Raw genomic sequence first — 71,601 nt, 5'->3', positions numbered from 1 at the left:
GGGGGGGTTGTAGCATGATGGGGCAGTGAACTGGGAGGATAAAAAAAATATATCAAACACATGACAGGTACTCTTTAAATGTTGCTTTGTTTCATATCTGTGATTTGTATTTGTTTTAAAGTAAACAGGCTGACTGACCATAGTCAGTTCCATTATTTTTACAGGGGTTGTACATGTAGTAATGGACAAAAGTTTTAGGAAACGTGTAAAAGGAATTTGTAATGAAATTCTAAGTTCCCTGAGTCTCTTCTGTCTGCACAGTAAATACAAATATTGCTTCCACATCAATGATAACAGGATCCCAATAAATATCAATTTTCAGCTACACTGCTGGAGCCCAGAAGTTACAGTGCCACTGCTGGAGCCCAGAAGTTACAGTGCCACTGCTGGAGCCCAGAAGTTACAGTGCCACGGCTGGAGCCCAGAAGTTACAGTGCCACGGCTGGAGCCCAGAAGTTACAGTGCCACGGCTGGAGCCCAGAAGTTACAGTGCCACGGCTGGAGCCCAGAAGTTACAGTGCCACGGCTGGAGCCCAGAAGTTACAGTGATGTTTTATAATGGCCTCTGGGCCCATGTGGTTCAGGACATGGTACAATTCTTGTCTTTCTTCTTTGGTGTTGGGGGAGGAATGGGTGGAGGAGGCTGTCCTGGAGATCTCATAAAGGCCGGCAAAGGAATGGGTTCTCCTAAGAAATATCCTTCCTCCTCATCATCAGAAGAGGAAGAAGTAGAAGAAAACGACGGATATGTGAAATGTATGGGTTCTTTCAGTTCTGTGCTAAGAGGGATTTTAAAGGTGACTCGAGGGCCGGTCCGATTCTGACTCCTGAGGTCAGGTAGAGAGCGTCTTTGGGAACATTCACGGGAGAATTCGCGAGGTGGTCCTCTTAAGCTGGAGTGTATAGACCTCACTGGAGTTACGTATGAGTTGCAATTTTGGGGTGTCTTTGACTGATCAATCATGGACATGGACCTTCTTCCTCCTCCCATTCGTCTTTCTCCAAAACTTTCTCCCTCAGGCTCTAGGTTGGTAGACGTGCCGATATCTCTCGTTTCTTTGCGTGGAGATGCATCCGACTGTGCCGGGCTGATCGAGCGCTCGCTATTCGCCCGTGGAAGGCTGCAGGCCCTGGAGCAATAAATTTGCCCATGGTGCGGTAGAAATGGCCTGCCCAGAAGTGATGACCCACACCTTTCACAACAGAAGCATCGCTCGGATGCATGCCAGTGCTGTCCTCCATGGGATAGCTGTCCTTCATCTACACCTAGGGGGCAAAGGAACCAATTATTAGTCAGTAAACAAAGACGAAAACAGAAATGGAAGCTTGTCCTGCGCTGCCGGCTGGGTGCGCGGGACAAGCTTCCATTTCTGTTTTCATCTTTGTTTATAAGTATTACACGTGCGCATGTCAGCCTGGGAATCTCTGGTACGGCTGCACCGATTTGTGCAGGGTAAGCAGCGTTAGAAAGTAAACCACCCACACTATCCATATTCTGATTTCCTTAAAGGGGTACTCTGCCCGTAGACATCCTATCCCCTATCCAAAGAATAGGGGATAAGATGTCTGACCGCGGGGGTCCCGACGCTGGGAACCCCGCAATCTTTCCTGCAGCACCCCGTGTCATTTGCTGCACGGAGCGAAGTTCGCTCTGTGCCTGACGACTGGTGATACAGGGGCCAGAGTATCGTGTCGTCACGGCCCCGCCCCCTCAATGCAAGTTAATGGAAGGGGGAGTGGTGGCCATCACACCCCATCTGATAGACTTGAACTGAGGGGGCAGGGCGTGACATCACGAGGGGGCGGGGGCGTGATTTCACGATAATCCGGCCCCTGTATCACCTGTCATCAGGCACAGAGCAAACTTCGCTCCGTGCAGCAGATCACACGGGGTGCTGCAGGAGAGATCGTGGGGGTACCCAGCGGCGGGAACCCTGCAATCAGACATCTTTTCCCCAATCCTTTGGATAGGGGATAAGATGTCCAGGGGCGGAGTACCCCTTTAAGGGAGGGTCCACAGTGTATTTTACACTGCAGATCCACCGATGATGGACCCCTAAAGTGTGCCTCCACATGTGCCACCACCGATACGAGCAGACACTCTGCTGCAATGTGCGAGTCGCGCGCATAAGCGCAGTGTACTCACACACATCGCGGTGGCTCCCCTTGCTCCCTGAGCTAAGCCGAGAGCAGCCGCGTTGTGTGTAAGTATACTGTGCATGCGCGTGGTGACTTGTAAATCGCAGTGTGTCTGCTCGTAGCGGCGGATTCATGCTCCGAGCAGGCACACCTGGGGCACACTGTAGGGGTCCATAATCGGTGGATCCGCAGCGTAAAATATGCTGTAGATCCTCCCGTATGAACATACCCTTAAAGGGGTTGTCCACCTTGGAAAACTCCCCTTGTTACAAAGATCCTTTGACAATGTATTTCTTCTAAACCAAACAAGGACAAAAGAAAACGCACCATAAGGCGCACACCTTTAGAGTAGATAACAAAAGTAACAATCTTTATTATTACACAGAAAAATATACATTATAAAGATTGTTATTTTTGGTATTTACTCTAAAGGTGTGGCGCTTTATGGTGTGTTTTCTCTTGGCCTTGTTTGGTTTGCAACATTGTAGTTAAACAATGGCGGCACTCTATGGCTATATTTAGGACTAAGCTCACCATCTAATTGTTAGGTGAATGTATTTCTTCTATGACCTCCCCAGCACTAAAATCTTTTATGTGAGAATACCTTGCAAAAGGTGATGAATTACCCTGCAGCGCCACCTCAGGAGAAATGAAGCATTACATAGCACCCATTAAAGGGGTACTCCCGTGGAAAAAATATTTTTTTTAAATCAACTGGTGCTAGAAAGTTAAACAGATTTGTAAATCACTTCTATTAAAAAACCTTAATCCTTCCGGCACTTTTTAGGGGCTTTATGCTAAAGAGAAATCCAAAAAAGAAATGCATTTCCTCTGATGTCATGAACACAGTGATCTCTGCTGACCTCTTCTGTCCATTTTAGGAACTGTCCAGAGCAGCATATGTTTGCTATGGGGATTTTCTCCTACTCTGGACAGTTCCTAAAATGGAAAGCAGAGAGCACTGTGGTCAGGACATCAGAGGAAATGCATTTCTTTTTTGGATTTCTCTTTAGTATACAGCCCCTAAAAAGTACTGGAAGGATTAAGATTTTTTAATAGAAGTGATTTACAAATCTGTTTAACTTTCTGGCACCAGTTGAATAAAAAAAAAAAAAAAAAGTTTTCCACTGGAGTACCCCTTTAAAATCAATTGGTTGTCTGTGTACTGTAGCAGAGAACAGGTCCCCCAAAGAAGTCACTCTTGGCATCTCCTCTCCACTCTGTCCAAAGGATGACAGTCTGGAGCAGGGGCCATACATCTAATAAATGGGTTATCCCAAGATTAAAAGGTTATAGCCTAACAGGATAGGGGCTAACTTGCTGACCAGCTTGACCCCCAGCGATCCCGAGAATGTTGGTCCCTTGTTTCCCCCGATTGAATGGAGCAGCAGTGCACACGCTCGGCGACCGCTCTATGTATTCTTGAATACTGTACTCAGTCCGACAGTTCTATAGAAGGTGAATGGAGAGGTGGCCAAGCATGCGCTGACGCTGAATTCGCTCCAGGGACAAGGAACCTCTGTTCTTGTGACTCGTGGGGGTCCCATTAGTACCATCCCCACTGGTTAGCTATTTATTCCCAATCTTTGGATGGATGATATTATATAATCTTAGGGATGACCCTTTTTCCCTCAGAATTTTCCAATAGGCTTTTATAAAAGAAATCTGAACTAGATGACCCCTTAGGACAGAATAGAAAAACTCAATGGGGGAGATTTATCAAAACCTGTGCAGAGGAAGAGTGGTGCAGTTGCCCATAGCAACCAATCAGATTGCTTCTTTCATTTTTCACAGGCCTCTTTAGAGGCCTGTGGAAAAAGGAAAGAAGCAATCTGATTGGTTGCTATGGGCAACTGCACCACTCTTCCTCTGCACAGGTTTTGATAAATCTCCCCCAATGACTTCTATTTCCAGGTGATTTTTTTTTTTCTTACCTATCATCTCACCGCAGCTGTCACAGTACTGCGCGTAGAGTCTCTCATAGCAGGGAGAGCAGTATGGCCGCTTGTCCTTCATGATGTAACGCTGACCTACAATAGAGCATTCACACTCAAAGCAACAGAAGTGCCTGGTGTGCCAATGGTGCCCCTCCGCCTGCATGCATTCCACTGAGAAGATAATCTGAAAGACAAAATATTAAGACCCATATTTCAAAACATATAAATGTAGAAATCAATCCATGGTAATAGTATGTGGCAGATGAGCGGGTACTCACCTCATCACACGCCAGGCATCGCGGACGCTGAAGTTCGGCATGGTGCCGGCCACAGTACACTTGTCCTCCATGGTAGAAGTAGATGAGGTCACAGAGTAGCTCTGAACAGCGGGTACAGGAGAAACACTGAGGATGCCAGCAAGAGCCTAGTCCTGCCCGGGATGCAAATACCGCCACGTCACCCCCGCTGATCTGGTGCCCACACTGCACAATGACAATGGTTTTGGTTATACTACAACCCATAGACTTTTCAGTCTAACTTGTTGTGCTTAGATTATTGGATGAATCCTCACACTGGAAAGCTTTTTTAGGGTACGTTCACACGAGCCGTTCCACAGCGTCTTTTAAAGGGTACCTCTCATCAAATAAACTTTTGATATATTTTAGATTAATGAATGTTGAATAACTTTCCAATAGCATGTTAATGAAAAATATGCTTCTTTCTATTGTATTTTTCCCCGATCAGTCCTGTCAGCAAGCATTTCTGACTCCTGCTGGAGTCCTAAACACTCAGAGCTGCCAGCCTGCTTTGTTCACAGCCAAACAGGCTGTGAACAAAGCAGGCTGGCAGCTCTGAGCGTTCTCCTTTGTGAACAAAGCAGACTGGCAGCTCGTAGTGTTTAGGACTCCAGCATGAGTCTGAAATGCTTGCTGCCAGGACTGGTAGGGAGACCCCTAGTGGTCATTTCTTCAAAGTGGAAAATGAAATAGAAAGAAGCATATTTTTTAATAACATGCAATTGTAAAGTTATTCTGCATACATTAATCTATAATATATCAAAAACATTTTTTTTGATGAGAGGTACCCTTTAAGCTGCAGATTCGCTGCTGAAGGACCGCTGTATGGTGCCTTTACATGTGCCAATACGCAGCTACGAGCAGACACACTGCAATGCGCAGTATACTCGAATATTGTGGCAGCTCTTGGCCTAGCTCATAAAGCAGGGGGAGCAGCCGCAATGTGTGCAAGTACACCGCGCATGCGCGGCGACTCGCACATCGCACTGTGTCAGCTCGTAGCGAGGCTTGTGTGAACATACCCTTAGGCTGGTTTCAAGCATAATATGGCCTTGTGTTGGCATCCATATAATGGGCACAAGTCCGGGCCTGACTGGTACAGACACAAAAATGAGCCGTATTATAGCCATGTAAAACTAGCCTTAGCTGCTAAAGTAGCTCTGCTGTAACTTCTACCAACAAGATTCTGATATCTCATCTTTATGGACCTTGTGTCACATGGAGGGTTATAAATAACATTGATAAGTTTGAATTTGGTTTTCAGTATGATCCGATGAACTCCCATGCGTAGGGTCGCCACCTGGCAGGTATTTATCCAACCAATCCTCCAACTCCCGGAATGTGGCACCATAACCTATACCAGTGTTTCCCAACCAGAGCGCCTCCAGCATGTAGGGAGTTGTAGTTTTGCAAAAGCTGGGGGCACCCCTGGTTGGGAGACACTGACCTATACTATATACTACTATATAGTCCAACATGCTGGGAGTTGAAGTTTTGCAACAGCTGGAGGCACTCCTGGTTGGGAAACACTGACCTATACTATATACTACTATATAGTCCAACAAGCTAGGAGTTGTAGTTTTGCAACAGCTGGGGGCACTACTAGTTGGGAAACACTGACCTATACTATATACTACTATATAGTCCAACATGCTGGGAGTTGTAGTTTTGCAACAGCTGGAGGCACCCCTGGTTGGGAAACACTGACCTATACTATATACTACTATATAGTCCAACATGCTGGGAGTTGTAGTTTTGCAACAGCTGGAGGCACCCCTGGTTGGGAAACACTGACCTATACTATAAACCACTATATAGTCCAACATGGTGGGAGTTGTAGTTTTTGTTTGGGGCAGCTGCTGAGCCACAGGCTGTATCAGGGCATGCTGGGAGTTGTAGTTAGTAACTAACTGCAACTCCTGAATTAAATTTTAAAAAAGCGATCAAAAAGTCACATCAAAACAAAAATGGTCCTGTTCAAAACTACAGATCGGGGCACAAAAAATATGTGTATCCTGTGAGGTCACGCATATATAATTAATTATGCAAATTAGCATGGCCGGTATTTTATTTTTTTTTTTGCAAGAAAGGTGTCAACCGTACCCATGTGAAATTGGGGTCCACAAAGATTTACCATCCAGAACCAAGTCATGACTATATTATCATATTTCCAAATATGAATTATTAATAGCATAAATCCGGTGTTACCTCACCTTCTGACAGACGGTGCCGCTCATGGTTCTGGAGACCGGACGTACAGACCCGCGACCCAAATTTTCAAGTTTCCGTTTCTGGCTGAAGAGCAAAAGTAACTCCTCTTCTTCCTCTCCCTGCAAAGAGCAGCAGTACCGGGCCTGGGACAGAACCGGCTTAGAACTAACATCGGTACTGGGCCTAGCATAGAACAAACAGCAGCGCTGGGTCTGCCACATAACCATGCAAATATAACACAAAACGTAAAGACGATGGGGGGAGATTTATCAAAACCTGGCCAGAGGAAAAGTTGCTGAGTTGCCCATAGCAACCAATCAGATCGCTACTTTCATTTTTGAAAAGGCCTTTACAAAATGAAAGCAGCGATCTGATTGGTTGCTATGGGCAACTGGGCAACTTTCCTCTGCACAGGTTTTGATAAATCTCCCCCCATAGGAGCAAAGTAAAGAAAATTTGGCAGAATGGGGGGTATAATCTCTGTAATTGGCAACTACTGGTCAAAATGGTAAACACTGGGAGCCGGTGTGGGAATTATGCATGGCGTCCGGCTCATAGCCACATATCGAGTCATGGTGGCCGAGCATTCAGCTAACAAGGAATGCTAAAGTAAAGGGACTTGCTGACTGTCTACAGCAGTGATTCCCAACCAGGGTGCCTCCAGCTGTTGCAAAACTACAACTCCCAGCATGCCCGGACAGCCGTTGGCTGTCCGGGCATGCTGGGAGTTGTAGTTTTGCAACAGCTGGAGGCACCCTGGTTGGAAAGCACTGGTGTAAAGTGTATGGGGGCCTCCTGACTCTCCCCCAGCAGATGGTTCTTAGGGTAAAGAAGGACTTTATATCTGGATTTCAACTGCGTAAATGTATTGTTCTCAGATAGATATGCTACCACCAGGGCAGTCTGGCAGCGGCTTACCCCTCTTGTCACCATTAAAGGGGTACTCCGATGAGAAACATTTTTTTTCTAAATCAACTGGTGCCAGAAAGTTAAACAGATTTGTAAATGACTTCATCTTAATCCTTCCAGTACTTGTCAGCTGCTGTATTTTCCGCAGGAAGTTCTTTTCTTTTTGAATTTCCTTTCCGTCTGACCACAGTTCTCTCTGCTGACACCTCTGTCCATTTTAGAAACTGCCGGAGCAGGATAGGTTTTACTATGGGGATTTGCTCCTCCTCTGGACAGTTCCTGACATGGACAGAGGTGTCAGCAGAGAGCACTGTGGTCAGACAGAAAATACATTAAAAAAAAAGAACTTCCTGTGGAGCATACAGCAGCTGATAAGTACTGGAAGGATTAAGATTTTTAAATAGAAGTAATTTACAAATCGGTAACATTTTCTGGCACCGGCGGTTGATTTAAAAGAGAAATTTTTTCCAGCGGAGTACCCCTAGGCATGGTAATATCCCTCACCCATTCTTACCTCACAGTCATGTGGGGGTAGTTGGTGGAGGAGTTGCTTCAGTCTGTATCGTTCGCCTATACTCTGCGCATAGGGGACCTTGTCTTCTGGAAGACATCTGAAATAGTTGTGCACCTGAGGCAAAATTCGACAGCGCACATTTTAGTGATTGTCATGACATTTATGACCGCCAAATATCACTGCGAATACGGGTGAGAAGATACCTGCTCGGGGGTTAGTCCAGGGGGAACCCAGGCATATTTATCAAAGGTCCCTTCAGTACTGCTTTCACCTGAGGACAAGCGCGCCACCCCCACCATATGGCACAGTGACCGCTCTAGATCCTGAGGAGACGTGGCGCTGCCATGATCTTCCCATAGGCAGTGACAATGCTGGCAGATCTTTCTGGAATAAAATGTAAATAGGGAAAGTGTGAACTCGAGGCAAAAGTGTGAAAGGTTCAGTGGAGATAGCACCCTACAAATCCATAAAATACCCCTCATTATCTTATCCATTCCAACCTCTATCTTGTTATAGAGCAGTGGTCTCCAAACTGTGGCCCTGTTGCAAAACTTCCAATCCCAGCATACCTGGACAGCCGTTTGCAACATCTGGAGGGCCACAGTATGGAGACCACTGCTATAGAGGATCTGTCCTGTTCTGTATTAGGGTACGTTCAGACGAGCGGATTTACAGCGTATTTTACACTGCAGATCCGCCGCTGAAGGACCTCTGTATGGTGCCTTTAGAAGTGCCTGCACGGAGTGGCAATACGCCGCTACGTGCAGACACACTGAAGCGATGTACGAGTCGCCGCGCATGCGCGGTGTACTCGCACACATAGCAGCCGCTCCCCCTGAGCTAGGCCGAGAGGTGCCGCGATGTGCAAGCATACTGCAAATGCGCGCGGCGACTCACACATTGCAGTGTGTCTGCTCATAGCGGCAGCTCTCGGCCTAGCTCAGGGGGAGCGTCAGCCATGTGTGCGAGTGCACCGCGCATGTGCGGCGACTCGTATATCGCTTGAGTGTGTCTGCACGTAGCGGTGTATTGCCGCTCCGAGCAGGCACCTGTAAAGGTAGAATACAGTGGTCCTTCAGCGGCGGATCTGCAGCAAAATCCGCTGTAAATCTGCTCGTCTGAACGTATCCTTACACAAACAACCCACTGATTTGAATGATTAATGTGTAATGCATACCTTCACCTGCGGTGGCGCTGCCGAGAACTTAAAGGGGTACTCCAGTGGACATTTTTTTTTTTTTTAATCAACTGGTACCAGAAAGTTAAACAGATTAGTAAATTACTTCTTTTAAAAATTGTAATCCTTCAGGTACTTATCAGCTGCTGTATGCTCCAGAGGAAGTACCTTTTTTTTTTCTTTTCTGTCTGTCCACAGTGCTCTCTGCTGACGCCATGTCAGGAAATTGTCCTCTAAAATTCTTTCCACTGGAGTACCCCTTTAAGCACTATAACTGGGTGGTTATTCAGAGTGTTGACTAGTGATAGGGATGGGAGCAATCTGGGTTACAGATACCATTGGTTGAATGAACTGGTTTTTGGGGTCAATGTTATGGTTCAAGGCTGTGGAGGACATAGACCTAGAGACACGGTTGGGTGTTGGTGTGGACCATCTTTATATAGTGGTCCTTCAAGTTACAATATTAATTGGATCCAGGACAACCATTGTATGGTGATAATATTGTAACCTGACACCATTGTAAGTTGAGGGACCACTGTATTGCTATGGGGTCCTCCCTCCACAGTATATACCCCTGAACACCCTCCTCTTGGTTGACAGAATAGTAATCCCAATATGCAAAATAAAAATCCCCTTAAAGGGGTACTCCGCTGCTCAGCGTTTGGAACAAATTCTTCCGAACGCTGGAACTGGCGCCGGGAGCTCGTGACATCATAGCCCCGCCCCCTCATGACATCACACCCCCGCCCCCTCAATGCAAGTCTATGGGAGGGGGCGTGACAGCCATCACACCCCTTCCCATAGACTTGCATTGAGGGGGCGAGGCGTGATGTCATGAGGGGGTGGGGCTATGATGTCATAAGCTCCCGACTACAGCGTTCTGAACAGTTGTGTTTCAAATGCTGAGCAGCGGAGTACCCCTTTAATGTCCCCACCCGCTAAGCAGCAGGTCTACAAATAAGATGCATCAGGAGATCCAACAGGCGTGAAACCATTGTTATTATAGGACGTTGACTGCAGAGAAAGGGCTCATTCAAGAGTAAAAAATGATGTGCTCGTAAATCCATTTTATTCACAACTTTCACCGACTTTTGAATTTATAAGCGATGTCGTTTCACGGAACTTTAGGTCACAGAGTCAAGTCGATGAGCAGTAAGTTATTTTAGGTTCTCTGAGGAATGTGACACATCAATGACACCGCACGATGGGAGATTATCCCGGTGTTGTCACCATGGCCAGAAATGATGACCAAGATGTCTCCTCTGTAATAGCCTATATGAAAAGAAAGTGGAACAAAAAGCCCCAAAAAAGCGCCTTGTGCATTACCCCTGGATAGGTAGGTGGGTAGGGGGAGACGGAGGGTCTGTAAGATGGCCGCTCACCTTAAGCGTATAGTATATATGCATATAACCTCAATTAGAGGTACAGTGTTCCTGTGCTGGCCCAGGGTCCCAGGAAACAACCAAAAGGAGGTCCTGAAGAGGAATTCAAAGTAGAGCTGGGCGGTATGACCAAATATGTCTATCACGGTATTTTTGTAACTTATGGCGGTTCCACGGTATATAACGGTATTTCTTACACCCCCCCCAAATCCTGTTACCCGCCAGCGCTGTTCTGGTCGCCCCCAATTAATGATCAGCCCAGCGGGGTACTACTCACATATGTCACCCGTAAGCACTGCCCTCCTCCTCTTTGTTGGGGGTCGCCGGCGATGGAACTCTATACTGTACGCCAGTTGTCTCCAACCTGCGGACCTCCAGATGTTGCAAAACTACAACTCCCAGCATGCCCGGACAGCCAACGGCTGGGAGTTGTAGTTTTACAACAGCTGGAGGTCCGCAGGTTTGAGACCACTGCTGGCCGGCTTCTTACATGACAGTGAGTTTAACCTATTACTGGCCGGGGCGGGACATCACTCCGGCCGGTGATATGCTGACGGCTGTCCGACATTCCCATCCCCAGCGTAAGGCCGACGTAGGTTAGTTAAAGTATATTTTCTTTATCTTTTGCAGCCCGGGCAAAGGGATACAACGTACAGCAGTGGTCTCAAACCTGCGGACCTCCAGCTGTTGCCGTTGGGTGTCCGGGCATGCTGGGAGTTGTAGTTTTGCAACATCTGGAGGTCCGCAGGTTGGAGACAACTGGCGTACAGTATAGAATTCCATCGCCAGCGGCCCCAACAAAGAGGAGGAGGGCAGTGCTTACGGGTGACATATGTGAATAGTACCTCGCTGGGCTGATAATTAATTGGGGGGGAGCAGAACATCGCTGGCGGGTAACATGATTTGGTGGGGGGAGCAGAACAGCGCTGGCGGGTCACATGATTTGGTGGGGGGGGGAGCAGAACAGCGCTGGCGGGTAACAGGATTTGGGGGAGCAGAACAGCGCTGGCGGGTCACATGATTTGGTGGGGGGGGAGCAGAACAGCGCTGGCAGGTCACATGATTTGGTGGGGGGAGCAGAACAGCGCTGGCGGGTCACATGATTTGGTGGGGGGAGCAGAACAGTGCTGGCGGGTAACAGGATTTGGGGGGAGCAGAACAGCGCTGGCAGGTCACATATGATTAGTTCCCCGATGAGGGGAAAGCGCTCCGCTGGGCTGATAATTCATTAATTTGAGGGGGAGGGGCCAAACCGGTATTACGGTATGGGGAAAAATTCATATTGTGCAGTCCCCAAAATTTCGGTATTCGGTATGAACCGGTATACCGCCCAGCCCTAATTCAAAGGATCCGAAAAGTGGACCTTGATAGGCGCTCAGGCATCCAAAGTGGAAGATATCATGACCAAAGTGATATGAATAAAAGTTCTTGTTTATTGTTTAAATAAAACAAAGTAAAACAATAACGTGTTTCGGGGTATGGCAACCCTTTCATCAGATTGGAAGGTGCACCTTCTAATCTGATGAAGGGGTTGCCATGCCCCGAAACGTGTTATTGTTTTACTTTGTTTTACCTTGTTTTGTTTAAACAATAAAAAATAACTTTTATTCATATCACTTTGGTTGTAATATCTTCCACTTTGGATGCCTGAGCGCCTATCAAGGTCCACTTTTCAGATCCTTTGAATTCCTCTGTAATAGGAGAATATAGGAAGCCTAGATGAAGAGCGACATATAGCTCATGCCTGCAGCTGGAACAGACTCTTCCGAGGCCTAAGGGACCTGTGGATCTCTAGGAAAGGGATCACACACATAGGGCACATGATCAGTTTGGCTTTCTAGTAAGAAAATGACACTGGTTTGGTATGGTCACATGTACTTACTAGGTGCGGATTTCACGCATGAAATTGATGATATATAGGTACTATGGCTGAGAAAGACTGGGCAGGCACCAATGCAGATAAGCGGGGGTTAATAAACTGATGTGTGGAGTGGGAAGGCACAGAGATTGGAAAAACTCCTGGGGGTGCTAATCATAAGTCCAGAAATATTGTATGCAACAAATAGTAGAAAATAGATGATTGCACTCACCCATCGGAGGTAAAAATGAAATCTTTATTCGATGCTTGTTAAAACATGCTGGGGTGGGGGTAGAGAGATGCGGTCAGCTAACGCTGACCGCATCTCTCTACCCCCACCCCAGCATGTTTTAACAAGCATCGAATAAAGATTTTGTTTTTACCTTCGATGGGTGAGTGCAATCTTCTGTTTTCTACTATTTGTTGATGATATATAGGGCCACATAATCCCTGTTCAACCCATGATCACCCATGTGAAAGGACCTTTAAAGTGGCTCCTTCTAGCCCCTTTTTGCTCCTGTAAACACATGAAGGTCCTGGCCCTACAGTATAAAAAAATGTATCCCTTATCTGCATAATATGGGATAAGTGTTAGATCGCGGGGGTCCAACCAATGGGACCCCCATGATCTCCCACCCGGCACCCCGGCTCTCTGCATAAATGCAGTCCGTCGACCCCGGTATAAAGATGTGACACATTGCCTTCATGCATCTCTATGGGAGAGCCGTACATACAGCATTCCAGTATCTCCAGCTCTCCCATAGAGATGCATGAAGGGGACATGACGGCCATAGCTTCTTGCAGTGGTCGATACACTGCCGGGATGGGAGATCGCAGGGGTCCCAGCGGTCGGACCCCCCTCAATCTGACACTTATCCCCTATCCTGCGGAGTCACATTTATAGACATATATGGAGACAATTTTGCATACCTCCACCTGTGTGCAAGGAAACCTGGACACCGTTCTTTGCAGGAGTAACATGGTTGACCTTGTCCTGTTACATTGACCTCCGCTGCCTGGTACAGAAAGAAAAATGACTTAATTAAATCAGAAGACAGAATCACATAGATTTATGTCATTACAGTTTCTGGGGTTCACACCTTTTGAACAGAATTGACTGGAACTAAAGGAAATCTGTAAGCTGCAATTCACTTTCCAAGGTGCTGACACTGTTTGGGAAGGGAGACACATAGTGTGGTGTCAGGTGAGTGGTAATGTGCAATTAACCTTTTCGTGATGCCAGGGCGTGGTTAACCTATACACCACCCGAGGTTAAGCCAGCTTCTCCTGGGCCAGGTACGGGGCAATAAATACTCCGACACAAGGTTGCAGATAACTGGCTTTACTGAGGCCGGATAGATGATAAAATCCGTTACAGCTCAGATTGGTATAAAGAGAGGGGCAGGGTGAACCTTGGAAGCTTATCGGCTTGCTGGCACTTGTAGTCGATTGTGCTGTGTATGAGTGACTTGCTGTATGGCAACCCACGCTTGGCTTTAGTGATTTGTATGACTGACTTGAATCCCCAGGACTTTAGTGCTTACCGCTAGGCTTGACATTCACCCGGGTGCAGGGGTTATTCTTTAGCAGATACGTGGTTGCAGGATTAGACTTGAGGCCTCCTCAGAACACCTCACAGACTGACTTCAGACTTCTCCAAACTGTACTTCAGCATAACACTGAACACCTACCACACTATATAAGGAGCAGATTTGGAGGACTCCCATTGGGCATTTAAATCACATGGTTTACCTCATGCACACTCCCCTAACAACAGGGTTCTAAGGTTTAACAGGCTTAAAGCTACAGGTACACAGAAAATACCAATACATTAACCATAGCAGAACCTTATATTATATTGGGTCCTGAGTAGTGTGGGCCCAAGACAGACACTGAAGGCAACATCTGCCACACAGGATGGGCAGAATACTATATTCTGTACTGGGTCACCACAATAGTACCTTTCACATATCTGTCTAGGCCTCTATAACATAGAAAAAGGCTTTTATTTTCTGGTGCAAAGTGTCAAAGAGGTGTTCCCAACCCCTTAAAGTGCCTCCTTGTTTCCCCCCCCCCCCCCCCCCATCCCTGATTGACAGTCAGCTGGAAGAAGAGCCCTGAAGGCAAATCTTGTTCCTGCACTGTGCATACAAATTGTGCACAAATGTAAGATTTGAAAACAGGGCTTGGCTTCCAGCTGACTGTCCATCAGGGATGTAGCCTCCCCAAGCGATATCAGCTGGTTGCTAGTAGTTAGAAAAAGCCAGACCAGTGATTACCTCCTCAGTTAAAGGGGTACTCCAGTGGAAACCTTTTTTTTTTTTTTTTTTTTTTTTTGTAATGAACTGGTGCCAGAAAGTTAAACAGATTTGTAAATGACTTCTATTAAAAAAATCTTTACTCTTCCAGTACTTTTTAGCAGCTGTATGCTACAGAGGAAATCCTTTTCTTTTTTAACTTCTTTTTTGTCTTGTCCACAGTGCTCTCTGCTGACACCTGATGCCCGTATCAGGAACTATCCAGAGCAGGAGAAAATCCCCATAGCAAACCTATGCTGCTCTGGACAGTTCCTGACACGGACAGAGGTGTCAGCAGAGAGCACTGTGGACAAGACAAGAAAGAAATTAAAAAGTACTGCTGCTAAAAAGTACTGGAAGGGTAAAGATTTTTAATAGAAGTCATTTACAAATCTGTTTAACTTTCTGGCACCAGTTGACTTATAAAGACCTAAAAAAAAAAAATGTTTTCCACCGGAGTACCCCTTTAATATCTTCTGCCATCTCTCTGTAAATCTACAGCCTGTATACATACTAAAGTGCATCAGACACAGGTCATTATAAAACAACCATACGATGCTGCTGTATATTGGGCCCGGAAATCAGGAATCACCTTGACATCCTTTATCTCCAGCTTGTGCAATTTCCTGATGTCGAAGTGTCGGTTCACTAATGGTGCGTTCACACGTGCGTATTTTCTGCTGCAGATCTGCTGCCGATTTGCTTCAGCAGATTTATCTACCCATTAAAGTCAATGGGCAGCAAAATCTGCAGCAGATCTGCAGAAAAAATACGCATGTGTGAATGCATTCCCACGTGGCGTATTTTGCTGCGTATTTGCTGCGTATTTGGTGCTGCGTATTTTCCTACCCATTGACTTCAACAGGGAAAATAAAATACGCAGCAGCAAATACGCAGCAAATACGCCGTGTGGGAACATACCCTAAGGGTACATTCCCACACGGCGTATTTGCTGCGTATTTGCTGCTGCGTATTTTATTTTCTCTGTTGAAGTCAATGGGTAGGAAAATACGCAGCACCAAATACGCAGCAAATACGCAGCAAATACGCAGCAAAATACGCCATGTGGGAACGTACCCTAAAGGTGAATCTGTGTTTGGGCTTGAATGTTCCCAAAGGAGCAATGACTGGGTGAGATATAAGACTCTATTGCAGTGTTTTCCAACCAGGGTGCCTCCAGCTGTTGCAAAACTACAACTCCCAGCATGCCCGGACAGCCGTTGGCTGTCCGGGCATGCTGGGAGTTGTAGTTTTTGCAACAGCTGGAGGCACCCTGGTTGGGAAACACTGCTCTAATGTGTTCTAGCATATCTGAGGTAGGAAGAAAAATAGGTGTGGAGGCAAAACAGTGCAAACCACAAGAATGATACCATTACAGAAAAAACATCGTAATGCCCGCATCAAGCGACGGAACAAAAATAAAACTCATCTATAATTGAGCGTGCCGTACGGGGCATAAAGATTTTTATTTCTACCTACAATGATAGCTTTAAAAAAAAAAAAGAAAGAACAGAACATGTGTGCCCCAGGGGCATGACATCTGCTATTGCTTCTGATCTTCTTTCTAAAGAAAAAAAATTGTCCCTAAATATTGCTTGAATAATACTGCCATGAAGTGCCTAAATAACACTGCCATACAGTGCCTTAAAGGGGTATTCCAGCAATTTTTATTTTATTTGACTATGCTACAGGGGCTGTAAAGTTAGTGTAGTTCATAATATAGTGTCTGTACCTGTGTGTGACGGTTTTCTCACAATTCTGTGATTTTCACCCCAATATTTATTTTTAACATCATACAAAATGACTGTTGTCTCAGATTTTTCCCAGGTTGCAATGCGGCCGAGACCTGACTCACAGGGAGCCTGTCTGCTTCAATGGGTGGAGGGATCGCTTGGTGGGAGAGAGATCAATCTGCAACTAATGCAACAGCTGTAGGCACCCTGATTGAAAAGCACAGGTCTTTTGAATGGATGCAGCTCATTTATGTTTCAATGGGTGGGGTGGCTGATGTGTGGGAGGGAGGAACATGGAATTGTGGGATTTGTAGTCAAAAAAAGAAAAGTCAAACAGGAAATACCAGTTCACAAACAGCTAGTCACAGTGTTATGGTAATCTCACAGCATGGCCATTTAGCCCCAAGACAAGCGCAGATCCTTCCTAAGCATGTCCATTACTGTCTGCCAGGTACGTACTAAAATCACCTTATGGTGGAGATACTACCATATAGTGCATACTACTATACAATGGCTTCAGGGACATAACTTGTAGCTTGTGGGCCCCAATGCAGAATCTGTAACAGGGCGCCATGTCTACCGTGTGTCATTTATACTACTGGTGTCTTCTTAAGAGGCAAAGGTGCCTTGGGGCCCTTTCAATCACAGGGCCCCAGTGGAACTGTTACCTCTGCACCCCCCCTGTACTTACACCACAGAATGGCTTCGTAATGCCACTACATAATGCCTCACATTGCACAAACAGGGCTATAGATAACCTAAATAATATCACCGGTAGTGACAGAACCTAAATAATAGGCCAACATGCAGCTCATAAAGGGGTATTCCATGAAAAAAAACTTTTTTTTTCCATATCAACTGGCTCCAGAAAGTTAAACAGATTTGTAAATGACTTCTATTAAAAAAAGATCTTAATCCTTCTAGTACTTATCAGCTGCTGAAGTTGAGTTGCTCTTTTCTGTCTGACAACAGTGCTCTCTGCTGACATCCTCCTGCCTGTACCACTGCCTGTGGATGTATTTGGATACAATATTGTGGTATTATTTAAAGGGGTATTTTCTTAGTTATATATATATATATATATATATATATATATATATATATATATATATATATTGTGACTTACCGTACTGCACAGCCTTTAAAGCAACCAGCAGTAAATGCAGAACTCTTTTACAAGACTCAGCTATGCAAGAAAAGGCTTTGAAGTGTCCTAGACAAAACATCTGCCTTCATCTATCTGGATCCACGATGATCAGTACTTTTATATATTTCCACTATTATATCCACCCACATTGTAATATCAGTTCTATACTTCTCAAATATCTTCGCAAATATCTACAGTGGGGATCAAAAGTTTGGGCACCCCCAGGTAAAAATGTGTATTAATGTGCATAAAGAAGCCAAGGAAAGATGGAAAAATCTCCAAAAGGCATCAAATTACAGATTAGACATTCTTATAACATATCAACAAAAGTTAGATTTTATTTCCATCATTTACACTTTCAAAATAACAGAAATAAAAAAAAATGGTGTCTGCAAAAGTTTGGGCACCCTGCAGAATTTATAGCATGCACTGCCCCCTTTGCAAAGCTGAGACCTGCCAGTGTCATGGATTGTTGTAAATCATCATCTGGGAAGACCAGGTGATGTCAATCTCAAAGGTTTTAAATGCCCAGACTCATCTGACCTTGCCCCAACAATCAGCACCATGGGTTCTTCTAAGCAGTTGTCTAGAAATCTGAAACTGAAAATAGTTGATGCTCACAAAGCTGGAGAAGGCTATAAGAAGATAGCAAAACGTTTTCAGATGTCAATATCCTCTGTTCGGAATGTAATTAAGAAATGGCAGTCATCAGGAACAGTGGAAGTTAAAGCAAGATCTGGAAGACCAAGAAAAATATCAGACAGAACAGCTCGCAGAATTGTGAGAAAAACAATTCAAAACCCACGTTTGACTGCACAATCCCTCCAGAAAGATCTGGCAGACACTGGAGTTGTGGTACACTATTCCGCTATAAATAGATACTTGACCAAATATGGTCTTCATGGAAGAGTCATCAGAAGAAAACCTCTTCTACGTCCTTACCACAAAAATCAGCGTTTGAACTTTGCGAATGAACATATAGACAAGCCTGATGCATTTTGGAAACAAGTTCTGTGGACCGATGAGGTTAAAATTGAACTTTTTGGCCGGAATGAACAAAGGCATGTTTGGCGAAGAAGGGGAACAGAATTTAAAGAAAAGAACCTCTGTCCAACTGTTAAGCATGGGGGTCGATCAATCATGCTTTGGGGTTGTATTGCAGCCAGTGGCACAGGGAACATCTCACGAGTAGAAGGAAAACTGGATTCAATAAAATTTAAAGTTAAAGAGAGGATGGCTTCTACAAATGGATAATGATCCTAAACACACCTCGAAATCCACGGGGGATTACATCAAGAGGCGTAAACTGAAGGTTTTTTGCCTTCACAATCTCCTGACCTCAACATAAATGAAAATCTATGGATAGACCTTAAAAGAGCAGTGCGTGACAGACAGCCCAGAAATCTCAAAGAACTGGAAGACTTTTGTAAGGAAGAATGGGCAAAGATACCTCAAGCAAGAATTGAAAGACTCTTGGCTGGTTACAAAAAGCGTTTACAAGTTGTGATACTTGCCAAAGGGGGCAGTACAAGATATTAACTCTGCGGGGTGCCCAAACTTTTGCAGACGCCATTTTTTTTCTGTTATTTTGAAAGTGTAAATGATTGAAATAAAATCTAACTTTTGTTGACATATTATAAGAATGTCTAATCTGTAATTTGATGCCTTTTGGAGATTTTTCCTTCTTTCCTTGGCTTCTTTATGCACATTAATACAAATTTTTACCTGGGGTGCCCAAACTTTTGATCCCCACTGTATACCAGGGCCCTGTACAAGGCCTTCCTGCTACTAATAATGTCCCCCTGGAATTGCATGTAAGGGCATGTTCACACTACGGAATTCCCCACGGAATTCCGCGGATGGAATCCGCGAGCGAAATTCCGCGGTGTGAACTTAACATTAGTGTGAATGGGTCTCCGCAAGACCCGTTCACACTGCAGAATTTCAGCGGCAGACAATTCCGCCGCTGAAATTGTTCCGCGCAAAGAAAGAACATGTTCATTCTTTGCGCGGAAGTCCGCGAGCACTGCATAGCCGTCAATGGTGACGGCGCAGTGCCGTGCGGTCCTACCGCCGCCGGCTGCCAGGCTGAATCTCCGCTCGCTGAATTCACTGTAGTGTGAACATACCCTAACTGTGGAAAATAATAAACGGTAGATTCCCAACTATTGTGCTAAAAGGAACAGTATTTTCCAACCAGGGTGCCTCCAGCTGTTGCTAAACTACAACTCCCAGCATGCCCGGACAGCCTTAGGTTTTCCCCACTATAATTCTGCACTCAATACTCCATAATGACAAAGTAAAAACTGAATTTTAGAAGTTTTTGCAAATAATTCAACAGGTAAAGTTTACATTTGGCATGGACATAAGTATTCAGACCCTTTGCTATGACACTTAAAGGGGGTACTTCAATGCTAGACATGTTATCTGATCGCGGGGTCCGGCCGCTGGTGACCACCACGATCCCAGTCATCCAGAGCTCGGAGCGAACTCCGCTCCTTGACGGATGACTGGCGAACACAGCCGCCACGCCCCCTCCATTCATGTCTATGGGAGGAGGCGTGATGGCTGTGTACTAGCCTCCACGCCCCCTCCTATAGACATGAATGGAGGGGGGTGGCATGACATCACAATCACAGAGGCCCCAGGCTTCCGTGACCATAATGCCGCAGCACCGGCGTAAAGATCAGGGGCAGGGGGGGGGGGGTTCCCATCGGCCGGATAGGGGACAACATGTATAGGGGCGGAGTACCCCTTTAAAATTTTATCTCTGGCTCCTCCCATTTCTCTTATAATCTCTGAGATGTTTCTCCACTTTGGTTGGAGTCACCGGTGGTAAATTCAGCTGAGTGGACAGGATTTGGGAAGACGCAGCCCTGTCTATATAAGGTCTCGCAGCTGACGATACATATCAGAGAAAGAACCAAGCCATGAGGAGGAAATAACTGCCTGTAGAGCTCAGAGACTGAATTCTGTGGTGGCGCAGATATGGAGAAGGGTGTGAAAAAAAAATTCTTCTGCACTGAAAGTTTCCCAAAAGCACAATGGCCTCCATAATTCTTAACTCAAAGAACCATATTAGTGCATATTAGTGTCCTTGACATTTTACACTGACGTCTGGTGAAGTGATAGACCACTAGGATGTTTTCAGTTCAGGTATCTAGAGCGGAGGTCAGGCCCAGGAATTGCATCTGTACCACAGACATACATCGTACGTGTAAATGAGATCCAAGTCTCAGATGAGAAGTTAGGTCCCCCAATAGTCTTCTGTAATGCCAGGAAGAGAAAACTTATTTACATGTGTTAAAAAGCCTGAAGATAAGACTTACCTCTAAACCTACTTTTGTATGTTTGGGAATATCCCTGGGCAATTACCTGATGTGTTGTGATCTATTACCCAATACCCTACTGCAGAATACAGGCAGAGAAGTAGCTTTAAAGGGGTACTCCGGTGGAAAAAATGTTTTTTTAAATGAACTGGTGCCAGAAAGGTTTTTAAATAGAAGTAATTTACAAATCTGTTTAACTTTCTTGCATTAGTTGATTTAAACAAATAAATAAAACAGATTTGTAAATTACTTCTATTTAAAAATCTTAATCCTTCCAGTACTTATCAGCTGCTGAATACTACAGAGGAAGTTCTTTACTTTTTGAATTTCCTTTCTGTCTGACCACAGTGCTCTCTGCTGACACCTCTGTCCATTTCAGGAACTGTCCAGAGCAGGAGAGGTTTGCTTTGGGGATTTCCTCCTACTCTGGACAGTTCCTGACATGGACAGAGTTGTCAGCAGAGAGCACTGTGGTCAGAGTGGAAAGAAGTACACAACTTTCTCTGTAGTATACAGCAGTTGATAAGTACTAAAAGGATTAAGATTTTTATATAGAAGTAATTTACATATCTGTTTAACTTTCTGACACCAGTTGATTAAAAATAAAGGTTTCCACCGGAGTACCCCTTTAAGTTAGAAAATTACACCACATGGCGACATGTGTGATCCTACAGGCTGGATAAATAGATCCATAGGATCTTTATACTCCCAATTTACCAATGTTCATGCCCCAACAAGGTTAAAGGGGTACTCTGGTGAAAAATATATATATATTTTTTTTTAAATTAACTGTTGCCAGAAAGTTACAGATTTGTAAATTAAGTATACAAGGTACAGAGTCCGGCACTGCAATGGTGATCACTGCGGTAAACCATGAGGACACAGGTGGATACTGACAAGCCAATCCAACTAGGTGCTCAGTCCAAAAACACAGTAATTGTAAGCACAAAGAAGATGTGAAAAGTATAAGACGGCACTCACCGGGATTTTCAGGCTTGCAAAAGATTTCTTTATTGCTTAAGCAAAAGGTGCATAGCGGTGCGGTGTGAAGGCAGGTATCCGGCCAGGACGCCGGGGAACGAATGCAGCGTGATGCGTGACCATTTAAAAAATCTTAATCCTTCCAGTACTTATTAGCTGCTGAATACTACAGAGGAAATTATTTTCTTTTTGGAACACAGAGCGCTATGCTGAATCAAGACCACAGTGTTCTCTGCTGACATCTTTGTTCATTTTAGGAACTGTCCAGAGCCGCATATGTTTGCTATGGGGATTTTCTCCTACTCTGGACAGTTCTTAAAATGGACAGAGATGTCAGCAGAGAGCACTGTGGTCATGATGTCAGCAGAGAGCTCTGTATTCCAAAAAGAAAAGAATTTCCTCTGTAGTATTCAGCAGCTAATAAGTACTGGAAGGATTAAGATTTTTTAATAGAAGTAAAATTTACAAATCTGTTTAACTTTCTGGCACCAGTTGATTTAAAAAAAAAATATAAAATAGGTTTATGCCTAACCTTTATTGTTACGCCGAGCGCTCCGGGTCCCCACTCCTCCCCGGAGCGCTCACAGCGTTCACCTATTCGCAGCGCCCCGGTCAGACCTGCCGACCGGGTGCGCTGCGATAATGTTCCCAGCCGGGATGCGATTCGCGATGCGGGACGCGCCCGCTCGCGATGCGCATCCCGACTCGCTTACCAGACCCGTTCCCCGTCTGTGCTGTCCCGGCGCGCGCGGCCCCGCTCCTTAGGGCGCGCGCGCCGGGTCTTTGCGATTTAAAGGGCCGGTGCGCCACTGATTGGCGCATGAGGTTTTAATCAGTACCTTCACCTGTGCACTCCCTACTTATACCTCACTTCCCCTGCACTCCCTCGCCGGATCTTGTTGCCATCGTGCCAGTGAAAGCGTTTCCTTGTATGTCCCAAGCCTGTGTTCCAGACCTCCTGCCGTTGCCCCTGACTACGATCCTTGCTGCCTGCCCTGACCTTCTGCTACGTCCGACCTTGCTCTTGTCTACTCCCTTGTACCGCGCTTATCTCAGCAGTCAGAGAGGTTGAGCCGTTGACGGTGGATACGACATGGTTGCTACCGCCGCTGCAAGACCATCCCGCTTTGCGGCGGGCTCTGGTGAATACCAGTAGCAACTTAGAACCGGTCCACTAGCACGGTCCACGCCAATCCCTCTCTGGCACAGAGGATCCACCTCCTGCCAGCCGAATCGTGACATTTATCCTCTATAGCAGTGTTTCCCAACCAGGGTGCCTCCAGATGTTGCAAAACTACAACTCCCAGCATGCCCGGACAGCCTTAGGCTGTCCGGGCATGCTGGGAGTTGTAGTTTTGCAACATCTGGAGGCACCCTGGTTGGGAAACACTGCTCTATGGGGACTATCATATATATTATAGGGTTGATCAGGGAGGGTGACTGCAGAAACTAATACAGATACTTGACATTCATGTCTTGGACCATATCTTGGAGGGGACTGTGAATACCACCAGCACTATAATGTGTGACCATAAAACCTGTATATTGTTCCCCCCACAATGCACCGGCGTCCATTAATGTCAGTCCTGGCTGTAGTCACTCAGAACACACCAGTAATTCCGGTCGTGTGAATATCCTGGGGGCACATTCCCTGTTATCAGATCTGCGCAGAGATCAAAGCGGAATGATGTGGACAAGTCACGGGAAGATTCTGCTTTACTGAAAAGTAAAAAAAAAAAAAAAAGACCCCCCCCCCCCCCCACAAAAAAAAAAAAAACAATAATAAAGGTGTACGCTGCCCGGCACATACTAATGGACTGGGCCTGTATATGTTGGGAATCGTTACTATCTTACTAATAGGAAATAGAATTTGTCTAATGAATGATGAGAACCGAGTAATAGTTAACTATGTCATTACCAAGTCACATTTGGAACTTAGGGGCCATTATATGTAAAGCAAACCTGTCACATTCCATCATCTGAATACACCTTAAAGGGGTTATCCAGGAAAAAAAAAACTTTTTTTTTTATATATCAACTGGCTCCAGAAAGTTAAACAGATTTGTAAATTACTTCTATTAAAAAATCTTAATCCTTTCAGTACTTATGAGCTTCTGAAGTTTAGGTTGTTCTGGGAACCGCCCAGTTTAGAAGAGGTTTGCTATGGGGATTTGCTTCTAAACTGGGCGTTTCCCGAGACAGGTGTCATCAGAGAGCACTTAGACAGAAAAGAACAACCTTAACTTCAGAAGCTCATAAGTACTGAAAGGGTTAAGATTTTTTAATAGAAGTAATTTACAAATCTGTTTAACTTTCGGGAACCAGTTGATATATATATATAAAAAAGTTTTTCCCTGGAATACCCCTTTAGGACTCAGGGTTTTTCTGTTTCCGCGCTTTCAATTTTTTTCCTCCTCACCTTTTAAAAATCATAACCCTTTCAATTTTGCACCTAAAGTTCCATATGATGGCTCATGTTTTGCGCCACCAATTCTACTTTGCAGTGACATCAGTCATTTTACCCAAAAAAAATAATCCACGGCGAAACGGGAAAAAAAATTAATTGTGCGACAAAATTAAAGAAAAAAATGCCATTTTGTAAGTTTTGGGGGCTTCCGTTTCTACACAGTACATTTTTGGGTAAATTGACACCTTATCTTTATTCTGTAGGTCCATACGGTTAAAATGATTCCCTACTTATATAGGTTTGATTTTGTCGTACTTCTGTAAAATATCATAACTACATTAATGTTTAAAATTGTCATCTTCTGACCCCTATAACTTTTTTTATTTTTATTTTTTGCATACCAGGCTGTATGAGGGCTCTTTTTTTGCGCCGTGATCTTAAGTTTTTAGCGATGCCATTTTTGTATTGATCAGACTTTATCGCTTTTTAGTAATTTTTTCATGATATAAAAAGTGACCAAAATTACTCTATTTTGGAATTTTGTTTGCGCTTACGCCATTGACCGTGCGGTTTAATTAACGTTATATTTTTATAGTTCAGAAATTTCCACACGTGGCGATACCACATATGTTTATTTTTATTTACACAGTTCTTTTTTTTTATTTTTTATGGGAAAAAGAGGGGCGATTTTTACTTTTATTAGGGAAGAGGTTAAATGATCTTTATTAACTTTTTTTTTCCCACTTTTTTTTTTTTGCAGTGTTATAGCTCCCATAGGGGCCTATAACACTGCACACACTGATTTCCTACACTGATCACTGCCATGCATTAACATGGCAATGATCAGTGTTATTGGTGGTCGATTGCTCAAGCCTGGATTTCAGGCTTGGAGCAATCAATCGCCGATCGGATGCGCCGGAGGCAGGTAACAGACCCTCCGCTCGTGTTCTAGCTGATCAAGACATTGCAATTTCCCCGCGATGGTCCTGATCAGCCCGACTGAGCTGCCGGGAGTGTATTTTTGTTACTTCAAATGCGGCGATCAACTTTGAATGCCGCGTTTAAAGGGTTAATAGCAAGCAGCACAACGATCGGTGCCGCACGCTATTAGCCCAGCGTCCCGGCTTTCATTAGCCGTGACCTCGCGTTATAGACCGGGCACAGGGCGTACAGGTACGCCCTGCGTCCTTAAGAGGTTAATACGACATAGAAGGGGATGTCAATAGCTGTTATTGATCGGAGGCCCAGTGCTGTAGATAATACCATTATATGTATATTTATAATATACATTGGTTAAAAAAATGTGTATATTTTTGTCCCTGCAGCTATTGCCTGTGTGTCTCTATGAGGAGACCAAATACAGGAAGTGAGGGTGGACAAGCAGGGCTCTGTGCACTAAGAAAAAGCAGGACAGTGTGCACTGAGGCTCTATAACATGCTCCTGGATCATACATCAGGATGATTGACAAACCAGGAGTCTGCACCGGTCCCTGCTTGTCCCGCCCTCACTTCCTGTTTTTGGACTCATAGAGACACACAGACTATAGTTGCAGGGACAGCATTTTTTTCACCCAAAAATATACACAATCTTTAACCAATGTATATTACAAATATACATATAATGGTATTATCTACATTATACAGTGGTCCCTCAAGTTACAATATTAATTGGTTCCGGGACGACCATTGTATGTTGAAACCATTGTATGTTGAGACCATTGTATGTTGAGACCAGAACTCTATGGAAACCTGGTAATTGGTTCTAAAGGCACCAACATGTCATCCAAAAAATAGAAAAGAGTGAGGATTAAAGAAAAATAAGTAGATAACTAATATAGATAAAGCAAATCCTTACATATAAAAGTAAGAAAGATCTGCTGGGAGCTGTAATCACTGTCTATGTCAGTGTTTCCCAAGCAGGGAGCCTCCAGCTGTTGCAAAACTACAACTCCCAGAATGCCCGGACCGCCGTTGGCTGTCCGGGCATGCTGGGAGTTGTAGTTTTGCAACAGCTGGGGCCACCCTGCTTGGGAAACACTGGTCTATGTAGAGGACAGGAGCTTCTTCAGGGTCCTGTACAGTACACAGTGTCCCAAAAAAGTAATGGAGTCACCCTCACCTGGTGTCCAAAGGAGCAGCTAACCCTGGTACAGGTAAAGTGTACAGAACATGTAATACCAGACACCAGTCAGTGCATACGCTTCAGTAATACAGGGGTTTTACCAGTGAATGCCCATTTTGATTGGTCGGTTCTTCCAGCCATTGACACGTTTCACAGTTCTGGACTGTCTGTAGCATTGTATGTTGAGTCTGGTTTCAACTTACGATGGTCCAGAAAAGAAACATTGTATGTTGAAACTATTGTATGTTGAGGCCATTGTAAGTTGAGGGATCACTGTATTAAAAGTTGTTTTTTTTTGACACAAGGTATACTTTAAGGTGCCCATGCCACCACAGGTGTAACTTGTAGCTTCTGGGAACATCTGCTACAAGGCAACGTGCGCCAGTTATAATTCTGGTGTGCTTTGGGACCGACTTAGGGAACCAGGGTCCTGACGTAACTGCTACCTCTCCACCCCCTATAATTACACCCCTGCATGCCCCACTAAGGCTAGGTTTTCACTTGTTTTTTTTCTTGCGTGTCGTGGCGTTTTATTCTCCCATAGACGTTAATGGGAGGGAAATCGTAAGACTTTGCCCCCCCCCCCCAAAAAAAAATGCCATAATGTCAACATGCAGAGAAATTGGAAAATGGCCACTGAGCCCAAAACCGCAGAAAAACGCCAAAGGAAAAAAAAAAGTAGGTTTGGCATTTCATAAATCCTTATTGACTTTCAGTCAACATCTGGTTGTGGTGTTTTTTTCACTTAAAAAAATACAGTGCAGAATTTGTGGCGTTTTTGGGGGGCGTTTCTGCATATAAAAAAAACAAGGGGGAAACCCAGCCTAAGACTGTCCCTACTTCTCTACAAAGCCATAACCCCCTCTCATTGTACTTCTCCAATTCAGATTCCTATTTCGGATCTTTGTGACCCTATGAAAATTTGTATGTGTCATTCATGTGCGTATTAAAGTGGTACTCCGGTGGAAAACAGATATTAGTACATATAAGCTGCTGTATGCTCCACAGGAAGTTGTGTAGTTCTTTTCTGTCTGACCACACTGCTCTCTGCTGACACCTCTGTCCGTGTCAGGAACTGTCCAGTGCAGGAGAGGTTTGCTATGGGGATTTGCTCCTACTCTGGACAGTTCCTGACACAGACAGAGGTGTCAGCAGAGAGCACTGTGGTCAGACAGAAAAGAACTACACAACTTCCTGTGGAGCATACAGCAGCTGATAAGTACTGGAAGGATTAGGATTTTTAAATAGAAGTCATTTACAAATCTGTTTAACTTTCTGACACCAGTTGATTTGAAAACATTCCCCCCCCCCCCCCCCCGGAGTACCACTTTAAGCACTTTTAGCTCCCTATATAGGGACAGGCAGAGATCTGTCATTCCCATGGATCAGGGTGGGGGATGGCGGAAAGGGGGCTGCTCATGGAAATGAGGTTTTAAAATTAAGGAACTGTGGAGTGTGTTCATGAATGACCGAGCTACTTATTACCTCTGAGGACCGGTGTGGGAATCTGAGGGCAAGCCTGGGGAAGGGACTAAGGGTGCATGCACAACATGTTTTTGTTATACAGTTCCCGTATGCGGTTTCAAGTTAAACCGTACGGAACCGTATAGAAAACCGTATGCATTGACTTAACATTGTAAACTCTATGTCAAACGCATCATCCGGTTTAGTCTGTTTTTGTCTGTTTTTTTTTACCAGTACCCAAAACTGTAGTCTACCACGGTTTTTAGTCCGGGTGAAAAACCGTATTAAACCGTATACGTTTTTTTAAAACATGAGAGTCAATGGGAACCGTACAGAACTGTATATGCGTACGGTTCCATCCGGTTTTTACCATACGGTTTTTGACCTTGCACAGTTTTTTTTTTTTTAAATAAAAATTTCAATCAAACAAGTGAAATTTTATTCAAAATTGAATGAAAAGTTAAAAACGTATACTTTTTTTTCTTAAAAAACGGATGCAACTCGATATCATTTTTCAAACAGAATACGGTTTTTAAAGGGGTTATCCAGGAAAAAACATATATATATATATATATATATATATATATATATATATATATATATATATATACCCCAACTGGCTCCAGAAAGTTAAACAGATTTGTAAATTACTTCTATAAAAAAATCTTAATCCTTTCAGTACTTATGAGCTTCTGAAGTTTAGGTTGTTCTTTTCTGTCTAAGTAATCTCTGATGACACGTGTCTCGGGAACCGCCCAGTTTAGAAGAAGTTTGCTATGGGAATTTGCTTCTAAACTGGGCGTTTCCCGAGACACGTGTCATCAGAGAGCACTTAGACAGAAAAGAACAACCTTAACTTCAGAAGCTATTAATTACTTAATAGAAGTAATTTACAAATCTGTTTAACTTTCTGGAACCAGTTGATATATATATAAAAAAAAGTTGTTTCCTGGAATACCCCTTTAACTGTATACGGGTTGAAATTTGTACACACGTTTTGATACAGTTTAGTCCGGTTTTGAGGAATCCGATTTTCATCAAAAACCTGATACGGGAACTGTATTGCAAAAACGTGGTGTGAACGCACCCGAACACATAAAAGGTCTATACTTCAGATGCTTTGTATTTCTTTTTCATTATCATGTAGGCCTATGATCTCCAAACTGTGGACCTCCAGATGTTGCAAAACTACAACTCCCAGCATGCCCGGACAGCCATTGGCTGTCCGGGCATGCTGAGAGTTGTAGTTTTGCAACATCTGGAGGTCCACAGTTTGGAGACCACTGATGTAGGTAAAACATAAGAGTTCTGTTCCCCCAATGGTGAGAGTTGAGAGAACGTACATTAAAGGGGTATTCCGGTGGGAAACATTTTTTTTTTTTTTTTAAATCAACTGGTGCCAGAAAGTTAAACAGATTTGTAAATTACTTCTATTAAAAAATATTTACCCTTCCAGTACTTTTTAGCAGCTGTATGCTACAGAGGAAATTCTTTTCTTTTTGAATTTCTTTTTTGTCTTGTCCACAGTGCTCTCTGCTGACACCTGATGCCCGTATCAGGAACTGTTCAGAGCAGGAGAAAATCCCCATTGCAAACCTATGCTGCTCTGGACAGCTCCTGACACGGACAGGGGTGTCAGCAGAGAGCACTGTGGACAAGACAAAAAAAGAAATTCAAAAAGCAAAGAATTTCCTCTGTAGCATACAGCGGCTAATAAGTACTGGAAGGATAAAGATTTTTTTAATAGACGTAATTTAGAAATCTGTTTAACTTTCTGGCAAAAATTAAGTTTTCCACCGAAGTAGCCCTTTAAGATTTGCGAAAACGTAGTGAACGGGTCGTCAATTCATTCAAATCTTGTAAAGTCTGGACCCGGTCCAGAGTCTCATTCTGGGGAATCGGAACACTTCAACAAGACTAACTGATCAATGGGACCCCCGCAATATCATGCACTTTGAGCACGGAGAGCGCCAACCACCGCACGAAATGGTGGCCAACCTCCCCCCATGCAGCTCTATGGGGGAGCTGAAGGTTCCGAGTGCAGTTCTCCGACTATCCCATAGAGATGCATTGAGGGGGAGTGTCGGCCATTGCTTTGTGTGGTGGTCGACACACTCCATTTAGAAGGAGATGCCATGTGGGAGACTGTGGGGGGTCCTAGCGGTCAGACCCCCCCCACAATCTGACACTCATTCCATATTCCAAGGATAGGGGATACGTTTTTCTATACCAGAGATCTCCTTTAAAGGACGGAGTTGAGTGGATAGGAATATACTCCATCTTGTAAGATACAAGACTCCCTACGGGCCCCTTTCAAGTCCATAGGATCCGTTAGGACCCAATAGTGTCCATTGGCTCTTTTTTTTTTGGCACGGAACAGAACAGGAAGGAGCCCAGCCGGCTAAACGGGACGAAGCCCAGTGGCGGTGTGAATTAGAGTGGAGTCCTTACTCAATGTCTGTGTGTGTGTATTAACCCCAACTATGGTTTCATGATCCATGACACCTCTTTAGGACTAAGGATGCCAGTAATAAGGGTTGAAGGTGCACCCATCAAACAATTGGGGAGATTTATCAAAACCTGTCTAGAGGGAAAGTTGCTGAGTTGCCCATAGCAACCAATCAGATCGCTGCTTTCATTTCTCAAAAGCCTCTGAAAAATGAAAGAAGCGATCCGATTGGTTGCTATGGGCAACTCATAAGCTTTTCCTCTGGACAGGTTTTAATAAATCTCCCCCAATGTGTTCTCCCTAGGTACCATGGAGGGCTGGGTGGCCTTGCACACACAATATAATCCCATTGGAGCACTGTTTGTTGTGCCCTTCAGAAAACTATAGCTAAAGACAATAAAGTCAGTGTAGAGTCTCATTTAACTATTTCATGATTTTCGGATGTGATCCTGCTGGTACCAGCATACCCTGCCAGGTTTCCTACCTCTGATCTATAGGTATGTACAAATCATCCCGATAATGTGACAAGTCCAAACAGATCTTCTAAGCGTATACTAATACATGCCTAGGAGACCGCTACATTACCTCATGTCTGACTAACCTCCATAATTGCGTACAATTATGTTACTATTGAAGCGGTATTCAACTAGTTCTATACAGTATAGCTATGTATACTCACAGGTCAGTCATCGGGTCCTATTAGACGGGTCTACCCATGACCAACAAGAGTGCTGATCATGGCTGAATGATTGTGTGGCCAGAATTGCCCATGTGGCCGTCACTTACACCATTGTCAGTCGCACATATAAACACATGGGGGGAGATTTATCAAAACCTGTGGAGAGGTAAAGATGACCAGTTGCCCATAGGAACCAATCAGATTGCTTCTTTCATTTTCCACAGGCCTTGTTAAGAATGAAAGAAGCAATCTGATTGGTTGCTATGAGCAACTGGTCAACTTTGCCTCTCCACAGGTTTTGATAAATCTCCCCCCATGGAGACGTGCGGCTGACTGACTAGGGATGGTTTTTAGGGCTGCACAATCCCAGCGATCAGCCAACGAGCGATCAAGGTGGAGAAGCTGTGACTTGCACTGTATGATGAAAGATATAAGGCAGCTCGAGGGTGTTCATTGTTTATCGTAGATTAACTACATTTACATCTGCAAAAATGCAACATCATGGTGTCCACACGTTTCACTCAATGCTCCGCCAGAACCAAAACCTGTATCTGTACAAGTCAACGATGAGATTTCATCTATACGTCAGAGCAGGACAGCTACCAAGAACATCTCCCGGTAGACCCATCACATCCATGGCCATCACAGGATCCTACATGATCTAAGCCTGATTCAGTAGGAAGGTATTGCTGCATACAACAGATGCTAAAATGGCTCCGTATCAGGACCACATGGAAGGAACCTTCTAGAGGTCCTCTCCGTGAGTACATGTTGTCCCCCCCCCCAGTGCAAAAACTGTACTATATTCATTTCTCATCCTAATCTAATGGTAAGGGGGTCCTAACCGGGGATCCCGCTCTATGGGTGTAACCCACTTGTATCTATAGCAGCTTTGAAAAAGAAAAAACAGAAATGGACCAATACGCATCTATATTGCCAGATATAAATGGCACGTCATGTCCAACCTCCAATCAGAAAACCTGACGAAGAGGGGGTCCCGCCCCTCGAAACGCGTCTTTCATCTGCATGCTTTAAAATAAATATTTTTTATTTTATAAATCCACATCTGATCGGTTAATTGTTTATATCCAGACACAGACCTTCTGAAGGAGAGCCCCAGAGAGGACACCTTTTTTTAGGCTACAGCTTGTATCTATAGCAGACAAACCGATGAATAAGCGTTCCGAACCTCACAGCATTATGGAACCATACCAACCAACTCAAAGCATTTTTAATACTCAGCCATAGCGACGGTTAAATATCGACATCAAGATTGCGTAGAAAAGGCCCAATAAATACCGTAAATTATATTTCCACCACCGCAAACTTAATGGGAAGAAATAGTCCAAATAAAAAAATTCCAAAAGCAGGTGACGTGATGACGTAATAGGATTCATGGTTTTAGACGACTGAATGAAGCGAGGACCATACAGCGGAACACATGGCTGCACTTGCCAAAGTCAAAAAGACAAAGCAAAGGTAGAAGACACATAGTTTACGGACACAATAGTATACAGCAGTACGAGCTGTGTCCACCTTACCTGAGACCGACGCCTCCTGGAATTGCGGAACATCCTGACCCTCCGGATGTCTTTTGAGGACTCCTACAATAAAGTCTTTCCTGGTCTTCAGTTCCGTTCACCTGAAGCCAGTCCACACCCCTACACACCACACAGGACCTCCCCGGGGACAGGCAGCCATACCTGTAAGAGGAGACCGACACTCCTAGGCTAGAAAGTGACACCACCCCCGGAAGCTGCATTCATATTACAGCAGATAGTTCTGTCTTTAACTCTTTTGTGACCAGTACTGGACATTTCTAAAGAAAACGACAAATACTTCTGAGCCGTCCGACTGGAAAAAGAGATACGAGGCTTGTTCCATACAAATTCTTGTAGAATTAACCCTGTTTAGTTTCCATTTTTTTTCCAACTTGTCTTTATTCTCACATTGCAGTAGTATTTCAATTTTCAACCTGAGGGTCTATCCACACGGCAGAATTTCAGCATGAAAAATTCCGTTTGCGGAATTCCGCCTCAAATGAAAGCCCAATAGGCTTCTAGAGGATTCCGCACTCCCATTCACACTTCTGAATTTCCGCAAGCGGAAATTCAGAAGTGTGAATGGGAGTGCGGAATCCCCTAGAAGTCTATTGGGCTTCCATTTGAGGCAGAATTCCGGAAGCGGAATTCCTCATGCGGAAATTCTGCAGTGTGAATAGACCCTAACTGCATCAGGCACTGGAAAATATGTGTTTTCTCATCCAGTACCTTACGCCTTCAAGAAATGCTTTAAAGGGGTACTCCGGTGGAAAACTTTTTTTTTTTTAAATCAACTGGTGCCAGAAAGTTAAACAGATTTGTATATAACTTCTATTAAAAAATCTTAATCCTTCCAGTACTTATTAGCTACAGAATACTACAGAAGAAATTGTTTTCTATTTGGAACACAGAGCTCTCTGCTGACATCACGACCACAGTGCTCTCTGCTGACATCTCTGTCCATTTTAGGAACTGTCCAGATTAGAAGAAAATCCCCATAGCAAACATATGCTGCTCTGGGCAGTTCCTAAAATGGACAGAGATGTCAGCAGAGAGCGCTGTGCTCGTGAGGTCAGCAGAGAGCTCTGTGTTCCAAAAAGAAAAGAATTTCCTCTGTAGTATTCAGCAGCTATTAAATCCTGGAAGGATTAAGATTTTTTAATAGAAGTAATTTACATATCTGTTTAACTTTACGGCACCAATTGATTAAAAAAATAAAAAAAGTTTTCCACCGGAGTACCCCTTTAAAAAACAACAACAAGAATGACGCAATTCAGCTGCAATGTGAGAACACATCCCAATGTCATGTTCACACGGCACAATTTGTGCGGAATGTCCGCACGGAAAACAGAAGCAGACATTCCGCAGATTTGAAGAATCTGGCAGGCGTTAGAACTGCTTGGAAATACGTTCATAGACGATGCATTTCTGAGCAAAATTCTACCATGTGAGCAGTGCAGCAGAATCCCATTGCTGCAGCGGAATTTCCGCGTGGAATATTCCTGTGGAATTCCGCACGGACATTCCGCCATGCGAACAAACCCTAAGGCCATGTTCACATGGTGTAAATTGTGCGGAATGTCAACACGGAAAACACGTGCAGACATTCCGCACATTTGAATAATCCGGCAGAAACATCTTCCGTGGAAATTCTACCGTGTGAACAGTGCAGCAGAATCCCATTGAAATCAATGGGACTCTCATCTGCTAAGAATCTGTTGAGACTGTTAAGCGGGGTTCAGAGCGTAATTCCCGTTAAAAATTCTGCTTGGAAATTCTGGTGCAGCAGAATCCCCTTGTCAGTCGGATTCCGCTGCACAGTCCACCACCGAAAGAATGATCTTCGTCGGAATCCGTGCGGAATACATTGCCGTCTATGGGGTCATTTCTAGTGCTGAATGATTCAGTCGGGGCAGGGCACCCTCGACTATTTCTGGCCAGAGAATCCTCAGTGTGAACCCAGCCTTAAGGGTATGTTCACACATTACTGATACGCTGCAGATTTGTCACTGATTTGCTGCGTATGTTGACTTCCCTGTTGAGGTTTGTTAGGAAAATCTGCAACAAATCTGCAGCAAGTCTGCATCGTATCCACCATGTGTGAAACATATGTGATGGAAACATCTGCCACGGAAATTTTGCTGCGAAAACTATAGGACTCTGCTGCAACAGAGTTTCCGAGCTGAATTTTTCAGCCAGAAATTCCATTATGTGAACATGGCCTTAAAGGGGTACTCTGCCCCTACACACTGTAATGGCTGGTGGTGTGGATCAACTGTACCTGTGTGGACGATGGCGTGAGCTGAACCAGGGAGCGGAGTCTAAGGAGCCGCTGGTTTTCACCAGAGCCCACCGCAAAGCGGGATGGACTTGCTGCGGCAGGCGGCTCACAGGTCGCTACCCCCGGGATGACTCGTCCACAAAGGCAGCCGAAGTGATGCGAGGCACAGAAGGAAGAGACGAACTCAGAGTCGGGGACAGGCAGCTAGGTCAGGGCTGGCGGCAAGGAACTGTGGTCAGGAAACGTAGCAAGAGAACTGGTACACGGAATAGCAGATAACACAGGGAACGCTTTCTCTAAGGCAACAGGGCACAAAGATCCGGCAGGGAACAGGAGGAAGTGGAGTTAAAGGAGTACTCCGGCGCACACTTTTCTAATTTTAGCCCGTCCGGGCTGCAAAATAAAAGAACAAACTTTCTCTTTCCAGCCAACGAGCCCCCGGAGCTCCGGTACAGGCGTTCGGTCCCCGGGCTGTATTCTTCTTACTTCCATTTAGCCCGGCACGTCACACGGAGCTTCAGCCTATCACTGGCCGAGGCGGGACATCGCTGTGGCCAGTGATAGGCTGAAGCTCCGTGTGACGTGCCGGGCTAACAGGAAGTAAGAAGAATACAGCCCGGGGACCGAACACCTGTATTGGAGTGTACCGGAGCTCCGGGGGCTCGTTGGCAGGTAAGATAAAGTGTGTTTTCTTTTATTTTGCAGCCCGGACGGGATAAAATTAGAAAAGTGCGCGCCAAACTACTCCTTTAAATAGGGTCAATTCCAGACAAGCATCAATCAATGGTGCAATGGCCCTTTAAATCTCTGAGAACCGATGCGCGCCCTAGGAGGCGGGTATGCGCGTGCCGGCAAGCAGGGAGAATGGAGGAAGCAGTAAGACAGCGGGGCAGGTGAGAAGCAGCGGACCGCGCACTTTCGCATTGCATCATGCGAAGCGCAGAACCGTCCGTACAGGGAATCAGGCAGGGAGAGCGCCCACGGCCAGCGGCGCTACTCGTAACACACACGTTTCTTTGGATAGGGGATAATATGTCTGATCGCAGGAGGCCTGACCTCTGGGACCTCGCTATCTCCGGGCCGGTGTAATGAAGAAAACTGTTTCCCTGTAGCAGAATGTGACCCTCCGCACAGCGACACAGTTTTCGGCGCTGCAGCTTTAAAGGGATACTCCGCTGCCCTGCTTCGGAAGCTCCGCTCCCCAGCGTCCGGGTGACGTCACGCCTGTCCCCTCATGACGAGGGGGCGGGCGTGACGTCACGAGGGGCGGCCCTGAACACGGAAGCCCGCACGCAGCGTTTGGAGCAATAAACTTCCGGGCGCTGGGGAGCGGAGCTTCCGAAGCGGGGCAGCGGAGTACCCCTTTAAGGTAACAGAAGCCTGGGGCTTCTGTGATCGTGATGTCATGCCCCGCCCCCTCCATTCATGTGTATAGACATGAATGGAGAGAGCCTGGTGGCTGTGATCGCCAGTCATCTGGCACGGAGCGGGATAACATGTCTGATCGCGGGGGTCCGGCCGCTGCGGACCCCCGTGATCAGACATCTTATCCCCTATCCTTTGGATAGGGGTTAACATGCCTAGCTGCCGAGTACCCCTTTAAAGTAAATTTTCAGACATTCGGACCATTGAATGAACAGTAAAGTCACTAATTAAACCTAAAGTCACAAAGATAAATAATAGTCAACGATAGATAAAGTCGCAATTTAAACCAAAAGTCGCAGATCTGGTGCCCAAAGATCCGGCATTCAAACCCCACCCACTTTGCCCAACAGACGCACCCTCTGGTGCAGATGGTGCAAATGGCATGTGCGCCGGCCAAAAGTGCCATAATATATGCGACAAAGGCAGATTTTTGGTCTATATAGGCCATTTGTACCATGTTTACAGGCGCACATGCCTTAGTCAATGTCCCCCAATGGGTTTTGGGCAAAACTTCAGCAAAATCAAAGAGTTTGGATGTGGTTTTTTTTCCCCCCCCCAAAAAAAATCATGGCATAAACTAAGATGTCATGGTGATAAATCCTCTGTAAAGCAGAAATTTAAGGGGGCGTAACTTCAGCGAAAGGTAAGACGCCGAAAAACACAATGCCCTTTTTCTTTCACACAATGAACCAACCACTCAAGCAAACACTCCCGCCTTGGTGTAACCTACAAAAAAAGAAATAATAATAATAATAATAAAAAATAAAAATCCTCAGCCCTTTCTCAGGTCTTCTTATGAATGGACGCTTTTGTTAGGCTTAAACACTTCTAATACCCCAGGCAGCAAAATGCTTTACTAGAAAGTGAATAGATCTTAAAAAGGAAATATAACCTCTGTATAGGGCAGGCATCTATTTAGACAAGTGTCTTCCAAACAGTGTGTCTCCAGCTGTTGCAAAACTACAACTCCCAGCATGCCCGGACAGCCGAAGGCTGTCCGGGCATGCTGGGAGTTGTAGTTTTGCAACAGCTGGAGACACACTGTTTGGAAAACACTGGTTTAGACTATCTTCAGACTACCCGTTTACCGGGGGCGCCAAAAATGTACTAACAAAGCCATAGACACCCAGTACCTGATGAAGGCCAGAAGAGAGTCATTTTGATCTCTATAAAGCGGTATACAGGTAAAAAAAAAAAAAAAAAAGTATACCGTGCGATGACCCTCCCATGTATACTTTAGATGGACATGGCAAGACGCAGTGTGAAAATAACCTTAAAGGGGTACTCCACTGGAAAACATTTTTTTTTTATTTTTTTTAAGTTAAACAGATTTGTAAATGGCTTCCATTAAAAAATCTTAACCCTTCCAGTACTTATCAGCTGTTGTTGTGTTCCCACAGGAAGTTCTTTTCTTTTTTAAATTTCCTTTCTGTCTGACCACAGTGCTCGCTGCTGACACCTCTGTCCATTTGTCCAAGACTAGAGCGATCAAGATACGGATTTACAAGTCTATAGTAATCCGGCAAATCGGTAACCTGAAAAACCCGGCGCTCCCGTACCCCAGCCGGACCAGCTCTAAAATCCATTGACTTTAATGAGCCGACCGGAGTCAAACGGTGACTCCGGTCGGCTCATTTTTGACCGATATCCGGTTTCCTGACCGGACCTAAAACTGTAGTATACTACGGTTTTAGGTCCGGTCAGGAAACCGCATACGGGTAAAAAAAATTGGCCGACTGGAGTCACCGTTTGACTCCGGTCGGCTCATTAAAGTCAATGGATTTTAGAGCTGGTCCGGCTGGGGTACGGGAGAGCCAGGTTTTCCCCTCCCCCAGCCGTACAGTGAAAACGAGGTGTGAATGCAGCCTAAGACTGGAATGAGCTATGCTGCTATATCAAGGAGCAATTTTGGAGGAGTCCTATATGTCACCCACAAGCCACCTGGTCACTGACACCTTCCCTGGTTACATAAGACTTAGTAACAACATTTAAAGGGGTACTCCGGTAAAAACCTTTTGTCTTTTAAATCAACTGGCTCCGGAAAATTAAACATAGTTGTAAATTACTTCTAATTAAAAAATCTTAATCCTTCCTGTACTTATTAGCTGCTGAATACTACAGAGGATATTCTTTTCTTTTTGGAATGCTCTCTGATGACATCACGAGCACCCCTTTAAAGGCACATTAACACAAGTGTGGTAAGCTTGTGGGGAGGGTATAGGGTATATGGGGTGTAGCTGTGCAGTGATGAAAGGATGCAGGGTTAACCCTTAATTGTCGTGATGCCATGGTGAGGGCTCCTCAATAAATACTTGTCCTATCGCCACCCGTCCCAAGAACGATATGGAGGAATACATGATTGTCCACAACCGGAGATTCAGAAAACTGTAGAAAATTTTACTGCAGATTTTATGCAGAGGTAAAACAGGAACAGTCTTTACATATGTACAGTCTATGAGGATCCTGACAGTTGGTTGGGACCTTGTGAGTATAAGCTCTGGAGATTGTTTTACGCTGGATTTAGGGGGTTGGTTTTAGGACCAGCAGTCACGCTAGATTTAGCGGGGATTTGATTTAGTAACTCACGGTTACTAAGTTGCGGGATTGTTAGACTTCAGGACTGGTTTTGTCCTGTAAGTCACACGGATCTCCTCTCTCTGCTAGTCCGGAACCCAAGAGTGCGAGGATTGGCTGGCAGCTCCCTTATATGGGCAGGGGCTGGCCTTGAGCTGATTGGTTCATCCCAACTTTCAGTCCTTTACACAAAGGATTATGGTAGATCATGTGACTACCCACGTGACCTGGAAGGTCCTTTAGCATACCATAATAGAAGAAACATTAGTCATGTGACCTAAGGTCCTGCAGACACTATATAGATCAATACATTACACTAATTATATAAATGTAACATAAAAAATTAAAGAACAAAGAGGTGACTAGGGATTATCTCAGCAAGTGGACCCCAACGGTACCAAGGAACTCTGACTTTGGGGACCCAGCACACAAGGTGCAGTATGAAATACAGTACCGGGACACCACATATGTATAATACTTTAACTCTTTATATCACAGAAGGAATGATAAGAGTCCTGAGGAGCGTGGAGGCCAAGGGACTGGGACTGAGTCCACCTAACATGACCAACAGTGTGCAGAAGGGCCACTTCTGTACTGGGCCACCACAGTCACTACGTTGGGGCCATTGAAATGAATGGCGCCTGCTCCTCTCTGTTACTGTTTACGTTGGCATCCCACCGAAAAACAGATACCTCTAACGGTATGAACGGAGCCCAATTCATTCTCTGTGTACTGTTTGGCCTTATGTGGGCACAATATGGCTAATAATGGCACAAGGGACAGTGTCTGGGCAAAGTATTGGGCATCTTTGGCCCCTTTTGGGCGCTATAGTCGCCATTGTTTCCCATAGCAACCAGACAAGAGCCCAGCTTATATTTTGGAAGCTGCGCTGATTGGTTGCTATGGGCAACACGCATGCTGGGCGTTGTAGTTTGCAACCACTGGAAGGCCATAGATTGGGCTATCACCGCTATAACCAGTGCAGCTCTGGAGCACAAACTGCTGCCTGACATGAGATACTGTGCAGTAAAGCATTGTGGGACTGCAGTGCTTCCCAACCGGGGCCTTCAGCTCAGGACATGCTGGGAGTTGTAGTTTTACAACAGCTGGAGGCGCCCTGCTTGGGAAACACTGGCTCATAGATAAGTAATGACGCAGCGTCCCTTTCCCACCAATACAATGGCGGAAATTTCAAACTCTCCCAATACAATGGCGGAAATTTCAAACTCTCGCGACACGTGGAGTACAGTATGGGCGTCGTGTTTATGTGACGGAGCCCCGCCCCTCGGCGCAGCAGCTTGGTGACGTCACTGCCAGGCGCGCTCCGATCGACGAGCAGGGAATTGGCGGATTTTGCGGTAGTTCCGGAGCGGGCACCGGGAGCACTTAGGCCTCCCCCGCCGCCATGGGCTTCTTGAAGTTAATCGAGATTGAAAATTTCAAGTCCTACAAAGGACGGCAGATCGTCGGGCCCTTCCGCCGCTTCACCGCCATCATCGGCCCCAATGGATCCGGTGAGTGCAGATCTGGAGCTGACAGCGAGTACGGGGGCCCGGAGGGGTCATTATATAGAAACCCGGCTGATCGCTATAGAGAGCGGCACCTGCTGATCCTGCCTGCAATGGTGTCTTAGTATGGTCACCTGATCTATGGCATTAGAGGGTGTCTGGGGCTGTAAGGGGAGGGTGCCCGGTGTCTGGGGCCGTAAGGGGAGGGTGCCCGGTGTCTGGGGCCGTAAGGGGAGGGTGCCCGGTGTCTGGGGCCGTAAGGGGAGGGTGCCCGGTGTCTGGGGCTGTAAGGGGAGGGTGCCCGGTGTCTGGGGCCGTAAGGGGAGGGTGCCCGGTGTCTGGCGGTGTAAGGGGAGGGTGCCCGGTGTCTGGGGCCGTAAGGGGAGGGTGCCCGGTGTCTGGGGCCGTAAGGGGAGGGTGCCCGGTGTCTGGGGCCGTAAGGGGAGGGTGCCCGGTGTCTGGGGCCGTAAGGGGAGGGTGCCCGGTGTCTGGGGCCGTAAGGGGAGGGTGCCCGGTGTCTGGGGCCGTAAGGGGAGGGTGCCCGGTGTCTGGGGCCGTAAGGGGAGGGTGCCCGGTGTCTGGGGCCGTAAGGGGAGGGTGCCCGGTGTCTGGCGGTGTAAGGGGAGGGTGCCCGGTGTCTGGGGCCGTAAGGGGAGGGTGCCCGGTGTCTGGGGCCGTAAGGGGAGGGTGCCCGGTGTCTGGGGCCGTAAGGGGAGGGTGCCCGGTGTCTGGGGCCGTAAGGGGAGGGTGCCCGGTGTCTGGGGCCGTAAGGGGAGGGTGCCCGGTGTCTGGGGCCGTAAGGGGAGGGTGCCCGGTGTCTGGGGCCGTAAGGGGAGGGTGCCCGGTGTCTGGGGCCGTAAGGGGAGGGTGCCCGGTGTCTGGGGCCGTAAGGGGAGGGTGCCCGGGGCCTTAAGGGGAGGATGCCCGGGGGCTGTACGGGGAGGGTGCCCGGTGTCTGGGGCTGTACGGGGAGGGTGCCCGGTGTCTGGGGCTGTACGGGGAGGGTGCCCGGTGTCTGGGGCTGTACGGGGAGGGTGCCCGGTGTCTGGCGCTGTACGGGGAGGGTGCCCGGTGTCTGGCGCTGTACGGGGAGGGTGCCCGGTGTCTGGGGCCTCAAGGGGAGGGTGCCCGGGGCCTCAAGGGGAGGGTGCCCGGGGCCTCAAGGGGAGGGTGCCCGGGGCCTCAAGGGGAGGGTGCCCGGGGCCTCAAGGGGAGGGTGCCCGGGGCCTCAAGGGGAGGGTGCCCGGGGCCTCAAGGGGAGGGTGCCCGGGGGCTGTACGGGGAGGGTGCCCGGGGGCTGTACGGGGAGGGTGCCCGGTGTCTGGCGGTGTACGGGGAGGGTGCCCGGTGTCTGGCGGTGTACGGGGAGGGTGCCCGGTGTCTGGCGGTGTACGGGGAGGGTGCCCGGTGTCTGGCGGTGTACGGGGAGGGTGCCCGGTGTCTGGCGGTGTACGGGGAGGGTGCCCGGTGTCTGGCGGTGTACGGGGAGGGTGCCCGGTGTCTGGCGGTGTACGGGGAGGGTGCCCGGTGTCTGGCGGTGTACGGGGAGGGTGCCCGGTGTCTGGCGGTGTACGGGGAGGGTGCCCGGTGTCTGGCGGTGTACGGGGAGGGTGCCCGGTGTCTGGCGGTGTACGGGGAGGGTGCCCGGTGTCTGGGGCCGTAAGGGGAGGGTGCCCGGTGTCTGGGGCCGTAAGGGGAGGATGCCCGGGGCCTTAAGGGGAGGATGCCCGGGGCCTTAAGGGGAGGATGCCCGGGGCCTTAAGGGGAGGATGCCCGGGGGCTGTACGGGGAGGGTGCCCGGTGTCTGGGGCTGTACGGGGAGGGTGCCCGGTGTCTGGGGCTGTACGGGGAGGGTGCCCGGTGTCTGGGGCTGTACGGGGAGGGTGCCCGGTGTCTGGGGCTGTACGGGGAGGGTGCCCGGTGTCTGGCGCTGTACGGGGAGGGTGCCCGGTGTCTGGGGCCTCAAGGGGAGGGTGCCCGGGGCCTCAAGGGGAGGGTGCCCGGGGCCTCAAGGGGAGGGTGCCCGGGGCCTCAAGGGGAGGGTGCCCGGGGCCTCAAGGGGAGGGTGCCCGGGGCCTCAAGGGGAGGGTGCCCGGGGCCTCAAGGGGAGGGTGCCCGGGGCCTCAAGGGGAGGGTGCCCGGGGCCTCAAGGGGAGGGTGCCCGGGGCCTCAAGGGGAGGGTGCCCGGGGCCTCAAGGGGAGGGTGCCCGGGGGCTGTACGGGGAGGGTGCCCGGGGGCTGTACGGGGAGGGTGCCCGGTGTCTGGCGGTGTACGGGGAGGGTGCCCGGTGTCTGGCGGTGTACGGGGAGGGTGCCCGGTGTCTGGCGGTGTACGGGGAGGGTGCCCGGTGTCTGGCGGTGTACGGGGAGGGTGCCCGGTGTCTGGCGGTGTACGGGGAGGGTGCCCGGTGTCTGGCGGTGTACGGGGAGGGTGCCCGGTGTCTGGCGGTGTACGGGGAGGGTGCCCGGTGTCTGGCGGTGTACGGGGAGGGTGCCCGGTGTCTGGCGGTGTACGGGGAGGGTGCCCGGTGTCTGGCGGTGTACGGGGAGGGTGCCCGGTGTCTGGCGGTGTACGGGGAGGGTGCCCGGTGTCTGGCGGTGTACGGGGAGGGTGCCCGGTGTCTGGCGGTGTACGGGGAGGGTGCCCGGTGTCTGGCGGTGTACGGGGAGGGTGCCCGGTGTCTGGCGGTGTACGGGGAGGGTGCCCGGTGTCTGGCGGTGTACGGGGAGGGTGCCCGGTGTCTGGCGGTGTACGGGGAGGGTGCCCGGTGTCTGGCGGTGTAAGGGGAGGGTGCCCGGTGTCTGGCGGTGTACGGGGAGGGTGCCCGGTGTCTGGCGGTGTAAGGGGAGGGTGCCCGGTGTCTGGCGGTGTAAGGGGAGGGTGCCCGGTGTCTGGCGGTGTAAGGGGAGGGTTCCCAGGGTTATGAGGTGCCCAGGGTTGTGGGGCTTCAAGGGGAGTGCACCCAGATATAGATGCTTTTGCAGAAGGCTGCTCGAGGGTGGGGTGTTACATGAAGTTGCCCATCTAGGCTTGGGGGGCTGCTCTAGGGGTGTGGCAGGTTTGGCACCTGAAATATGGGGCAGGTGCAGGAGCCTGCTTGGGTTGGCACAACTATTTACATGTCCATTATGGCTTCAATGACATGGAAGATGTGACTGAACCCATTGATTTCTAACACGCCAAACTGTATGTTACCTGTATGGAATGTGCAGACTCTTAATAGAGCCAAGGAGAACATTATATATATAATTTTGGGTTGTCACCATGCTGGGAGTTGTAGTTTTGCACCAGCTGGAGGCACCCTGGTAAGGAAACACTGCACTAGTGTGAACAGATCCTTATGGAGTGTAGTCTTGCTTGTTACAGGTCTAAAAAGTTTTTATTCTGCCGCTTAATTTCTTTTTATCTGTCTCCAGGTAAATCCAATCTTATGGACGCCATCAGCTTCGTGCTGGGGGAGAAGACCAGTAACCTGAGAGTGAAGACCCTGCGAGACCTCATTCATGGCGCTCCTGTAGGGAAGCCTGCCGCAAACCGCGCGTTCGTGAGCATGGTGTACGAAGAGGACATGGGCAAAGAGAAGGTGTTCGCCCGACACATCATCGGTAATACTAAAGTATACACGATAAACAAACAACGTAACTGCGCAAACTGTGTGAATAGAAAGAAAATAATCATTTCTGTTTGTACAGCTCCTATGCTAACCCAGGGTTTTCCAACCAGGGTGCCTCCAGCTGTTGTGAAATTACAACTTCCAGCATGCCCGGACAGCCAACGGCTGTCCGGGCATGCTGGGAGTTGTAGTTTTGCAACAGCTGGAGGCAACCTAGTTGGATAAAACTGGTAAAATAAAAAATGTACTATGTTTTTGTGTAATAGAATAATTATTACTATCAGCATTTTTTTATGGATTTTGCTTTATTAGGCGGCTCCTCTGAATACAGAATCAACAGCAAGGTGGTTCAGCTGGCAGAATACAGCGATGAATTAGAGAAGCTGGGGATCCTTATTAAAGCCAGGAACTTCTTGGTGTTTCAGGTAACAAGATTAGAGATGAGCGAACTTACAGTAAATTCGATTCGTCACGAACTTCTCGGCTCGGCAGTTAATGCCTTTTCCTGCATAAATTAGTTCAGCTTTCCGGTGCTCCGGTAGGCTGGAAAAGGTGGATACAGTCCTAGGAGACTCTTTCCTAGGAATGTCTCCACCTTTTCCAGCCCACCGGAGCACCTTAAGGCTGAACTAATTTACGCAGGAAAAGTCATCAACTGCCGAGCCGAGAAGTTCGTGACGAATCGAATTTACTGTAAGTTCGCTCATCTCTAAACAAGATCTGTGACATATATACTGTACAAATGAATGAAAAAAATAAATAAAATTATAATAAAAAAATAATTATATATATATACACACACACACACACACACACACACACACACACACACACACACACACACACACACACACACACATATATATATATATATATATATATATATATATATATATACATATATAGATATATACACACACTTTGCTGTTTTCTTTTAGATATGTATGTATCTCATAGTCATGCAGTTCAATGTTTACTTGTGAAGGGTTCTGAGGGGTATTCCAGGATATTTTTTCTTTCTTCATACTTTAAGCCCATGATGCCAAGTTATAAATACAGTGTAATATCCTTCTATTACCTCCGTGCGGCGCTTTGTCCTGTTTTCATGCACAGGACCAAGTGCTGTAGTGCAAGTTTTATTTTATTTTATTTTACTGTTGTCTCTGACCTTTCCCGCAAAAATCCACGACAAAACGGAAAAAAAATTCATTGTTCGACAAAATTGAAGAAAAAATGTCATTTTGTAACTTTTGGGGGCTTCAGTTTCTACGCAGCGCATTTTTCGGTAAAAATGACACCTTATGTTTATTCTGTAGGTCCATACGGTTAAAATGATCCCCTACTTATATAGGTTGGATTTTGTCGTACTTCATTGACGTCATTGACCGTACGGATTAATTAATGATATATTTTTATAGTTCTGACATTTCCGCACGCAGCAATACCACATATGTTTTTGATAGTTTTTTTTTTTTTTATGGGAAAAGGTGGGTCATTCAAACTTATTAGGGAAGGGGTTAAATGACCTTTTAACTCTTTATTTTTTATTTTTTTTATTTTATTTTTTGCAGTGTTATAGCTCCCATAGGGACTTATAACACTGCACACACTGATCTTTTACCCTGATCCCTGCAAAGCCATGGCTTTGCATGGATCAGCGTTCTAGGGGCTCGATTGCTCGAGCCTGTAGTTCAGGCTTGGAGCAATCAAACCATGATCGGACGCGACGGAGACAGGTAAGGGGACCTCCGATTTTATCGCGATGTCCCGATCAGCCCGACTGAGCTGCCAGGAAGCGTTTACTTTCACTTTCAGACTTTGATCGCCACGTCTGAAGGGTTAATAGTGCGCGGCACAACGATCGGTGGCGCATGCTGTTAGCCCAGTGTCCCGGCAATGAATAGCAGCCGGGACCAAGCCGGTGTGATGCGGGGTCACGGTGTGACCCCGTTTTAAAGACCGGTACCGGGCTTAGGGCGTACAGGTACGCCCTACGTCTTTAAGAGGTTAATGGGGAAAAGGGGGGTGATTCAAAATTTTATTAGGGAAGGGGTTAAATGATCTTTAGTAACTTTTTTTAAAAACATTTTTGCAGTGTTATAGCTCCCACTAGTGGCTATAATAATGCACCCACTGATCTTTTACGTCGATCTTTGTTATTGCATAGGAAACCAGTGATCAATGATTCTGCCACTTGACTGCTCATGCCTGGATCTCAGGCACTGAGTAGTCATTCGGCGATCGAGGAGGCAGGTAAGGACCCTCCTTGCGTCCTACAGCTGTTCGGAACGCCGCGATTTTGCTTCGGCGGTCCCGAATAGCCCGCTGAGCTAGCCGGGTGCAGTTAATTTCACTTTAGACGTGGCGATCAACATTGAATGCCGCGTCTAAGGGGCTAATAGCGCGCGGCACCGCGATCAGTGCTGCGTGCTATTAGCCACGGGTCTTGACCGTTGTTAGAGACTGGGCCCGAGCCGCTATGACGTGGGGCCACGCCATGGCCCCACATTACAGAATGGGAGCGGACTCGTGCATACAGGTACGCCCTGCATCCTTAAGGGGTTAAAGGGGTTGTCCAGTATTAGAAGAATGTTGCTTCTTTTTTTTTGCAAAGAACAGCACCACTCTTGTCCACAGGTTGTGTCTGTTATTGCAGCTCTCCTCCATTGAAGTGAATGGGACAGAGTTGCAGTACTACTCACAACCTGTGGACAGGAGTGGGGCCGTTTTTGCAAATAAAAGCGTTTTTCTAATCCTGGACAACCCCTTTAAATAAATCTCACCCACCGCGGCCTAGCCACGCCCCCTGGAGACCATGTGACTTATGGCCTATTGTCTCTAGCCACTAGGAAAGTACAGAGACACCATTAAAATAAGACTTGCACTACATCATTTCCTGGTGTGGGTCCCGGGATATAGTGCAAAAACAGATTGTCTACCCCCCACCCCCATCCTAGTTGAGTAAGTATAATATCTTTGGGCAGTGGTTTCCAACCTTTGGCTCTCCTGCTGTTTGTGAACTCCAACTGCAGCAGCTGCAGGCTGATAGGACATGCTGGGAGTTGTAGTGCTGAGTGTTAGATCTCAAGCTTCCTTTTTTCCCCCCCAGTTATTGACTCTCTGTTCTACTTTGCACACTCTCTACAGGGGGCAGTAGAATCCATCGCCATGAAGAATCCCAAGGAGCGTACAGCTTTGTTTGAGGAGATCAGCAGGTCAGGGGAGCTGGCGCAGGAATACGACAAGTGCAAGAAGGAAATGGTGAAAGCCGAGGAGGACACGCAGTTCAACTATCACCGCAAGAAGAACATTGCCGCAGAGAGAAAGGAAGCTAAACAGGAGAAGGAGGAGGTTGGTCATTTCTGCCGTGTGCTTTAAAAGGGTTAATTGATTGTATATATTGTATCTCTATGGGATACATGTAGGGGGCATGTCAGCCGCTGCTCCGTGTGGGGGTCGGCACGCCTCTTCCAGCAGACGGTAGGGGGTCCTAGCGGTTGGACCCCCTGTGATCTATCCTTTTGGACAGGGGATGTTATATTTCACTGCACTACTCCTTTAACCTGTTCAGGACGCATACGCCCTCCATCCAGAGTCCTTAAGGACGCCTGTGGGAATTCCGGTCCCCGCCGCTAGCTGGTTGGGGACCGGACCGGGATGCCTGCTGAAATCTTTCAGCAGGCATCCCGGCACATCGGCGACCCCCCCCCCCCCAATGTCAGCGATCGCAGGAAATCGCATGTCAATTCAGACATGCAATTTTCTGCTATTCCGGGCTGATCGGGTCTCTGGTGACCCGATCGCCCGGAAAATAGGGATGATAGGAGCTGTCAGTGACAGTCCGGATTATCCTAAGTGCTGCAACCTCCTCCTATCCCCTGCCATTAGTCAGCAATGAGTGCTGACCAATGGCAGTTGAAGACGGGTGGTTGCCATGGAAACCCCTCGCTCTGCCCACCCTGGATGTCGGGCAGAACGGGGGGGGGGGGGGGGGGGGGAGAAGATGCGGTGGGGACCGGCGATCATCGCTGGCATCAGCGGAGATCATCGCCGCAGGTAGGGAGGCGACGGTGTGGAGCATCAAGGGAGGTGGCAGGAAACCGATCTTTACTGCTGCCTTCCTAGTGTTTGCCAAACTGCAACTCTCAGCATGCCCAGACAGCCAAAGGCTGTCTGGGCATGCTGGGAGTTGTAGTTTTGCAACATCTGGAGGGTCACAGTTTGGAGACCATTATTACAGTGGTGCCCAAACGGTAGCCCTCCAGATGTTGCAAAACTACAACTCGGGCATGCTGGGAGTTGTAGTTCTGTAACATCTGTCCCTTCAGATTTAGCAATTTTCATGAAGCTTTCAAATTTTTTCAAAAAGTTAAAATATGTCCATTTTATGATGCCAACATAAAGTAGTGTCTTTCAGTGTGTGCTAGGACCACTTGGAAAGGTGCCGTCAGTGCATTTCCAGGCAGGATCCACAGAAGGAATAGGCATGTCTATTTCTACAGCGAACGCCGCAATTAGGAAATATGATTCTGCTGAGGAAATTCCGGCGTGTGCACAGTGCAGCAGAATTCCATTGGAAGCAGTGGGACTCCTCCGCAGCGGAATTCCCGAGTGTAATATTGTGAATGTGTGAATTCAGCTTGAAAAATCCACCTTGTGAACCTAGCCCAGCTAGTCCACTTCTTTATACACCAGCTTCGAGACATTCCCAGTCTCCATATGTTTTCCTGTAGTCTAGTAAGAGTCTGACGTCCTTCCTCTGTACACAGGCGGAGCGGTACCAGCGGCTTAAGGACGAGGTGGCACGAGCCCAGATCCAGATGCAGCTCTTCAAGCTTTACCACAACGAGTCTGAGATAGAGAAACTGAACAAGGAGCTGTCCTCTAAGAACAAGGAGATCGAGAAGGATAAGAAATTCATGGACAAAGTCGAAGAGGAACTGAAGGATAAGAAAAAGGAGCTGGGCAAGATGATGCGAGAACAACAAGCCATAGAGAAGGAGATCAAGTAAGTGTTCTGCAAGCTTGATGTGCATGATGGAGATATATCTACATTACTCGTTGGTGCCATTGAAGAAAGTACGAAAATATATTAGAGGTGGGGATCTTAGATGGAAATTGCTTAAAGGGGCACTCCGCTGCTCAGCGTTTGGAACAAACTGTTACAAATGCTGGAACCGGCGCTGGGAGCTTGTAACGTCATAGCCCCGCCCCCGCATGACGTCACACCCTGCCCCCTCAATGCAAGTCTATGGGAGGCGGCGTGATGACTGTCACGCCCCCCCTCCCATAGACTTGCATTGAGGGGGCAGGGCATGGTGTCATGAGGGGGCGGGGCTATGACATCACGAGCTGCCGGCTCCAGCATTCGGAACAGTTTGTTCCCAACGCTGAGCAGCAGAGTCATTCACAGCGTCTTTGACACCCGGCGATGCACTGCTGGAGCTCACTCTGCAATCACTCTGTGACTACCTGCAGCGCATCTGCAGTGTCAAATACACTGCGGATGCGCTGTGTGTAACCCTTCCCTACCCCAACAACAACCAAGAGGGCTGGATCTACAGCAAGACCTAATATTTACTTACTAATATATATTTTTTTATGTATTTTGTCACTGTCAGTTTTCTTTAGTTAAAATAGTGTATTGCTACCTGAAGTTCTTATGTGACAATTATTAGCTGCTTATATAATTTTTTTTTTATTTTTATTATTATCCCATGACTAAGGATCTTGTATGATCCGAAATGCGTTGAGCTTTGTTTTTCTGTCTTACTATATTCCTCCATTTTTACTTCACTCTGGCGCCGGACATTCTTCCCTCATTTAAAGGGGTACTCCGGCCCTAAGACATCCCCTATCCAAAGGATTGGGAGTAAGATGTCTGACTGCGGGGACCCGCCGCTGGGGACCCCAAACCCCCCCACAATCTTGCATACCTCGGGGATCTGCACGCCGCGCTGCCAGCTCTCAAACTGTTGGGTGCCAACCACGGGGCCGGTGTATCGTGAGGTCACGACTCCGCCCCCGTGTGACGTCACACCCCCACCCCCTCTATGCAAGTCTATGGGAGGGGGCGTGACATCTATGGATTATAAAGATTTGCCTTTTTTTGAGTGCCTGTTGCTCTTCCACTGATAGGGAGAAGGATGCCGAATTAAATCAAAAGCGTCCGCAATATATCAAAGCCAAGGAGAACACTTCTCACAAGATCAAGAAGCTGGAAGCCGCTAAGAAGTCCCTTCAGAACGCCCAGAAACAGTATAAGAAGCGCAAGGGAGATATGGACGAGCTGGAGAAGGAGATGCTGTCCGTGGAGAAGGCCAGGCAGGAGTTCGAAGAACGAATGGAGGAAGAAAGCCAGAGCCAAGGTCGGGATCTTACATTAGAAGAAAACCAGGTAATGACCACTTCCTCCCTCGAGGCCTGTGTGTCCTGGTTGACTTGTGCATCTTTATGATTTTACTCCTTTTTTTTTTTTTCTTTTTGTCCTCTAGGTGAAGAAATACCATCGTCTGAAAGAAGAAGCCAGCAAAAGGGCCGCCACGCTCGCCCAGGAGCTGGAAAAGTTCAACAGAGACCAGAAAGCCGATCAGGATCGCCTCGATCTGGAGGAAAGGAAGAAAGTGGAGACTGAAGTATGAAGAAGTTTTTGCTTTTCTGTATCGTTGGCACCACCTGTGCCATAATAGAAGCCGTCAGGCTTTGTAAATTGTGTCTTAAAGAGGTACTCCGCTGCTGAGCGTTTGCAACAAACTGTTCCGAACGCTGGAGCCAGCGTCGGAAGCTTGTGACGTCATAGCCCCGCCCCTTCGTGATGTCAAACCCAGCCCCCTCAATGCAAGTCTATAGGAGGGGGCGTGACGGCCGTCACGCCCCCTCCTATAGACTTGCATTGAGGGGGCTGGGTTTGACATCATGAAGGGGCGGGGCTATGACATCACGAGCCGCCTGCTCCAGTGTTCGGAACAGTTTATTCCAAACGCTGAGCAGCAGGGTACCCCTTTAAGCATTTTATTTATTTATTTTTTTTTTTGGATAGGCGAAGATCAAGCAGAAGCTGCGTGAAATTGAAGAAAACCAGAAGAGAATAGAAAAACTAGAGGAATATATTGCAACCAGCAAGTGGGTAGATTAATGTGTTTTGTATTTCAACTTTATATTATATTTATCTAATATTGTAGAAGGGTTTTTCTTTTCTTTTGGCTTCTAATGTAATGGACATTCTTACCATCTGCAGTGTTAGTGCTTAGTTGTCTAAGGAACAGTTGACTTTACACTTTGAAGTATTTCTATTTATTTTTTGCTGATATCATTGAAGGAGAATTAAAGGGGTACTCCGCTGCTCAGCGTTTGGCACAAACTGTTCCAAATGCTGGAGCCGTGAGCTTGTGACGTCATAGCCCCCCCCCCCCCCCCTCATGCTGTCACGCCCCCTCCCATAGACTTTCATTGAGTGGGGTGGGGCTATGACGTCACAAGCTCCCGGCTCCAGCGTTTGGAACAGTTTGTTACAAACGCTGAGCAGCGGAGTACCCCTTTTAAAGTGGTTTTGACACCGAAGATACTTATCTCCTGTCCAAAGGATAAGGCAGTGATTCCCAAACCTGGGTGCCTCCAGCTGTATCAAAACTACTACTCAGCATGCTGGGAGGTGTAGTTTTGCAATAGCAGAAGACGCCCTGGTTGGGAAACACTGGAATAGGAGAAAACTGTCTGATTTTGCGGGTCCCACGGCTGGGATCCTGAGTCGGGGTTGATTGTAAGTCTCCTGTTGGAAAGGAGCAGCAATTGCACATGTGCACTGCCTTCCTATTTACTGGTAATGAAAGCTTCCGGACACTTCTGAGCGCCTATATTCAGCCATCTTTAACAATCAAGTTGACATTAAATTGATCATCAGTCAGTATGCGCACAGCCACTTGATTCAGATGGGAGTTTCAGGCTGGGTTCACACCACAGAATATCCAGCCTTAATTTCAGCTGGAGATCCCAAGGGCGGTGCTAGGACTGCATTGCCATCCCCATAGATGGAAATGCATTTCTGGGCGGATTCGCCTAAATAATGGTTTTTGTACAGACATTCTTTAGCCCCGACCCGCACCTAAATTCTTTACTGTCTGTGAGGAAGGCAATGCGGTCCTGGCTTTTTTTTTTTTTTTTTTTACGTTCACGCCGTTCACCGTATGGGATAATTACCATTATATTTTAATAGTTTGAATATTTACGCACGCAGCAATATCAAATGTTTAAAAAAAAACAAATTTTTTTTACACTTTTTGGGGGTAAAATGGGGGGGGAAAAACTGCCAATTTACATTTTTATTGGGGGGAGGGAATTTTTCTAATTTTATTTTACTTTTATTTTACTTTTATTTTTACACTTTAATAGTCCGCATAGAGGACTATTTATAGCAATCATTCGATTGCTAATACTGTTCAGTGCTATGCATAGGGCATAGCACTGATCAGTGTTATCGGTCATCTTCTGCTTTGGTCTGCTTGATCAGAGCAGACCAGAGCAGAAGACCGATGGAAGGCAGCGGAGACAAGTGAGGGGACCTCCGTGCACCGTTCTGGATGATCGGATCTCCGCGGCAGTGGTGTGGGCTATCCGATCATTCATTTAAGTGACTGCAGAGCTGCAGATGCCGTGATCTGTATTGATTACAGCATCTAAGGGGTTAATGGCAGACATCCGCGCGATCGAGGATGTCCGCCATTACCGGCAGGTCCCTGGCTGCTATCAGCAGCTGGGACCTGCCGCGCATGACCTGATCATTGCTCCAATGCTCGTGGTTATGTGTAGTGCGTAAATGTACGTCCTGGACGTACATTTACGTCCTGTGTCGTTAAAGGAGTTATCAAGAAATAGAAAAGCTGAGATTTCTTCCATAAACAGCACCACATCTGTCCGCAGGTTGTGTGTGGTATTACAGTTTTTGTCCATTCACTTCAATGGAACTTTGCTGTGATACCACACACAACCCAAGGACAGGGGTGGTGTTGTTTTTGGAAGAAATTTGCTCTATTTTTCTTATCCTCCTTTTTTTCTTTGCACATCTTTAGGCAGTCTTTAGAAGAGCAGAAGAACCTTGAAGAGACTTTAACTGAGGAAGTAGAAATGGCTAAGAGAAGGATCGACGAAATCAATAAGGAGCTGAACCAAGTCATGGAGCAGCTGGGTGACGCCAGGATTGATCGCCAAGAAAGCAGCAGACAGCAGCGCAAAGCAGAGATCATGGAGAGCATCAAGAGGCTGTATCCAGGGTCTGTGGTAAGTCGCGTACCTCAGGTGATGCTTTAAGCATGGCTATCTAAAAAACGCAGAAAACTTGACGCGTTTCAAGCTGCCTGATCAGGTGAGCTGGAGTGCACATTGATGTGTCTGGACCATTGTTTTCCGACCATGGTGCCTCCAGCTGTTGCAAAAACTACAACTCCCAGCATGCCCGGACAGCCAACGGCTGTCCGGGCATGCTGGGAGTTGTAGTTTTGCTACAGCTGGAGGCACCCTGGTTGGAAAACAATGGTCTGGACTCTTAATACGACAGTGTTAAATCATGTGTAAGCTACTTTGAGGGGAGAATGAGCTGGTAAAGTTATGGAACCGTATTGCAAACCGTATGTATAGACATTTCATAGAAAACCGTATGCCAAACGTAGCATCCGGTTGTGTACGTTTTGCGCCATTTACGGTTTTATCCTTTTTCTTCCCGTTCACAAAACCGTAGTCTAATACGGTTTCATGTCCGGTTGAAAAACTTAATACAACCCGTGTAGATTTTTAAAAATAAATGGTGGTCAATGGAAACCGTACAGAACCGCATGTGCGTACGGTTCCATCCAGTTTGCACAATACGGTTTTGCAGTTTGCACATGCGCAGTGCATGCCGAAAGTTCTTTTCCACAAATAGAACAAGAAGAACTTTATTTAACGAAGGACAAACATTAAACTGTATCCTTTTTTTTTTTTTTTATAATAAAAACGTATTAAACCATATGCAACCGGACATCCGGTTTCAAACCGTATATGGTTTAAAACCGTAAAGAGGTATATACGGTTGTATACGGTTCGGTCCGGTTTTGAGACATACGATTTTTTACAAAATACCCGATACGGGAACCGTATTTCAAAATCGAGATGTGAATGCAGCCTAACTCTGTTTATATATCTTGTCAGTATGGCCGCCTGATCGACCTCTGCCAGCCCACCCAGAAGAAGTACCAGATCGCCGTCACAAAGGTGCTTGGAAAAAACATGGACGCCATTATTGTCGACTCTGAAAAGACCGGAAGAGACTGTATCCAGTATATCAAGGAGCAACGGGGGGAGCCTGAAACATTCCTGCCTCTCGATTATCTTGAGGTATTGCATATTGTTCACATAGAACAAAACATGTGATTTTTGTTTTTGTTCATTTCCTTGTGTTTCAGATCTTTGTGATACATTTGTCACTTACTGTATCTTCTCTCATGTTTAGGTAAAACCTACTGATGAGAGGCTGCGCGAGCTCAAGGGGGCCAAGCTGGTTATTGATGTCATTCGGTACGAGCCCCCACATATTAAGAAGGCCCTCCAGTATGCCTGCGGCAATGCATTGGTTTGTGACAATGTAGAAGACGCTCGCAGGATAGCCTTCGGAGGACACCAGAGACACAAAGTAAGTCAATTCTTCTGCCTGCGCGCTCGTTTTTCTCAGCTGCCAGTTTCGGTGTCTGTACATATGATAGATTCTGGGTCAGGAATAGTTTTTCTTTTTTTTTTTTTCTTTTTATTAATTTATTTATTTTTATAAATTGCTCACAGTATAGGACAGTGGTCTCCAAACTGTGGCCCTTCAGTTGTTGCAAAACTACAACTCTCTGCATGCCTGGACAGCTGTTGCAATATCTACCTAAAATGTAACGATAGATATGTATTATATAAATACTATATATATGTGTTAAAGGGGTTCTCCGCTGCCCTGCTTCCAGAGCTCCGCTCCCCAGTGTCCGGAAGTTTATTGTTCCAAACGCTGTGTGCGGGATTCCATGTTCAGGGCCGTCCCTCGTGACGTTACGCCTGCCCCCTCAACGAAAGTCTATGGGAGTTGAGCTCCGGAAGCAGGGCAGCGGAGTACCCCTTTAAGTGACTCTCAGGATATGAGTATGTGTTTAAAGGGGTATTCCAGCCATAGACATCTTATCCCCTATCCAAAGGATAGGGGATAAGATGTCTGATCGTGGGGGTCCCGTCGCTGGGACACCTCGCGATATCCGTACAGCACCCGCATTCTATGCGGGGCTGCTGCTCCTCTTTTCTGGGACTGGAGACGTGACGTCACGCCATGCACATGCATAGCATGAATGGAAGGGGCGTGATGTCATGTCTCCAGTTCCCGAAACACATAGGTTTCCAAGACTGGAGCAGCAGCCCAGCATAGAATGTGAGGGTTGCATGGAGATCGCGGGGGTCCCCAGCGGCGCCCCCCCTGCGATCAGACATCCCCTATCCTTTGGATAGGGGATAAGATGTCTGTGGCCGGAATACTCTTAAGTGGTTCCCAGAATAATTTCCGGTTGGATCTGCTGGCATTTATCTATAGTCTATAGCAGTGTTTCCCAACCAGTGGGCCTCCTGCAGTTGCACAACTCCCAGCAACACTGGTCTATAGCCAACTTAGAAGTACAGATATTCGTTTAGTGTCAATGCTTTGTTATCCAGTAGAGGAGACCCCTTATTTTACAGCTGTATTTTGTCTCTTACAGACTGTGGCTCTAGATGGAACCTTATTCCAGAAATCTGGTGTCATCTCTGGAGGTGCCAGTGACTTGAAAGCCAAGGCTAGAAGATGGGATGAAAAAGCGGTCGATAAACTCAAGGAAAAGAAGGAACGATTAACCGAGGAGCTGAAGGTGAGCGCGAAGACTTTATTTTTGTGTTAATTTTTTTTTTTTCTCCAACCAATGACAGTATAAGCAGAGCTCAACCGGTTTAGTATTGCAGATCTATCAAGACCTCTCTGTTCTTTTTCAGGAGCAAATGAAAGCCAAACGTAAGGAGGCCGAGCTGAGGCAGGTCCAGTCCCAGGCTCATGGGCTGCAGATGAGGCTTAAATATTCCCAGAGTGATCTGGAGCAGACCAAAACTCGTCATCTGGCGATGAATATGCAGGTACGTGTGGGACGCAGCTATATTCAGATCATCCTTTATAATCCTCCCTATGTTTGTGATTCATACTGAGATGTTCTTTACTTAGGAAAAATCTAAGCTGGAGAGCGAGTTGGCCAATTTTAACCCACGGATCAATGACATAAAGCGGATAATTCAGAGCCGCGATAGGGAGATGAAAGATCTGAAGGAGAAGATGAATTTGGTGAGTAGTGGCAGGGCTAATAGAGCGAAGTCACCTGCAACATGTGACCTGTGCTAAAAGCGATGTATACTTGTGCTGACCAGGTGGAAGATGAGGTTTTTGAAGAGTTCTGTCTGGAGATCGGGGTCCGTAACATCAGAGAGTTCGAAGAAGAGAAGGTCAAGAGGCAGAATGAGATCGCCAAGAAGAGGTATTCACTTTCTCTGGCCAATATAGTCAGTAGATCTAATGCAAAAAAAAAATAAATAAATAAATATATATATATATATATATATATATATATATATATATATATATATATATATATATATATATATATATTTATAATATATACAGCAACAGGAGAATACAGCAGCGCACTGCTAGCACAAAGATACAGATAAAACATAAAATGCTATACAGCTATAGTGCAAAAAATGAAAAAGTGAGGTACTTAGCTCACAATTTGGCGGCCAATTAGTAGTAGTTTGGTATCAGTAATGCTGGCCAACTTATCCTTGTTTGTGTTATACATACGGGGGAGTGGCTACCTCCATGTTGGCTCCTACACCCCACCCACCTCTATTAGGTGTGTATAAGGTGCTGGACTTCTCAGGCCTTGCATTGCAATGCCTGTTAAACTGATTGCACAGAGGCATATTCACAGTGTAGGGTCCATCCCAATGAGGTCACCTTACTGTGGTGGGATGGTCCAAGCTATTTGGCCGCCAAATTGTGAGCTAAGTAACTCACTTTTTCATTTTTTGCAGTGTGCTGCTGTATTCTCCTGTTGCTGTATATTTAGCATAGCAGCGTGCACCTGTATGCCAGGTCCATATAGTAGTTTGGTATCAGTAGTGCTGGCCAACTTACCCTTGTTTATTTATAATATATATATATATATATATATATATATATATAATATAAAATTTCACCTGTAGCTCTTCAGCTCAAAACAACAACACTTAGCATGGTACATTGGAAGAGCCTCAGGCTGGAGGGCACAGATTTAAACTGTAAATTACAAAAGATCTGGTCTCTTTGTAGGTTGGAGTTTGAGAACCAGAAGACCCGTCTTGGTATACAGCTTGACTACGAAAAGAATCAGCTAAAAGAGGACCAAGGGAAGTCGCAGACATGGGAGCAGTCTGTCAAGAAAGATGAAAACGAGATAGAAAAACTGAAAAAGGTAAGTGCGAACCATGACCTACTAATCCGAGAGCATAATATATAAGAGGCCAAGCAATACCTTACTGTGCATTTCCACCTCTATGACTTTAGATTGTTTGGGCAACCGTTTAGTACATAATCTGGCTCCTTGCTTGGGACAAAACATTTAAATATCTGTGGTCTCGAAAATGTGGCTCTTCAGATATTGCAAAACTACAACTCCCAGTATGCTGTCCAAGCAAGCTGGGAGTTATAGTTTTGCAACATCTGGAGGTTCACAGTTTGGAGACCACTGATCTACAAGGATTCTGTCAAGAATTTTGAGCCTTCAGAACAGTTGACCGTTCTATACAGAGGGGAGAGGAGGGCAACAATACCTGCAACATGCATGACTGAGACATTTACATTTCTGCCCACCTCCATGGCAAGTACCCAGGTGACAAGCTGTTCATGTGCCTGACCTGTCTTTGAGAGCTTCCCCCATTCCCTCACCTCAGCTATGATTGACAGCTCTGGTGGTCTTCTTATTGACAGTGATGCCGGTCGGCTCATTTTTGCCCCGTATCCTGTTTTCTGACCAGACTGAAAACCGCAGCATACCACGCATGAAATGAGATGCGGGACGGGTCCGTCTGGGATAAGGGAGTGCCCGGTTTTCACTACCCCCAGCTGGATCCGGTCCCCGTATGGCTAAAACATGGTGCGAATGCACCCTTAGCAATTTTTATGGCTGCCAAGACTCCCTTTCTCGGTCGCTCTTCTTTGGGGGACACCTTACTGATGGGTATATGCTCTTGCCACTAGGAGGCGCTGACACTAGGAAGAAAAAAAGTCTGCTCCTCCCTGGCAGTATATACCTGCCCACAGGAAGTGAGGTAATCAGTTTTAGCTAGTGTCAGCAGGAGGCAAGACGCAGGTCTGAGAGCTCCCCAAACCTAGTCTTTTGTTTTAATTATTTTCTAGTAAGGGCTGTTTAGTTAGGTTCTTTACTCAGGAGCATGGCGCTACCTGTTCCCCCATATGCTGCACGGGGCATAGAGCAAAATGCACCATTAACCCCTTCCCGCCAACAGCCAGCGCCTGGGTTTGCACCTTGAGCTTAGAGAATCAGCTAGAGGGCGCCCTGAGGGCCTATTCACGCGGCGGAACTCCTGCTTGCAGAATTCCGCCTCAAATTAAAGCCCATAGATTTCTGTGGGAATCCGCACTCCTATTCACACTTCGGAATTTCAGAAGTGTGAATGGGAGTGCGGAATCCCACAGAAGTCTATGGGCTTTAATTTGAGGCAGAAATTCCGCCGTGTGAATAGACCCCGAGACTGCTGATCTAGTGACATGCAGCTGCAACATAACTTTTTATTGTTTGACTTTTGTTAGCACTCCAGAAATTCTAATCAGTCAAAATCTTTTATATGGCCGTGTAATACATGACAGGACCGAGTCTGCCTGGAGGCAGCCTGCTTTGGCTCATAGAATGGGCCTATATTAGAAATTTAGTACCTCCTCTTTCAAAGACCAGCTCTGGGGCACTATTTTAGTGTAGTGAAGAATCCTTTAAATGTTCAATTTTTTTCTAATCTACTTCTTAAAAAATAAATAAATAAATTAAAAAAAATCCTTTGAAAATCCCACCACTAGGGGTCCCCATACCTCTTGGGACACTGATGAGGTCCACAAGGCTGCAGGAGGAACACAGCCTGCAGCAACACTGCTGTAACACAGAGTTTACAATCATGTGCCTCCAGCTGTTGCAAAACTACAACTCCCAGCATGCCCGGACAGCCGAAGGCTGTCTGGGAATGCTGGGAGTTGTAGTTTTGCAAAAGCGGTAGGCAGAGTGAGGGCGGGGGAGGAGTCATCACAGTGCAGGCAAGAGATGGGCACGCCCCCTCCCTTTGGCAAGATGGAAAAGACATTGAGCAGCTATAATATGTAATTTTTTTGTGAAGTATGGATGATAGATACATAAAAATGACGTGCATGATCAGGATTAGGTACTGGGTAACATAGAACAGTTTTTTTTTATTGTGGGATCTGACAGGTACACTTTAAAGTGTTACTGTCATGATGGTCCAGCTGCAGGATATGTTTAAAACTCTAAGGCAATCTTGTACCCTGAGACTTGCCCTAGACTAACTGGAGAAGTATAGGCTCTCACGGGAGTTCTGGAAATACATCTCCTGATCGGGTTAGTCTTGGACAAGTCTCAGGGTATAAACCTATCCTGCTGCCGACCATCATCACAATGAGACCTTGTTCACACAGCGGAATTTCATAGGAAAATCTGGTGGATGAAATTCATCACGCCCCCTCCATTCACGTCTATGGGAGGGGGTGGCAGCCCTCACGCCCCCTCCCATAGACGTGAATAGCGAGGGCGTGGCCGTGATGTCTCATCCCCGTCTCGGAGGCGGCATCCTGCACAGAATGCCGGGGGCTGCACCGAGATCGTGGGGGTCCCCAGCAGCGGGACCCCTGCGATCATACATTTTATCCCCTATCCTTTTGGATAGAAGTCTGTGAAGATCCTCCACATGGTCCTTGTTGAACCAGATTAGGTCTTGTGTTAATCGGATTTATTGTGCCCTCTAGGAGGAACAAAGACACATGAAGATCATCGATGAGACCATGGCCCAGTTACAAGATCTGAAGAACCAACATTTGGCTAAAAAGTCTGAAGTAAATGACAAGAATCATCAAATGGAGGAGATCCGCAAGAAACTAGGGGGCGCCAACAAGTCAGTATAACTCTGCATCATCCGGGTTCTTATTAATACGCACTTGTGTATTGATCATTTTTAATTTAAAGGGGTACTCCGGTGCTTAAACATCTTATCCCCTATCCAAAGGATAGGGGATAAGATGCCTGAGCGCGGGAGTCCCGCCGCTGGGGACCCCTGGGATCATGCACGCGGCACCCCGTCACACGGGGGCAGAGGCATGACGTCACACGCCGCCCGCTCTGCGGTCGACCATAATCGGACCCGGAGCGAACACGCTCCGGGCACTGATTACAAATGGGGATCCACATGCATGATCCCGGGGGTCCCCAGCGGCGGGACTCCCGCGATCAGGCATCTTATCCCCTATCCTTTGGATAGGGGATAAGATGTTTAAGCACCGGAGTACCCCTTTAAAAGGGTATTCCAGAAAAAAACTGGCTCCAGAAAGTTTAAACAGATTTGTAAATTATGAATACAAATAAGAAAGGGATGTTCCGCTCACAATTAACTAGTTGAGGTAAGAAGGTTGTACACCTACACATGTGCTATGAGTAGAGATGAGCGAACTTACAGTAAATTCGATTTGTCACAAACTTCTCGGCTCGGCAGTTGATGACTTTTCCTGCGTAAATTAGTTCAGCTTTCAGGTGCTCCCGTGGGCTGGAAAAGGTGGATACAGTCCTAGGAAAGAGTCTTCTAGAACTGTATCCACCTTTTCCAGCCCACCGGAGCACCGGAAAGCTGAACTAATTTATGCAGAAAAAGTTATCAACTGCCGAGCCGAGAAGTCCGTGACGAATCGAATTTACTGTAAGTTCACTCATCTCTAGCTATGAGGTTTATTTTGCATATATAATTGTATTTTAATAACATTTGTAATATTTTGTATCATATAATTGAAGCACGGTCTTAATTTATATTTAACCAGATATAATTTATGTATCAGTTTTTGCTAATACTAGTTTTGAGGGGTTGGTATTTGTTTAATTCTTACTAGATTTGTAAATTACTTCTGTTAAAAAAAAAATCTTAATCCTTCCAGTAATTATCAGCTGCTGAAGTTGCTGTTCTTTTCTGTCTGGCAACAGTGCTCTCTGCTGACATCTCTGCTTGTCTCGGGAACTGCACAGCGTAGAAGAGGTTTGCTATGGGGATTTGCTTCTACTCTGGGCAGTTCCTGAGACACGTGTCATCAGAGAGCACTTAGACAGAAAAGAACAACTCAACTTCAGCAGCTCATAAGTACTGAAAGGATTAAGATTTTTTTTTAAAAATTTTTATAGAAGTAATTTACAAATCTGTTTAACTTTCTGGAGCCAGTTGATTTATTTATATATATTATATATGTATGTGTATATGTTTTTTTTTCCTGGATAACCCCTTTAAGTCAGATCTTGCCATCTGCTTATTAGATATTCTGAAGAGTGCTCTCTGCTCTCTCCCCCTACCACTCTCGGCCACAGGCATGCTGCGAGTTGTAGTCTTGCAACAGCTGGAGGCACACTGGTTGGGAAACACTGCTAGCCAGCCATAATAAATTCTCTCTTCCTAAAGTGCTTTTTGATATGTGGTGGGCTTTTTTATTTTATTAGCCTCATTTGTTAGTCCAGTATTTCCCAACCAGAGTGCCTCCAGCCTTTGCAAAATTACAACTCCCAGCAGGCCCGGACAGCCTTCGGCTGTCCGGGCCTGCTGGGAGTTGTGGTTTTGCACCAGCTGGAGGTACCCTGGTTTGGAAACACTGCGTTAGTCTATAAAGATTGTAAATGGCATTTTTCGTGTCCCTTCAGGGAGATGACGCACCTGCAGAAAGAAGTCACCGCCATTGAGACCAAACTGGAGCAGAAGCGCAGCGATCGACACAACCTGCTGCAGGCCTGCAAGATGCAGGATATTAAGCTTCCCCTGTCTAAGGGCACCATGGACGACATCAGCCAGGGGGAGGTGAGAACAGCAAAAGATTCTTCTTATAGGGAGACTGGACTGTAAATTTCTATTATATATTAGCTGGGCATTAAAGGAATGGGGAATTCTCACAGTTAGGATAGTAATTCTTGCTTCGGGCACTAGGGGATAAGTGACAGATCTGACCCCCCCCCCCCCCCCCCAAGGGTCCTGCCTTTATGAGAGGAGTGCATGCTGGGAACCGCGCACGGCCCCATTCATTCTCTATGGGAGCACCGAAGAGACACGAGTGCTGTAGTCCAGCATCTCCGGCGCTGCTATAGAAATAGAGAGCATGGCCTCCCCAGCACGCACTCCTCTGTGAGCCAGGGCCCGATTCGGAGATCGGGCAGGGGGTATGGTGCCCCTGTGGATAGGGGGTAAGTTTAATTTTTGCTGCACAGCCCCTTTTAATAGGAAGAAGTGGGGACCGTATTAAGAGCGAGGAAAAGAGGGGGGATATTTTTAGGTATACTATTGGTTGCGAGCCCTCTTACAGCCAACAATCTCCATTATTGCTTTTATCGGTTATATCGGTGGAGCCCTGCTTTTAAGTCAATGGGTTCCTCATGGAATGCAGAACCACAGCTGCTTTATGTAATCTCTGTCTGCTCTGCTTAATACATAGCAGACCCAACTGGGCTCCCCCCCCTGTTCAGTGATCGGCTGAGCAGCCCGCCACTTGGGCTCATCTCAGACAGTGGTGGCCGGACAGGTTAATAGTTCAGCCCCTATACAGGAGATCCAGGGGGCCCTAGCGGACGTACCTCTCCGCAATCAGACACTTATTCCCTTCCCTATTCTGTGAAGTACCCCCTTAAAAGGGTAGTCCAGTGGTGAAAAACGTATTCCCTATCCTAAGGATAGGGGATAAGTGTCAGACTGCGGGGTGTCCGACCGCTGGGGCCCCCTGCGATCTCTCTGTACTGTACTGGGCTCGCTGGCCAGATAGCGGGTGTTGGCCACCGCACGAAGCGGCAGCCAACACGACCCTCAATACAGCGCTAAGGCGGAGCTGGAGATTGCCGAAGGCAGCGCTTTGGCTCTGCCATAGAGTTGTATTGAGGGGGTGTGTCAGTTGCTACTTCGTGCTGTGGTCAACACGCCACCTTTCCGCGGGCTGCCGGGGCCCCGTACAGGAGATCGTGGGGGGGCCCCAGCGGTCAGACCCCCCGCGATCTGAAACTTATCCCCTATCCTTAGGATAGGGGATAAGTTTTTCACCACTGGATATCTCCTTTAACTCATGACTCCCAATGGGGTATTTCACAATATGATCCTGGGATTTAAATGGGTGCTCCACTGGCCAGCGTTCGGAATATTTAGTTCTGAACGCTGTGTGTGTGCGCTCGCTGCAGGGGGTCGGCCAAGCCCCCTCGTGATGTCAGGCCTTGTCCCCTCAATGCAAGTCTATGGGAGAGGGCGTGGCAGCAGTCATGGACATGCATTGAGGGGGCGTGTCCTGGCGGAATGAGGGGGCGTGACCGACCCCCGCAGCACACACACCGTTCGGAACTAAAAGTTCCCAATGCTGGCCAGTGGAGTACTCCTTTTAATCCTGACAACCCTCATAGTGTATACAGTTACAGTAAAACTTGATTGATCCAGGTTGTTGTTGTTGTGTGTTTTTTAAATTTTTTTTATATTTTTTTTTTCATTTTCGCAGATACAGTCTTCAATGATTAACAGCTTCTTCGTTGTTTGTGTTTTATAGGGGGGATCACAGGGAGAAGAATCTGTCGGCAGCTCCCAGAGGTCCTCTAATCTGTACGCTAAAGAAGCTTTAATCGAGATAGACTACAGTGAACTCTCTGAGGACCTTAAGGTAAGTTCTGAACCCTGTTCCTTCCAATAGGGCAGTGCCTACTAACCAGGGTGCCTCCAGCTGTTGCAAAATTACAACTCCCAGCATGGCTGTCTGGGCATCCTGGGAGTTGTAGTTTTGCAACAGCTGGAGGCACACTGGTTGGAAAGCAAAGAGAAGGCATATATTTCAAATGACAATACATATAAATGAAACTCACCAACAATAAGCATTTTTATATCTTTTTATCCTTTGTTAGTTCCACTCAGATTAGTCACATATTAACATAAGAGCCTGGAGTCCATTCCATTACGGCCAAATAGTTTGACGCCACCTTTCGGAGGACCTTCCCTCGTAGTCAGGCACATGACTAGCATATCCTGTGTAAAGGAACTAGCGTTTTGATAGATTAAAGGGGTACTCCAGTGGAAAACATACTTTTTTTTTTTTTTTTTAAACCAACTGGTGCCAGAAAGTGAAACAGATTTGAAAATCACTTCTATTAAAAAAATCTTAATCCTTCCAGTACTTATCAGCTGCTGTATGATCCACAGGAAGTTGTTTTCCTTTTTAAAATTCCTTTCTGTCTGACCACAGTGCTCTCTGCTGACACCTCTGTCCATTTTAGGAACTGTCCAGAGTAGAAGCAAACCCCCATAGTAAACCTCTCCTGCTGTGGACAGAGGTGTCAGCAGAGAGCACTGTGGTCAAACAGAAAATAAATTCAAAAATAAAAGAACTTCCTGTGGAGCATACAGCACATGACAAGTACTGGAAGGATTAAGATTTTTAAATAGAAGTAATTTACAAATCTGTTTAACTTTCTGGCTCCAGTTGATTTAGAAAAAAAATGTTTTCCAGTGGAGTACCCCTTTAACCATTTTGTGTCCCATTTTCCTAAATAGGATGCTGTGGCGGATGATGACATTAAGCAAGAAATGAGCGCCTTGCAGCAGAAGCTGAATGAGCAGCAGAGTATCCTGCAACGTATCTCCGCCCCCAACATGAAGGCGATGGAGAAGCTGGAGAGCGTCAGGGACAAGTTCCAGGAGACGTCCGACGGTAAGGCTGTGTTCACACTACGGAATTTCCGTACAGAATTCTGTACTCGGCCCTCAAGTTTCGGTACAGCCATCAATAGGATTCTGCTGCACAGTGCACACTCTGAAATTTCAGTGGCTGAAAGAAGGATTTTGCTAATTCTTTCGGCGGAATACATTGCCGTCTATGGGGACGGCAATGGCCACTCGGCCCTAGCGTTGAAGCGACAGATTTCTTAGTCTGAACCCAGCATAAGTAGCTTGGTATATTATTTTGCTGAGTTTTAAAGGGTTCCTCCTCTTTGCTGCTGTCTTCCTTGCAAGAATAGGTAAAATAAGTGACACGTTTTGGGGGCTCTGTCCCCCTTCATCATTGTCATACACAAGTTGGTGAGCAGCCATTTTGACAGCCAACCTGTCCTTCCTGACCCCTGATAGGGGTTCTGATTACCTAAGGTAATATACGAGACGCTGTCCTCTGTTTTGTTTTTTTATTTTTATTTTTTTCCTCCTTCATAAAGAATTTTTGAAGTGATTGTAGGGATCGCAATGGCAGATTGGGTGGTACTGTTCCCAAAAGCCGCACAATGGCGGAAGCGCATGCTATATTGCAGAAGGTTTTTATGCTGTTAGGGTTCGTTCACACGGACGGAACCACAGTGTATATTACGCTGCGTATCTGCTGACGATGGACCCTACAGTGTTGCCACTATCTGTGTCTGCTCATAGCGGCAATCCACCACTACGAGCAGACACACTGCAATGTGCGAGTCACCGCGTGCATGCGCAGTATACTTGCATACTTGTGTATGACAATCTGATGAAGGGAGACAGAGCCCCCAAAACGTCACTTATTTTACCTATTCTTGCAAGGAAGACAGCAGCAAAGAGGAGGAACCCTTTAAAACTCAGCAAAACAATGTACCAAGCTACTTTTGGCTGGGTTCAAACTAAGAAATCTGTCACTTCGACGCTAGAGCCCTGTGACGGGCGTCACGCTCCCTCCCATAGACATGAATGGAGAGGGTGTGAAGTAACATCCCCGTCTCGGAGGCGGCGCACAGAATGCCGGGGGTTGTGCCGAGATTGCGGGGGTCCCCAGCAGTGGGACCCCTGCGATCATTTATCTTATCTCCTATCCTTTGGATAGGGGATAAGATGTATAAAGCCGGAATGTTAAATCTTTTCTTGTAGAGTTTGAAGCCGCTCGTAAGCGAGCCAAGAAAGCCAAGCAAGCCTTTGAGCAGACAAAGAAAGAGCGGTTCGACCGGTTCAACGCTTGCTTCGAATCTGTAGCGACAAATATTGATGAAATCTACAAAGCCTTGTCCAGGAATAGCAGTGCCCAAGTAAGATCATTTCCCATATTGTGCAAATTGTCTTCATCGCCCTTTATCTGACTAATCCTAATGTTATACTGAATTGCACACAGGCTTTCCTGGGGCCAGAAAACCCTGAAGAACCCTACTTAGATGGCATCAACTACAACTGTGTGGCCCCCGGAAAACGGTTTAGGCCCATGGACAACTTGTCCGGAGGAGAGAAAACTGTTGCAGCACTTGCCTTGCTCTTTGCGATTCACAGGTAAGGGACCTATTCCTGCTCTGTTTGGTGTAGACCTGTATGGACTATTCTATGGAAAGGCTATCAATATAGCATTGGTGAAGATGAAAGAACACGTGGGAGATGGGGGCACAGTAATAATTGTGACACAGGAGGGAGGAGATTAGGGGACACTGACTGTGACGGGGAGAGATGAGGAGACACTAATGACTGACGGGGAGAGATGAGGGGACACTAATGACTGATGGGGAGAGACGAGGGGACCACTAATGACTGTGACACAGGGAGAGATGAGTGGACACTAATGACTGTGACACAGGTAGAGATGAGTGGACACTAATGACTGTGACACAGGGAGATATGAGGGGACACTAATGACTGTGACACAGGGAGAGATGAGGGGACACTAATGGCTGTGCCACAGGGAGAGATGAGGGGACACTAATGACTGACACAGGGAGAGATGAGGGGACACTAATGACTGTGACACAGGGAGTGATGAGGGGACACTAATGACTGTGACACAGGGAGTGATGAGGGGACACTAATGACTGACACAGGGAGAGATGAGGGGACACTAATGACTGTGACACAGGGAGAGATGAGGGGACACTAATGACTGTGACACAGGGAGAGATGAGGGGACACTAATGACTGTGCCACAGGGAGAGATGAGGGGACACTAATGACTAATACAGAAGAGATGAGGGGACACTAATGACTGTGACACAGGGAGAGATGAGGGGACACTAATGACTGTGACACAGGGAGAGATGAGGGGACACTAATGACTGTGACACAGGGAGAGATGAGGGGACACTAATGACTGTGACACAGGGAGAGATGAGGGGACACTAGTGACTGTGACACAGGGAGAGATGAGGGGACACTAATGACTGTGACACGGGGAGAGATGAGGGGACACTAATGACATCATATGATGTTACATCCTGGCTCCTAGATCCATAATATATTCCTTCCCGTTTATTCTCTAGTTACAAGCCGTCGCCGTTCTTCGTGCTGGATGAGATAGACGCTGCCTTGGATAACACAAACATAGGAAAGGTGAGGAAATTCTCCATCTTCTGTTGTGTTGGGAAGATCTTGTGTTTTTTATATCGTCCGTGTGTTTCCGTGTCTCTGAACCTTTACAAGCCATGTGACCATGTATCTTTCGTCTTAGGTGGCCAACTACATTAAGGAACAGTCGGTGACTAACTTCCAGGCCATTGTCATTTCCCTTAAGGAGGAATTTTACACGAAGGCAGAGAGCTTGGTTGGCGTTTATCCTGAGGTAAGTAGCGGATCTGCCGGGGGAACTTACCATTTAATAGTCTCAGGGGGTCACTAACTTTTCAACATGGTACTTGAAAAAACTTTGATATATATGTTATTTTCTCTTTTCTTGTATTATAGATTATATCAATGTTTTTCTAACTAGCGTGCCTCCAGCTGTTGCAAAACTACAACTCCCAGCATGCCCAGACAGCCGTTGGCTGTCTGGGCATGCTGGGATTTGTAGTTTTGCATCAGCTGGAGGCACCCTGGTTGGGAAACACTGATAAGCAATACAAGGGGGATATTTGTTCACTGCATTAGATTTTAGCAGAATGTGCCGTATATACAAAGCGTTATACTGTGTTTAAAAATTCTATTTATTTTCTCAAAAATGCCGAACCTTTTAAAGGGGTACTCCACTGGAAAAAAAAATTCTAAATCAACTGGTGCTAGAAAGGTAAAAAGCCCAGTTGGGCTAATTTTATTTTGACATTTTCATTTTTTCCTCCTCGCCTTCTAAAAATCAAACTCTTTTTTTATATTTTCATCCACAGACTAGTATGAGGGCTTGTTTTTTGCGTGACCAGTTGTCCTTTGTAATGACATCACTCATTATATCATAAAATGTATGGCACAACCAAAAAATACTATTTGTGTGGGGAAATTGATAAGAAAATTGCAATTTAGCAAATTTTGGAAGGTTTCGTTTTCATGCTGTACACTTAACAGTAAAATAGACATGTTTCCTTTATTCTGTGGGTCAATACGATTTAAAATGATACCCATGATTACATTCTATTATTGTACTGCTTAAAAAAAATCACAACGTTTTTAACCAAATTAGTGCGTTTAAAATCCCTCTATTTTGCTGACCTATAACTTTATTTTTCCCATATAAGCGGCGATACGAGGGCTAATTTTTTGCGTCATGATCTGTACTTAAAAAAAAAAAAATTATACTACATTTGCATATATAAAACGTTTAATACATTTTTTATAAATTTTTGGGGGAATAAAATGTTGTAATGAAAGTAGTAATTTTGGACTTTTATTTTTTTACTTTTATTTTTACACTTTAATAGTCCCCATAGGGGACTATTTATAGCAATCATTTGATTGCTAATACTGTTCAGTGCTATGCATAGGACATAGCACTGATCAGTGTTATCGGTTATCTTCTGCTCTGGTCTGCTCGATCTCAGACCAGAGCAGAAGATGCCGGGAGATGGACCCAGGCAGGTGAGCCATTACAGATGATCGGATCGCCGCGGCAGCGCTGTCGGCGATCCGATCAAGCATTTTTCTGACCGCACTCCCTGATGGGTTAATGGCAGACATCCGCACAATCGCGGATGTAGGCCATTAACGGCGGGTTCCTGGCTGCTATCAGCAGCCGGGAACTGACGCGCATGATCCGAGCATCGCTCTGACGCTCGCGGTCATGTACAGGACGTAAATGTACGTCCTGGTGCGTTAAGTACCACCGCACCAGGACGTACATTTATGTCTTGCGTCATTAAGGGGTTAAAGTTGTCAGACTGGAAATAACTACACAACTTCCTGTGGGGAGCATACAGCAGCTAAGTACTGGAAGGGTTAAGATTTTTAAATAGAAGTAATTTACAATTCTGTTTAAGGTTCTGGCACCAGTTGATTTAAAAAATAAACTTTTTCACCGGAGTACCCCTTTAAGGCTGTGTTCACAACTACCATCATAGTATCAATTCTGAGCTTCATTGTCTCTTTCCTCAGACTTGATAGGAAGGATAGTGCAGCATGCTGTGCTTACAGACCCCCTAAAGCGTTGGTTCAGAAGCACTCAGTTGTGCCCCTTCTTTTGTTTTTTGTTTTTCTTACTCTGCAAGTGCACTGTGTGCAGATGCATCGGAAGTCTGTCCAGCCCGTACAACTCTTCTGCCCCCTCAATGGCTTCCTGCTGCCTTAAAATCTAATGAGCAGTACTATGAGCTCCCCCTCTTCACATCACTGGTCTTGTCCTGAGCAGACAGGGGGGGAGCAGGGACAGCAGCTCCGTTATATGTCTAATAATTGTATAGTGTTGCTTCAGTTACATTATGTTTATGCCTAAGAAATATACTTTTTATTTTGGCCTTTGCAGCAAGGGGATTGCGTGATCAGCAAGGTCCTGACCTTCGACCTTACCAAGTACCAAGATGCCAACCCAAATCCAAATGATTAGTAGGGGACTTGCCATTGTCTGGATTTGTCCACTGTTTTATACTCCTGGAGCGGTCTTATTTTAAATGGGACATTTTAACTTATCATGACTTCACTTGGTCTCCCTGGTCGTGGAATTATGTATATGGACTCGCGGACGCCATCCAGGTGCGAATGGGAAAGGCCGCAAAGCTGCCCCATGGTTTATCCTCCTCCCTTCTACGTATTTTGTGTTTTAACTACATCATGGTGTAATTATCAGATATTTTTTTTGTTTCCTCTTACTATTGTGGCATTACTGTGTTTAGCGCTGAACCTTCCGGATTTTTAGATGAGTGCTTTTTACAGCTTTTTACTATTATGTCTATGATGCCTTTTTATTGTTTTAGTGTCTTACATATTTTTGCCTCTGCAGATGTCAGATTGTTTTGCAATAAAGAAAATAATAACTTTACAAGCATCCAGCTTTAATATTAAAAAGGAAAAGTTGTCCCGGTAAGGATCTACCATCCATTACAGAAGATGAATTCTCTAATACACTACATGGGAAAGTACAGAACTCCAGCCAAAACTAGAATGTCCCTTCTCCACAGGATAGGGGATAAGTAGGTGATCGCTAGGGGTCTGACCTCTGGGATCCCCCGCAATCTTCAGGACGGGACCCGGCTCTCTCAATGAGGGGCACATGTCATCTACCGGTAGACTGCACGCCCTCCATTCATTTCTATGGCAGTGCTGATGATGCCTAAGAGCTGTACTCTGGTCTTTTCGGCGCTCCCATAGAAATGAATAGAGCGTGTGCCGTCTGCAGCAAGTGCTCCTCACTGAGGGCTGGGTCCCATTCCGGAGGTTGCAGTGGTGTCCCAGCAGTCAGACCCCCTGGGATCAAATACTTATACCCTATCCTGGTAATAAGGGCATAAGTTAGTTTGGGCTGAAGTTCTCCTTTAATGATAGAATTCAGGTACAGTGGCCCCTCAAGTTACAATATTAATCGGTTCCAGGACAACCATCGTATGTTGAGACCAGAACTCTATGGAAACCTGGTAATTGGTTCTGAAGCCCCAAAATGTCATCCAAAAATAGGAAAAAGTGAGGATTAAAGAAAAATAAGTAGATAACTAATAGAGATAAAGCAAATTTTGACATATAAAAGTAATAAAGATCTGCTGGGAGCTGTAATCACTGTCTATGTAGAGGACAGGAGCTTCTTCAGGATCCTGTACAGTACAAAGTGTCCTAAAAAAGTAACATGGAGCCGCCCTCACCTGGTGTCCAAAGGAGCAGCTAACCCTGGTACAGGTAAAGAGTACAGAACATGTAATACCTCCCTGTACTGTAGGGGGCGCTACCAGACACCAGTCAGTGCATGCACTTCAGTAATACAGGTAAATAGTACAGAACATGTTATACCTCCCTGTATTGTAGGGGGTGCTACCAGACACCAGTCAGTGCATGCACTTCAGTAATACAGGTAAATAGTAGTACAGAACATGTTATACCTCCCTGTACTGTAGGGGGTGCTACCAGACACCAGTCAGTGCATGCACTTCAGTAATACAGGTAAAAAGTACAGAACATGTAATACCTCCC

At 46.4% G+C, this 71,601-nt stretch overlaps 2 protein-coding genes across 5 annotated transcripts; one reads left to right on the top strand and one right to left on the bottom strand.

The window, feature by feature from the left end:
- Positions 1 to 15: 15 nt before the first annotated feature.
- LOC130290277 (prickle planar cell polarity protein 3-A-like) lies at positions 16 to 32,921 on the bottom strand. 4 transcript variants are annotated; one of them, XM_056537680.1, is made up of 8 exons: positions 32,573 to 32,921; positions 13,354 to 13,439; positions 8,210 to 8,390; positions 8,007 to 8,120; positions 6,586 to 6,795; positions 4,355 to 4,558; positions 4,074 to 4,260; positions 16 to 1,266 (listed from the first exon to the last, which is right to left on the bottom strand). In XM_056537680.1, exons 1-8 carry the CDS (start codon positions 32,603 to 32,605, stop codon positions 581 to 583), a joined length of 1,701 nt encoding a protein of 566 aa, XP_056393655.1. In that variant the 5' UTR covers positions 32,606 to 32,921; the 3' UTR covers positions 16 to 580. The 4 variants fall into 4 exon arrangements, with proteins under 4 accessions (XP_056393655.1, XP_056393656.1, XP_056393657.1 ...); XM_056537681.1 differs by having other exon boundaries at positions 6,586 to 6,726; XM_056537682.1 differs by lacking the exon at positions 32,573 to 32,921 and adding an exon at positions 31,032 to 31,184.
- A 7,222-nt stretch (positions 32,922 to 40,143) lies between these two features.
- Positions 40,144 to 70,465, top strand: SMC1A (structural maintenance of chromosomes 1A). Its single transcript, XM_056537679.1, has 25 exons — positions 40,144 to 40,366; positions 43,778 to 43,966; positions 44,287 to 44,399; positions 47,122 to 47,325; positions 48,744 to 48,982; positions 50,113 to 50,371; positions 50,469 to 50,609; positions 51,014 to 51,096; positions 53,040 to 53,247; positions 54,154 to 54,339; positions 54,455 to 54,634; positions 55,722 to 55,868; positions 55,990 to 56,127; positions 56,213 to 56,329; positions 56,413 to 56,519; positions 57,356 to 57,497; positions 60,071 to 60,216; positions 61,992 to 62,145; positions 63,860 to 63,970; positions 64,855 to 65,011; positions 66,184 to 66,338; positions 66,422 to 66,573; positions 67,548 to 67,617; positions 67,736 to 67,846; positions 69,950 to 70,465. The coding sequence occupies exons 1-25, from the start codon at positions 40,258 to 40,260 to the stop codon at positions 70,028 to 70,030; spliced, it is 3,699 nt and encodes a 1,232-aa protein (XP_056393654.1). The 5' UTR covers positions 40,144 to 40,257; the 3' UTR covers positions 70,031 to 70,465.
- The last annotated feature ends 1,136 nt before the right edge of the window (positions 70,466 to 71,601 follow it).

Source organism: Hyla sarda, chromosome 9, assembly GCF_029499605.1.
Source record: "Hyla sarda isolate aHylSar1 chromosome 9, aHylSar1.hap1, whole genome shotgun sequence".
Taxonomy (NCBI): domain Eukaryota; kingdom Metazoa; phylum Chordata; class Amphibia; order Anura; family Hylidae; genus Hyla; species Hyla sarda.
The sequence above is the reverse complement of the archived record's forward strand: the minus strand, read 5'-3'. Positions and strand labels throughout refer to the sequence as shown.

Coding starts and splice junctions, on each gene's coding strand:
- LOC130290277 (XM_056537680.1), bottom strand. CDS start 32,605: ATGTTCCGCAATTCCAGGAGGCGTCGGTCTCAG. Junction 13,440..32,572: donor CCAGGAGGCGTCGGTCTCAG/GTAAGGTGGACA, acceptor TTTCTGTACCAG/GCAGCGGAGGTCAATGTAAC. Junction 8,391..13,353: donor TTCCTTGCACACAGGTGGAG/GTATGCAAAATT, acceptor ATTTTATTCCAG/AAAGATCTGCCAGCATTGTC.
- SMC1A (XM_056537679.1), top strand. CDS start 40,258: ATGGGCTTCTTGAAGTTAATCGAGATTGAAAATTTCAAGTCCTACAAA. Junction 40,367..43,777: donor CATCGGCCCCAATGGATCCG/GTGAGTGCAGAT, acceptor ATCTGTCTCCAG/GTAAATCCAATCTTATGGAC. Junction 47,326..48,743: donor CTAAACAGGAGAAGGAGGAG/GTTGGTCATTTC, acceptor CTCTGTACACAG/GCGGAGCGGTACCAGCGGCT.